The sequence below is a fragment of the Beta vulgaris genome, chromosome 8, assembly GCF_026745355.1.
Source record: "Beta vulgaris subsp. vulgaris cultivar EL10 chromosome 8, EL10.2, whole genome shotgun sequence".
Taxonomy (NCBI): Eukaryota; Viridiplantae; Streptophyta; class Magnoliopsida; order Caryophyllales; family Amaranthaceae; genus Beta; species Beta vulgaris.
Window position 1 is genome coordinate 2,947,512 of NC_079209.1, and position 52,238 is coordinate 2,999,749.

The 52,238-nt window shown below is 34.1% G+C and overlaps 2 protein-coding genes and 1 long non-coding RNA gene across 3 annotated transcripts; all 3 read left to right on the forward strand.

Moving 5' to 3' along the window:
* The first annotated feature begins 13,869 nt into the window (after positions 1-13,869).
* LOC125492599 (uncharacterized) lies at positions 13,870-14,927 on the forward strand. Its single transcript, XR_007269238.2, has 2 exons — positions 13,870-14,438; positions 14,532-14,927. It is a non-coding gene; the product is annotated as an uncharacterized LOC125492599 (long non-coding RNA).
* A 3,021-nt stretch (positions 14,928-17,948) lies between these two features.
* Positions 17,949-23,246, forward strand: LOC104900639 (protein yippee-like At5g53940). Its single transcript, XM_010688115.4, has 5 exons — positions 17,949-18,146; positions 19,757-19,800; positions 21,841-21,949; positions 22,793-22,848; positions 22,933-23,246. The coding sequence occupies exons 1-5, from the start codon at positions 18,051-18,053 to the stop codon at positions 23,009-23,011; spliced, it is 384 nt and encodes a 127-aa protein (XP_010686417.1). The 5' UTR covers positions 17,949-18,050; the 3' UTR covers positions 23,012-23,246.
* A 25,863-nt stretch (positions 23,247-49,109) lies between these two features.
* LOC104900640 (ethylene-responsive transcription factor 12) lies at positions 49,110-50,167 on the forward strand. The gene has a single exon (XM_010688116.4). It carries the CDS (start codon positions 49,294-49,296, stop codon positions 49,789-49,791), a length of 498 nt encoding a protein of 165 aa, XP_010686418.2. The 5' UTR covers positions 49,110-49,293; the 3' UTR covers positions 49,792-50,167.
* The last annotated feature ends 2,071 nt before the right edge of the window (positions 50,168-52,238 follow it).

The following is a 52,238-nucleotide window of genomic DNA, read 5'->3' on the forward strand; positions in this document are numbered from 1 at the left end:
GGGGCCTGTGAGTTCGAATGGGTGGGGGAGGAAGGGGAGGGGGAGGGGGGAGGGTGGCTGCGAGGTGGAGGGGGAGGGGGCTGTTGGGGATAGGGTTGTTGGGGTGGGCTGGGGGCTTGTGGGTTAGGAGAGAGAGGGAGTTAACGTTAGGGTTAGCGTTAGGGTTAGATAGGCATTTAGGATTTTAAAGGTTAATTAGAATTTTTTAGGAATTTTTTAGGGTTAATTAATGCTAATGATTAACGGAGCTGACCGCCGCTAGTTATTAAGGGCATTTTATGTCTTTTTTTAAAAAAAAAATGGGATATCTGGTGAATTTTTCTAAAAATCAGGAGTATTTGGTGAATGAGTATTTTTGTCAGGAATATTTGATAAAATAACTGTAGTTATATTTAAATGTTCCATATACGAGAAACGAATGAAAGGAATTTCTAATTGTCTAAATAAAAAAGATTTTATAAAATAAAATATTAAGGAAATTAGTCGAATAATAGTGGAGTACATGTCTAATTGATTAGACATCTAAACAACTCGTGCATCCACAGGAAATCTTTAACTCAATCACATTACACATACAAAAGTACATACCTAATAAATAAATAACCACCCAAAAATAAAAATAGGGGTGCTAGAAGAGAAGACACAATGGTGGTGTGACTACCTTAAAAGGATCATATGCTTTTTATTTAAGATTAAACAAACAAAAAAAACACTTAAAACATTTAAAAATTAAGATGGTGCAATAATTTTTCAACATAGGTGCTTGACCTTAAAAAAAAGGCTATATAAAAAAACAAGTGAGCTTTCTAATAATAATCGTGGGCGAAAAAGAAGGCTGACGACGATGGACAAAGATGGGACCCACAATAAACGCGGGACGCTGTTTGAGATAGAGAAAGCGCGGCTGCCCACTTTTCTTGTGGACCCCAGTCTTTAGTCTTCCATATCTATTGCTTAAGATTTGCTGCCTCCTTTTTTGTCTATTTTTTTTTATCTTCCCACTACTTTTTTTTTATTTTTTTGTTTTTGTTTTTGTTTTTGTGAGAGGTCATTCATTCCCACCACTTTGTAATTCCTAATTGCAATCATGTATTTTAATATCACTAGTCAATAGTAGTACTAGTACTTGATTTGAAATGTTAGAATAATATATTTTGTTTATACGGTAATGATGTAGACGAGATTCGATCTTAGATTTTGATTATGACTTTTACGAGATTTTATTTATTGAGTTAAACGGTATATAGAATGTTTAAGAATATTTCAGAAAAAAGAACATGATTTTTATTTTTCCTAATTGGTTTAGATTATAGAATTATTGTTAAGTATAGTTTGTTTAATAAATGAAAATCCTATGGTGATCATAAATAAAGCCGTTCATGAAAATCTAGCGGTCTAAAATGATTTCAAATTTTTAAATGTTGGCCAATCATTTTGATCTACTTTTTTCGTTCTGTTTTAAATGAAACATTGGGTGGAATAATACTATTTATTGATCAATTTTGACTCCAATTTATCGCCATTATATAAAGAAAAATATAATGAAGTGAGATCATGTTAGATTCGTCTCGATGCATACCATCAAATTATAACTTTCTTATATTTTTTATGTGTGCACAACTAAAGATATTAATGATAAAAAAAGCGTGTTGGGTTAAAGCAAGCGTTCCATTTAAAATAGAGCGAATGAAGTATTAAATTTTAATAGTCATTAAATGAAAAAGATCATTATGATTTCATTCAACTTTCAATTTATTTACTAAATAATATTGACATTATTATACATTATAGTTATCTTTTGGAATCGGTTTAAAGTTTTGAGTTTTATCTTCATAATTGTCTTTCTCATATCAGTGTTATTGACCTATTCTCATATAATGAATGGAAATTTTTTTTTGTTCTTCTCAAATTATTGTCAAGTGTTATAGGAATATATATATCAAATATATAATCGATTGCCTATTTCTTTCTTTCATGGATTGGGGGAGCATATAAGTGACTAATATTAATTATGATCTTTTAAAGATGGGTGGAGTATAGCCTATTCTTTGTTCTTCTTTCACAAATTGAGGGAGCATATATATACAAGTGACTAATTTTAATTATGATCTTTTAGAGATGGGAGGAGTATACTAAAAATGTTAAGAATACTTTTCAATTAATGGAGTATAATTATAATGTTAAGAATGCTTTTCAATTAATTTAATTTTGTTAAGGCTACGTTTGATTGGCTTTGTTTAACGCAACAACATGGTGAGTGGTGAGAGCCTGAGAGGAGACGAGGAGTGACACAGAATGTGCTTGATGTGTGCTCCATCTGTCCGGCAACGTAGAAGACGACAAATTTGTGATGGGATAATTATATTGGTATTGGGTAGGAACTCACCCAATTCCCTCCAACTTATTTAAAAAACATACTAGCTAGTATACACTTTCTGATCAATTATTGTAGACAGGGGACCTCTCACATACACTTTTGAGAATACGAGTGAGAGTGCTACATCCCATTACCAAGTTGGGGATATAATATCGAAAATTGGGATTGGTTTAAGTGGTGAGTTTTTCTATCTTTTCTAGTAAAATTTAGGATTTAATTCCTACCCTAAGTATTTTCTTGGGATTTGGGGGGGGGGGGGATTGGGAGCGTCATTATAATGTAACTATGGGAAGGAGCCTTGTGCGACGACAGCTTAAAAGAATTCTTTTTACCAAATTTCTTTTTTTTCCTAAAAAAATAGGGGATATAATGCCAAGTACGAATTCGAGATTATTGTTTCTAGATATAACAAGTTCAATAATTCCTCTATTATTCATTAATTAGTTATAACTAAATTATATAGCAAGTAATACTAGGAGTATCAAGTATGATATTATGAAAAAATTATTTAATTTTGCATATATAGTGCTTCTCAATTTGTGGATATTTTTATTATTCGGTATCATCACAAACCGAATAGTCTTAACTTTTAACCATCATAATCGTTGTCAACCAGAACTACTAGGTCCCTTCTTTACAATCCTTCATACTAATTCCGTCAAATTATACGATAGCGGTTGAATTAAATGGACATTGAAATGGTATCTTGTAGGTTTGGCTTAGTGATGATAGTGGTGGTAGGGATTATGGGAATGTGGCTGACGGGTGGTTAGGGTGGTGAGAGTTAATTTTTTATATGTTTACACATAGAAATGTGTATAAATGAGGGAGCAATAATTATTTATTAATGATACCACAACTTATAATAATTTTAATCGTTAGGGAAATCTTATTACGTAGTTCTAAAGTTATGCAAATTGTATAAGTTAATTTATCCTAAGAACTTACTTGTCTCTTAAGTCTTAAGTAGAATGAGTAAAGGAGTTGGGAATTCGACGTTTGAACCATAATTGAGTAGGAATCTGCTAGTAATGGATCTGAAACAGATAATTGGTCTTCATTACGTACTTACAAAACACAAACAAATGCCAAAAGAACATTCTTCTACTCTTGAACACAGATAGCTTATAATAGTGATATCAATGACATTAATAAAATACCAACGACAATAATAATCGGTTGTAATAATACCCACCCAAAACCACCATGCCACCACTTCTCTCTTTCTCTCCTTACACCACACACCACCTATCAAACACTTACTCATCCCTCCCTTATATCCATCATTACACCACGCACCACTTCATTCCTCCAACACTGCTAGTTTCCTTACCTCTTACTACTGAGCTACCTTTAGAATTGGGGAGGGGGTTTTCGCAGGGGTGGGGAGAGGGTGTTCGCAGGGGGGAGGGTTAGAATCGAGGAAGGGGTGTTCGCAGGGGGGGGGGGAGAGGGTGTTTTCAGTTGTGGGGAGAGGGTGGGAAGGGGGGTGTTTGCAGGGGTGGGGAATCATAATTGGGGGGTGTTGGTAGTGATGGGGGAAAAGGGTGGGGAATGGGGTTTTTGCATGGGTGGGGGAGAGGGTGGGAAGGGGGGGTGTTCGCAACTCCTAGGTGGGGGTAGACCTGGCAAAGTTGGCCATGATTCGAAAATTCGATTCGTGGTACGATATGGGTCCGAACAAGACAATCTGAACCTTGACCTGAACCCGAAACGACCCGTCCCGAATTCAGCTCGAAATAATCTACATCTGAACGTCATCTGAAATCTGAATGATCCAATATGATGTTAAACGATCCAAAATCAATCCGATCCGAATGACTTGGTTTGAAATATTATTTTTTCTTCATATTTTCAAAATCTTATAATTTAGATTACGCTTCTAATAATAAATAAACAAGACTATAGAAAACTTCCATGTATGTATATGTAACGAATACTCAAATAGTTAGACGAAATAATTTTTAAAAAATGAAGGGATATTAAGTACTACTCTAAATCATTAATATCCAATAAAAGGGCTAATAATATAATAATTAATAACTCAAAAGATTAGTATACTAATTGCACATAGAATAGAATTTATTTACATAGAAAAACCCTACTAAAAAAGCTCAATAATCTTTCTTATCCAATTTGAAATATGATCCGATCCAATGATGAACTGAAACTATGATTCGAATTCCGATTTGAACCAAAATACAACAGTCTAAACGATGTCTGAATCCAAAACATCCCGATCCGGTTCGAGTGTAACTTGATCTGAAATCGTTCATTCTGAATTGATCCTGTTCGGAAGTCACTTGATCTGAAATCGTTCGTTCTGAATCTGATCTGATTGGTTCGACTGTCTGGTCTAGGTGTGTGAGAGGGTGGGGATGGGGATGTATGCAGGGTGGGGAAGGAGGTGTTCGCAGTGGTGGGAAAAGGGTAGAGAGGGGTTTTGGGTGGAAAAGAAGTCAATAGGTAACCAACATGTTACCTGTAATTAAACTCATTTAGATTTAAAACAGGTGTAAAGTTGACTAAATTAGTAATAATCCAAAAGTTGACTTATTTTGGAAAGAACACGTAAAAATTGACTTATTTTAAACAATCTTATGTTTTATAAAATATAAGTTATGATTAGATAAGTTTAAATTAATATACATAAAGTGAACTAAACATAAAATAAGAGAACCAAACTAATCTGAAATAACAAAATTGAATGGAACTGAAATTAACTAAACTGAACCGGATTGAAAATAAAATCGAAAATAATATGGCCATACTCAAACGGTAGATTCCTGTTATTTTTTTTAAAAAAAAACTGAAATTATCTCACGAATTAAAACTAAAGTGCAAGACGATTTCTAAAAATAAGATTATCTTTAAAGATAATACTTCATGTTAAAGTAAACGAAAAAATTATAGTACGACGTGTAAAAGTCATACGCACCATCAAAGTCATTCATTTAAAGCAGTTGCGTTAAATAACTTGGTAGTTTAGTTTGGGCGCAGTCGGTGACTCGGTGTTGTACTTTTGTCCATATATAGGGAATAATGCTACTACTATTTGACTATATTCTCAGGCTGCTTTTATGATCCACTGAAAGATCATCATCATCATGTACATGGTATAAAAAATAAATAAAAGATGTACATGGTGTATCATCATGAGTATTCATGCATGCTATTATTACTAGTAGCTTACCGACGTCATAATTAAACCTATGATATTGATGCATATGAATGTATGATATTGCTTCTAAAATATGTACTACCATGCATGCATACATGGATGCTACTAGTCACATGATAGATTATTATTATTATCTCTATTGAACATTGGTGTCCACTTAAATACTAAAATGATTAAATTCAAAATTAATATTTTAATGATTATATTTTAATAATAAATTTTAAAAACTATTTTTGAAGATTGATACATTTACTGATTGAGTAGATTATTTATTAAAAATAGACAATAAAAACTAATTAACTCTGCTGAGTTGCATTTCACTCTTTAATAATGTGCGGATTACCCATTCGTTAGACAAAGTTTTTCTCGCTATTTTTAGTCTTTTTGGTGAAATTGGTTTATACTCCTTCCGTTTTATTTATAGTTGTTGCATTTAACCATTTAGATATGTCTCTTTTTAGCTGCTACATTTGTCAAATATTTCTACTTTTAATATGTGGTATCCATATAATATTTACCTTTATACCCTTATTTTTGTACTCATCACACAAAAAAACATGTACTTTATGTTTTATTGCTATACTTTTCAATGGTCCACACATATTTTCTTGGTTTGTGTGATAAAGTAAATGTAGTAACTAAAAAAAGACGGAAGAAGTAGTTTTTGTGAATCGAAACGCATACATATATCATACTTTCTTTGTCTTTTTTAGTTGCAAAAAGTCTTCTATAGATACTATTCACATGCACACTTTGATTTTTGATAATTTTATATACATAAAAAAACAATAAATATATGAGATCTTGTTTGTTTTCTCTCAATCTGTATTTTTCAAATATATAATAATCATTATTTTCTCTTATACGTAACTCAATATATTAAGATATGAAGTTGAATCTTAAACTGAATTTTTTTCGAAGGTTGCCAACTTTTAAGGTCACCTAAGGGTATAAATATCCTTGGGTCTTGACCAAAGTCTTAACAAGAGTCTTGTACAAGACTCAGGGATATTCATCAAAATTGTGGAGGGAGTCTGAAGTTGAGTTTTGAAATCAAATACTCACCTAAAGACTCAACTTGTAAAGGAAACTTACTACTTTCGTTTTTTAAAATTGAAATGAGTATGAAATGAGTCTGTAGAATTTAAAAAATAGTGAAAAACTGATGTGGCATAATCTGAAGTTTGAAGATGAGTATGAGAGATAAACTCACCTAAATATTTTCCAAATATAAGACGAGTTCATTTATAGGGGACAACCACCCCATAATAAAAGAAATTAAATTTGTACGGCGCAAAGTTGACGTGTTATCTTAGATTAAGACAGACAGTTACGCCGGCAAGTCGGCGTCTTTGCGTTATGTGGGGTCTATTATTTTCTATAATTTCTTTCTGTAGGGCCCACCAATCTTGTGATTCGCCACGTATGTACGTTTTTTTTGCAAGAGAGAGAAAAAAATAAAATAAAAAGCAACCGCCAAAAAAAGAAAAAAGAAAAAAAAAAGGTGGGTGAAAGAAAGAAAAAAAGAAGAAAGAGAATGATATTATGATAGTTTAGGTGTGTGTTGGGCGGCTGTTTGCTCCCTTACCCTTTTAAAGTGGGAATTTGTTGCCTCATGAGGTGACACTCTTTTTTTTAATATTTTCTCTCTCCTCTTTTTTTATTGCTTTGTCTCATGTGAAAAGTTGATTTGCTAATTAATTTTCCTGATTAAGTTGCTTAATTATCATACACATAATTAGCCATACATAGCCTTCTAGAGTTGTATTGTATGGTCAATTTAATTGAGGGGGACTTTTGTGGGGTCCATTTGGTTTGAGTATTGTTATTCATGGAGTTGTTTTTTCCACAATATATATATATATGCATGTGATGAAAAGGGTTTTGTCATAATACAAAAATGGTCAAAAGTTATCTTCTTTCTCTTTAATGGGTATTGGAGTATCTAAGGATTGATTATTGTTGGTTAATATACTTGATTAATTTGACTGACTGTATTTGTTGGGGGTAGAAATAAACTCAATTGGTGCAATTATTTGACTCAAGCCAGGGTCGTAGTTATGGGTGTGCATGGAGCCCCTCCGCACAGGGTTCTGGTCCATTTTTTTTGGTTTTATTTGAAAGGGCCCAATTTGAAAAATATCATATTTTGTAGAAACGGCAAGCATTCCACATCTTCATCTCTGGACTCTATAATTCACGCTATTCCTATCATCTTCCTCAATCTCTTTCACCAAAATTTAACCTTCCATAGTTCCATATCTTTAACTTTAGTATGTCATTAATACTTTTTCATAATTATCAATAATAAAAGGCCCAATTTTCATTGTAAAACAGGGTCCATAAAAATCCAAGACGGTCCTGACTCAAGCGGTACAATTTATCTAATTTGTATTAGATAAATTTAAGGAAAATATAATACAAATAGCATAATGTAGCTCATCTAAAGAGCAAGTTTTTTCATAACTAGTTTTTGATTGCGAGTTCATAAGAATAAGTTATAAGTTAGCCAGATTAAAAAATTATGTATAAAAGCCTTACGTTAAAAAATAGTTACTACTCATATTACTCAATACTTGTAAAAGTTCAATCAAAGTAAGTTACTATTTGTACCTGCGTTTCAATATTGTTATTTTCAATATCTATTCATATTTTCAAAACTGATTTCATCTACTTATTAATCTAATATTAAAAATTATCTTTTTAAATTCAGATATAAATTTCAAAAACCTTATTTTCAAAAATTATTAAATTTTTTAACGAGATAAATTACCTAACAGACGGTCCCAATTTCGCTATATAGTTAATCTAAAAGACAGTCACAAATATGGTAAAAAGTTATCCTTTTTGTCTTTACTAGGTATTGAAGTATCTAATTAAAGTTAGTATATAGGTAACTAAAGTAGTTGAGGGTGGAACTTTTCTCTCTCCCCTCTCTCCTCCCTACTTTCAAAAACCCTAGCTTCCATTGTTGATTTTTAAAGGGGCTTCCATCGGGTTTTACCGTTGGAAAGCCCCACCTTTGTTTTTTTATTTGTTTTTAGGTTTCCAATAACGATTTCTCCCTCGAAAGAAAGGGTTTTCGATCTCCTTCGTTAGAAAAGGTTTTTCGATCTCCTTCGAAAGACAAGGTTTTTCGACCTCCTTCGAAAGACAGGGTTTTTCTCCTCTTTTAGAGGGGGAATTTCTACAGGTTACAATCCGGGATACTAGATCTAATGGATTGCCGTGAAATTATTTTGTTGGTGAAGAATTATGCGGGATCACAAAGGTTATCAATTTTTCGAATACGGTCAGATGAATCCGACGGAAATCATCCTCACGACTACAAGGGATCGTTAGATTGTCTCTCCAACAAGGCTGTATTTTCCAGCGATATAAGCGGGAGATGTTCCACATTGCAAGATTTGTTTGACGATCGTAGTTTTTATGGAGGAAATTTTTGTTTGATTCAACTTATGTATTTGTTTGATTCGATTGCTTATGTAGATGTCGTATGACTTTTTATTAATGAATTAATTTTACTATTCAAAAAAAAAAAAAAGGTATTGAAGTATCTAACGATTGATTTATTGTCGATTAATATACTTGATTAATTTGACTGATTGTTTTTATTGACGATTTTAGTTGGATACTTATATAAGTTAATAAAATTGTTTGGTGATATCAGTTGGTTGTTTAAGTCAAATTGATACAAAAAAATGAAAGCGATATGAAAAGTTACTAAAATCATCTCTTAGCTGAAAATATAAATCTGAAAATCTCGACCACAAATGATTTAAGACTTAACTCTTTCACTAATTATAGGTCAATTCTATTACACTTGTGTCACTACTCATGTTTCTCTAGGAACACCTTTAAAAAAACTATGGAATTGTGGAAGAACGGTTTAACAACTTCCCCCCTCTAGCCATTTTTCTGATTAGCCATGGTAAATACGCGTAGGCCCAAACAAAATTATTCATACTATAGCTGTCCATACTCCATATCTATTATTGGGTGCATTCTCATAATAATTAATAACAATTCAACTTGAAACAAATTATGATTAAGAGAAAGGATCAGAACCGGAAATGAAATATAGATTAGAGCAAAGTGATTAGAGAACTTGAATACTTATGTTAATTGTTCAGATGAATGAATCACACATGAGATGAATTCAATTCAACTCAACTTAATGTCATCTAGCACTCAGTCGACCATGGTGAAAACTCAATTACTTAAGAATTAAGAAAACAATCAAAGTTAAAAAGTGTATAATTAAGCTTAACTCTCAATATCCATCATTAAGGTGCTAATCGATTGAGTCGAACGCGAGATAGGTAATGCTCAACTCGACTTTATAACAATTCGAGTTTGAAACAAGTTCGATTAAAAACCTCTTCGATCTTAATCTCTTTCGAGGAGAGAGAAAGAACAAATAATATGAACTAAAAAAAAAATGATATTTTCCACCTTAAACTTTCAAATTTTATTTATTTTATCTTTTCGGTCTAATATTTTTGTTATTTATAAGTGCTTTATTCTCTTAGTTCCCAAGTATTTACTTAATTTTTTTTTATATATGATAGAAATTTTGATCTTAATATCAAAAGAAATATAGAGTTTGAGAAATTATAATTGAAGTATGTAAAATAAAATTAAAGTATGGAGTCGAGTTTGAGTAGAACTCGAGTCAAATTTTGACTGAATTGAGTTAATTTCAATCGATTATAAGTTGTCCGCAAGCAACTTAACTCGGTTAGTTCTCCTACCCATCACCTAGACATGGTGATCGAACTGATAGATTTAATAGATTGATTGGAATATAACAATTATTTTCGGGTCTAGAATAATCGCAACACTTCTCATATATATCTAATTAAATTTCTTCACTAATATTTTATTATTTATCTCTGCCTTGGTGGTCCCTATTATTTATTTTTGAATTAGATTTTATAATACAATATTTTATGAATGACCTACGCCTTTCTTTTACTATAATCAAATAATATCTCACCGTCTCCTCTACCAATTATTTATATAATAAAATTTTAAGAGACATGGTCGCAAGATAAGTCTCCAAAATCGATGCAAAAGGTTTTTTATTATAAAAAATTACCATTAGGATTCGATATATGATGGAAAAGAGACATAGTTGCCTATATGATAATGAAGATGAGTGACTAGTTTTGTTAGCTAATAAAAAGGAGAGAATGTGTGTTTTGTAGCATGTTGGTTGCGCAAGTAGTTGTGTATTAGTATGTCCGAGTGTTTGAGATTATTTATATCTTTTAGTATTTAGGAGTAATTTTTTTCAAGGGAAAGGACGGGTTAAGGTTTTATGAGGATTTATTGGCAGTAAAAAAATTTCTTAATAGAAGTATATCAAGTCATTGTAGGGCCCATGAGTTTAAAAAATAAATGAGTATAAGGCAGGATATTGATGATAAGGGATCCACTTTGTCCCATGATTCGCAACAGGCACAACTTAGGTTGATGGAGGCTAGTCTCAACCAAATATCTAAACCTTCCACACTAACAACCTTACCCATAAGTGCCACGATCCGAGTGTTTTTGACACCATAACGTACAACGCGGGAGTTCGTTTGTTTATCTGACGCCAAGGGAGCAAGCCTTGTGCATAAAGGAACCCTAAGGTCTAAAGAAACACAAGTAATGTGGATTCTTAAAGGGATATTGGCGAGAAAAGAATAACGGTCGGTCAGGGACACTACTACATTTAAAGCCTAATGCAACACCCAAAATCCGTTGCATTAGGGCCAAATACCGTTGCAATAGACCTAAGGCAACGACTTCCAACTGTTGCATTTGAAGGCGTTGCAATAGGTCTAATGCAACGACCTTTTGGACCTATTGCAACGGCTACCACAAAGCCGTTGCAATATGTGTAAATAGTCGTTGCGTCATCTATAAGGTTTATTGCAACGCCTCTATATTTATTGCAACGCCATTCGATAGCTATTGCAACGACCTTAATATTCATATTGTATCCCATTTGTGGCTTCTATAGCAACGCATCCTTATATATTGCAACACTATCATATAGCTATTGCAACGCCTTTATGACGGAATTTTTTTTTTCATTTTTTTGGGGATATTGCAACGATTATTACTATAACCTACCGAAAACCTATAATATTACAGCTGTGGATATATATTAGTAACGATGCAACAAATGCAAAAATACTCTTGAAATGCCAAAAGTAATTGTCATATATGTATTATAATTTCCAAAGGTAATTAAATTAAGAGTATACATGACAAATCCTAATTAACGAAAATTAACGTAGTTAATCAAACCCAACTAATAAATATTTGTTTTAGTACCACAAATGCTTCTAATAAGTACATATAGATCATTTTCCTTCTAACCACCAAGTACCGCATCACTATAATATTGCTAGCTAAATCTGGCCGATAGTGTGTATAGTGAGACGTCTACGTTTGATCTCCTCCTGTTGGTTCATTATTCACCTAAAAATTCAAACATTGTAATAGTTAGTAAACATACACCATCAACAGCACAAAAAAGAGAGACAAAATTACAATACCTTGTATTATTGCTATAATAAGAATAATGTGGGATGAAGATGACAATATAAAAGAGACAAAATTACAGTAGCTTGCATTATTAATCTGAATAACATGGAGGCGGCTCTTTCATATCATGAGAAAATGAATGAACAAGGGATTATCTGTGATTTGAAAACATATACGACTTTGATGCATAATACCTTTATTAGCAAATTAAGAAAGACATTGATCCTGAATAATTTCAGTATCATTATGTGACCTTACTTGTTTCACATTGGTATTATATTAGTGGAGTCCCTTACTACCTCACTAGGACAGGGTATGATTCTCCTTCTTCCATCTCAGGCCTTTGCATGCCTTCTGAACTATTGATAATTTTGTTTTCACACTTTATGCATTCATTGATTCTCCACTGCATTTGTTTGATTGCTCAAGCCAGACAAATGCAGTATACATATGAATCAGATAGTAATATACATTTCCCAGGCTGATAATTGACTTTAAAAAATTTCATATTGATTTTTAGATATAATTGACAGCTTAAGGCTTGAGGTTGGATTGTATCTGTATGGGAACGACCTCGAACATCACATCACACCTATTGAGGCAGGAATGACATGGGCTGTTGTAAAGAGGAGGAGAGCATAAGGTGGGTTTCTTGGTGCAGAATCGATACTCAAACAAATAGCTGATGGTCCTTCAAGGAGGCGTGTTGGGTTTATATCTTCAGGGCCACCTGCTAGAGGTCATAGTGAAATTCAGAATAAAAAAGGAGAAAATATTAGTGAAATCACTACTGGAGGATTTAATTTACCTTAAAAAAAACATAGCCATGGGTTATGTAAAGTCGGGGAACCACAAAGCAGGCACCAATGTTAACATTGTGGTAAGAGGAAGGCCCTATGGAGGAGTCAAAATGCCGTTTATTCCCACCAAATACTACAAGCAACTTAGTGAAAATTCCTACCCTCCTGGTTCCTTATATTGTTATAATGCTTAACATGGTCATCAGAATTCAGTCCTGTAATCTTTTTCTTGTTCTTGAAATTCCTGATCTGATTGTAAATTTTCTTTCTCTGCTCCTTGTAGATATTACTTTGCTCTTGTTTCAAACACGTAGAGAAAGCCAAAGACATATAATGGCAAAAGGGTCCCAACAACAACTAAAAAATTATGGTGAATATGGTAAGGCCATGGGACACAAAGAACAGTGGTGGTTTGTCACACCAAACCATGCATACATAGACCCATCAATTCAATCATAATGCCAAGATACATGGCACAATTGCACCAGCAAGACTAGGAAATGTTGGATTTTATTAGTAGTCAATCACTCCTCACAATGAAGCATAGCAACCAAGGCAACATAATTGGTTCTGAAGTTCAACTTTCCAAACAAGAGAACCTTAATATCATAATATACTTCAAGTTGATCCAAACATTTATTGCTAGTTAAAATAGAATTATGAAACTACACATTTAAAAACCCTATAATTTTAGGAATATAGGAAGTTTTAAACTTTTGTAGAGGCAAAACTAGAAGTTATAAACATTTCTATACACAAAAAGAAATAGTACAACGTTATAACAGGTGAAATGGCTTTCGTAATTAAGTATAACTGTCAAAGTTCGGCACCACGACTTTCAAAACCATCCATTTAATGGCTATCACATAGCTGCAAATTCAGAGTTCACGTTTTCGAATTAGCGTTATGCAGAGAACTTCACCATTTAATCAGTTAAATATGTAAAGCCACTACATGGACCCATACAACTGCTTTTTCTGTTAGCCGGCCAAGCTTGTTCTAACCTGTCCTTGCCCATTCCCTCCCCCCCCTTTCTATTCCATTATATGGATCTGCTAAAGCTTATATCTGTTTTGGCAACAATAAGCATATAAAAAATGAGACCTCTAGAAACCTACACCCTATAGACCTGTGATCAAGACCTAACTATATTCCGTTCTCTGATAAACAGCTGCTTTCTACCAGTTTCATTTAAAGCTAATATTCATTAATTTGATTCTTTTTCTTGATTCCAAGGTTTATGCTAATCCTAGTAGTCCTAGACTCCTAGTCCCACCATCAACCCCCAACAACCACGTCCAAACCTAGCCACTAAGCTCTATATTCAACAACATAAGTAACATCCTTGCATGTGATCTAAAATCTCTTTCCACACACACACGCTTTACAATGAATGTTGTACACAATCTTGTATATACTTCATACACTGGGAATTTTAATTGATTTGTTTGAAATTTTCGAGGTCTGACATCTTAATTGATAATTTTTCTGACAGAGCATGGAATGGTTCTTGATGAGTTTTTCTTGTCAATAGCTGGTGAGCTCGATTTTCCTAATTATATTATTTTTAACACACTGAACTTTTTGCGCAGTAGCTAATAAATTATGCACCTCTGTATGCAATATACAGGAAAGTTTTAGACTGAAATAGGAAAAAGCTGGGCTGCTGAAGTTATATCTAGAAGGAAGTCCACCTTGGCTAGTAAAGGAAATTAAGTAGCAATCTAACCAAAGTCTTAATCTATCTGGAGGGGCTGATGGCTACTCAAATCTGGAGTAGCTTTCTTGTGTTATAGTCATCCAGCAACTAGATGGATTTCCACAATTGCTCGTAAATCTGTAGATTGCAAAAGCTAACAATGTAACGAGGCAATTGTAGTCTGTATGCAGATTGAGGCAAATAGAATTTTAGCCCCAGAGGTACACCTGATTTTACCGAAATGTTTTTGGCACACATGTTTCATGCTGCCTTGATGACTAGCATAATAAATCGACCTACTTGCTCCATGATGATCCATGGTGATCAGAGCTTATTTTTGTTTAATTCTTTCTTAATTAACATCTGAAGTTTAATTGGCCACTCAAGGTGTATGATTTCCATTTACATTTGTCAGTTTTTGCGGTTCCATCAACCAAGGGCCAAACTTGTCTCAGCTTTTTTGGCAAAATGGTCTACGCAAACATAGTTACTCCTCTGTCCCTTATTGTTTTACCCCATTTTCTTGTCAAACTTCTGTAACTTAAATTCAATCTGACAGTTAAGAATACACAAATTCATGGAGAAAACACAACAACTTCTTTTAATTTACCTGGTTTTTCAGCTAAATTACAGCTTGTGTCCAAAAACCAGAAGAATTCTTCAACCCAGAAACAAAAATAACATCAAAAACAAAAAGGAACAGTTTCGCAAACCTTGTTGTTTCATAGTAGAGACTTCAAAATTGATCACTTAGAACTTAATTGATACTTAGCAACTGCTTTTTTTTTTTTGGAGTTGAGTGGTGTAAATCAGGTCAAATAATTTCTCATCCTCAAGCTTACATATTTTACGATAGTTTATTATTTTTCTTATTTCATATTAAACTAGATAGATTTGAAAGCCATTCAAACTCAAGGACTGTTTGTTATAATAGTGAGAAGCCATGGCTCAGAGATATTAAGGCATATAACTTAAGAAGTCACCGGCCCTAAAATTCTCATAACAATTGTAATTGAAGAACATACCTCTGAAGCTCGACTGGTAATTCGAATTGCGCCTCTTTGCTTGAGTTTTCTTGAATAATTTCGCCTACTTTCCGCGTTGAAGACTTGAATTTCGGAGGTATTTCGTGAAATCCTCAATTCTTCCGCTTCCTTTGTTTGCAGATACTCGTGGATTTAGGAATTCATGAATTAAGAAACTCGTGAATTCTGGAATTCCTCTTCCTCTTAGTTGATAATCACAATTGTCATACATTAAGCAGTTGAAAGATTTCGGAGATTGAAATTTTTTTGAAGCAGATATTCTTAGGAATTCTTAATACTTGATCAGTTACAGTGTGAATGAGTTTTTTTTTCTTTGTTTTACGAAAATGTAAGGGTATTAAGTTAGAAGTCTTTTTTTTTGTAAAGGTTTTGAAATTTCGTGAAAAAAATAGAGGGAAAGATCTTTGTTGCCATAAATAATGTCTAATGCAACGACCACCCTTAATTATCTTGATGTATAATTCCATCTAATGCAACGACAATAAGCAAGTTGTTGCAACAGATATAACTAATGCAACGGTTATTATAAAGTCGTTGCAATAGCTTAGTTCATGAACCTAAATTGAAATGGGCCGTTGCAATAGATGATCCTACTGCAACGGTATAAAAAACAATCGTTGCAATAGCTTATTTTAACCATTGCCTTTGTTTAAAAATGTAGTAGTGGGATTATGTGCATGCAACAATAACAAGTGGATCCAGGACGAAGAATCAGGATTTTGATTGGGGGTAGACACTTTTTACGTACGTAAGATACAAACAAACATAAGTAAGGCAAAACTATGCCAACTCATTTGTTAAAGCTTGGTAGAAGTTTGATTTCATTCATAAAAGTTGACGTTCTTTGAAAAAAATTAAGTCATTAACGCTCCTTGCAAGAATCTTTTCAGCAAGATTTCTGTCACGAGTCTTTACTTATAAATAAACTGGTGCACCTTCTTCGCAAGACTTTCTTTTGAGTATTCTTTCACTCTACAATATGGATTCACATATATTCCATGAATTTTCATTCCTAATAGGAGCCAGCGCACCTTTCAACATGAACAATGTTGATAGTTATGGTCAACATGAGACCAAGAGCATATTTTAAGCAAATCATATTGTTTAAGGGATCAAACCCTGTCCGAAAGTCTTTTGGTACCAACCCCTTGTCTAAAGGAAGTGATGTGTGTTCCAATAACAAACATTCGAGTATTAGCCAAAGCACATCGTTTATGATTTATGGGTCAACTCAAAGCACGCCGAAAGATCTTAGGCAACCCTTTTTCCATCATTTATGAATGATCCTTACGAGTTTGACCGCGTTCTTTTGGACTTATTTTCAGTTCAGCTTAGTTAAGTTCAGTTAATTTCAGTCCAGCTTAGTTAAGTTCAGTTTAATTCAGTTCAGTCCAGTTTAATCTAAAAAAGAGGACTTTAAACTTGTTCAACAACGAAAGCAGGTGCCTGGCATATTCAAGGTAAGATGCTTACAAATGTCACATCCAATGTTTCAACTTGTGAGGAATATATGAACTATAATCCAAATTAACTTGTAGTTTGAAATTGGAATAACATGTGACAAATTACAAAAAAGCCGTCGACATAAAACCCCCAAATTCTCATCCACTCTTAAGTCTTAACTCTTAGATTCTTTCATTTTTACCCCCACCCACTTTTTGGTTTGACTGATTTTGAGGCCTGAAAAAGAATAAACATGGGCCTAAAAGATGAACCACAACATGGGCCTCCAAATAAAGCCCAACAACGTCAAACTGTGGGATCAGCTACAAGGTTTGACGTATCTCTTGCCAAAAAAAACGAATTTCTAGAATTTGCTTCCAAATTAAAAAAAAACCCAATTTCATCTTTATATATATTTCCTTCGTTTTTTAATAATTGTGGGTTGCATATTTTTTTTAAGGAGACGAAAGAGATGAAAAAAGAGTTCTATATGACAAGGATAGAGATAAAGAAAAAATACACTTAAATTTAGTAACATTGCAACAATATTAAACTTTTAAATAAGAAAAATGTTGTACTCCATCCGTTTCATTTTAGTCTCGGCACTTACATTTTTTCATGCATGCAAATGCAAAACTTTGAGGACATATATATTTAGTGTTGTATTAGTAAAAGTTATAAAAAATACATATTAATAAAATACATGTTATGATGAATCTACAAGATCACACATGAATCACAAATGATGGTCAAAATGAAATTTGTAAATAGTGAAAAAAAATCAAAGTGTAACGATTAAAATGCAACCCGCCCTAATAGAACGGAGGTTTTGACTTTTATTGTTATTTTATAGATCCATTTATGTGAGTTTGATCATGTTTTCAACCGAAAGGAAAATCTAGAATCTTTGAGTTGGTGAGCTAGAGAAGAGAGAGAAAGAAGAGAGAGAAAGAACGGGGTGATGGGAAGAGTGTTTTTGGTGGATTTGGATGGAAAAGCTTATCGCTGTAGATTCTGTGATAGCCCATTAGCTCTAGCTGAAGATGTTTTATCTCGGGTAATGATTTTACTTAAAAAGTCCCTCTTTTTAGCTCAATTAAATCAATACCCATATTCAATAAGTTGTTAATTTATGTTTTCTGTTGTTGTTTCATATCATTTTGAATTATTAGATTGATGTTTGTAAGTGGGTTGTTTTTGTTTGCTGTTAAATTGTTATAATTTTGATGAATTAGTTTGGTTGATCATATTGAAATTTTGCTGATTGGGTGTTTAGAAATGGAGATTAATTGTGTTGTTCATGTTGGAAATTGTTGTGGAATGAGCTTAATTGAGATGATGGTGTTGCATGCAGTGGTAAGAGTAAGAATAATTGGATATAATTTAGCTGATTTGAGTCATATTTAGTGGAAAAGAACTGATGTTGTCATGTTGCATTACTGCCAATAATATAATCACAACACTTTAATCGGTGGAATATGTGATATACTTAGAACCCACTTGGCTACAATGATTGAATGAATCTGTTCTTATTGTATAATTGGTGGGAGGGGGATATTCTCAAGATTCTGTGTAAGTTATAGGTCAGTTGATCATTCCTGGAGTGATTCTTTTGTCCTCTGCAACAATAAGTGGACTGATTTTGCATAATATGAAATGTTCAAATGGGTGTTATTTGTGCATTAAAGGGACCATTTTGTTTATTGAGGATATTGCTTTGATTTTCTATCATTGAATGATTTTATTGTTTAGTTATATCTTGATTTGGTTTCGAGTGAAAGCTAGTTGTATATGTACATTTTTGTTTCTATGAATGAAGTGTCTTTTTTTTAAATTTCTCGATGCGTCTTGATGATGATGCCATTGATTAGGTTGAGAGACGCGGATGATAAAAGTTGTGATCTTTAGTGACAAACTCACAATCAACTGTTTAAGCTATTAGTGGGAGTTTCTATGGAGGATACAATTTCAGAGCTATGATTAAGTAAAGATGTGAGAACACTTGACTCGTATCAGGGTAAGATGATCTTATAGAAGTTTACATTTATAGTGAGGGAAGAATAGAAGATAGAGGTTAAAGACGAAGGAAAGTGGAACTTTGTTGGACAATATGATGCTCTAAAACTTCCTGTAATATGTAGCTGCTGGTAAAGAAGAAGATCTGAACTTGCTTCCAAGCCGTTCTTAGTTATAGCTAGGCTGCTTCTCTCATTCGTCCACAGGATGCTGGGGTGGTTGGGTTTGGGAGGTGGGTGAGAAGCTGCTCTATCTTGAAATCTCATATGGGTTCCCTTACATTGTACAATGTACATTGCTTTAACAGATAACATTATGACATCTTAGAGTTGCTGTCTATTAACTACTGTGGAGTTGCGATTCAAAGGCACTAATAGTTCTTAGAATGTAGAAATGCAGACGGCAAGACTAGCAATTCTGAGAACTTAGAACTTAGAAGTGGTCCTGTTGACCTCTTATTTTTGGCAATTGGCATGTTATTTCAACAACCGAAAATCGTGGTGACTTGCAAATTTTGTTATGCTTGCATCATTTATATGGGTTATCTTGTTTCTCATTGTTCTTTTTTGAGATCTATCTGTGATTGTTCATGCTTTCCAGTTCTAACTCACATTATATGCTCTGATTCAAGTTATTGCTATATTTTGTCAGTCATTCAGCTGTCGCCAAGGGAGGGCTTATCTTTTTGAAAACGCGTAAGTTTCTGAAAATTTCTGGTCTTTCATGGTATATTTACAATTTCTCTTTGCTTTGCGTTCCATGTGTGCTATTAGTTCCTCCTGATGCTATAGTCAGGACTAGAAAACTGCACATACAAAACTTTTAGCGAAATGAAAAAAATGAGGAAGTGGAGATCTATGCTAAAGCCTTGTAACTATAGAGCTGACTGACGTTGATGGATCCTATGGCCTTTTGCCTTTAGGGTACATGCCTCTGTGGTTCAATATATATGACTAACAATTGTTGGAGCCAGGTGAGCATAAGAGCTGAATTAGAAAGTTTCAGGAAGAGTGACAAGAGTCGATGATTCTTCATTGTTTAAGATGACAGGTCATTGTGCACCAAGAAATCTTACATACTTTCCTTTCAAAGTTGTTGGACAATAATTTTAAAGTGTTAAGAATATTTGATGCTTTGTTGATGTGGTGTAAGCAATTTACGTTCACTTATTGGGTTTCCAAGTTACAAAGATAATTGTTCAACCCCTGGGAGAACCCATGGCACGTTTGCAAGGACTGAACTTGTTAGATTATGACTCAATAGTTGTCACCGGATTTAATTGCCTGATGTGGATATTGCCCGAGGAGCGAGGACTATCATTTTAGCTTCATACTCTAAAGTCTAAACCTTTAAGCTGATTGTCTACATTATTATAATAAGTGGAACTGCAAATGCTGTTGGAGTGCATTTTAAGTTTGAAACATTGTCTTCAGCTCCATCTGATTCTAATCAATAACTCATATACTGTTTGCTTCTTTTTGATCCTCAACTTAGTTGGCCTTTCTTGAAACGATGGAAATTAATATGGGAGTAATATCTATTGTGGAAACTATTATGGGAGAAAACTATTGCTCAATGTAGTTAGTGGGGTTGGATTAGTCTTTAATGGGATGAAAGGTTCCCCTACCTGCTCCCAACAAGATAAATTTTCCCTGACCTTTTTTCTTCTCTCATTCACCAAGTCCTAACAACCACTACCTCCACCCACCACCTCTTTTTTTTTATCCCTTAATCAGTTTCCATTACCGCTTAATTCATTCCCCTCATTCAACGCATGGCCTTAGAATGACTGTACCTCTGCACTTTGTGCTGGATGATTGTTTGAAATTAGAAACTTTCATTGTTAATTGAGGACATATTCATAAGGAACCTTGATACGATTTCTTTACTAATACAATCACCTGAAAATATCCATGTTCGTGGATGACATGACCCCCCCCCCTCTTCAAACACTTAGACCAATAACATGCTTAGATTCTTTTTAAAAAAAATTGTGCTCTGACCTTGCAAATACGTTGACATGTCATACTAACAAGTAGCAAGTCCATTGTGTAGCCTAAGTATATAGATTAAGTCCATCACATGCCTTCATTAGATTGATCTAGTACTCGGGGTTCGTTTCCAGAGTGTGCTTTTAAATATATTGCTATAACTTCTGAATAGTATGATATTTATACTCCAAAGGTGACAAAATCATTTGTTTGAAATTCCTTTGATACTTTTGAGGATCATGTGTGGTTAACTTAGTGAACTTTGCTTATAATTTCTAATCCACACTAGCTAAAGCTCGGTGTGTAGCTGAGTTAAGAGTTACATAGCAACCTATCTTTCGTGAATTAGAAAAGATGACGGTAGGTTTTCTTCAACCACGTCTAAAGCTTAAGTTAGTCCAGCGCAAATGACTTGTTGCTTACTCTGTCGATGTATCCATATGCAGATATAAAGGATATGAATGTATAAGAAAGATGAGAGGATGCTCCCCATAATACAAGTGGAGCAAATGCAAATGAATAAAATAGGCCTCTGTTAGTGACTTGCGGGCAAACACATTATAGTATCAGATTTTTGCTGCTTAGTTGACATCACCCAATATGATCCCTTAAAGGGATAAGATTCGTTTCATTTTCTTCTTCCATCTGATCTTTCCCTTTACTCTCACAAAGAATTGAACCTATGCATGCAAGATTTTTACATTTGGGTTCATTTGTCTTTTTTCTTTTGGCATTGTTGTACAGGGTTAATGTGACAATTGGACCTGAAGAAGATAGACTTATGATGTCTGGAATGCATACAGTTGCAGATATATTTTGTTGTGGCTGTGGCCAACTTCTTGGTTGGAAATATGTAAGCTTCCTCAAACTATAAGCCTTCTGCATCACCTGAGTATCTGATAGTGAATTGATGATGTTCCAAGAAATTCAAACCGTATCATTAAGTCTTTAGAGATAATGGAAACAGCATTAAATTACAGCGTTGTAGATAAACTAAGATAGAACATAAGTTAATTTAATAATAGAAGATCTGATTGCTCCTGTCAAAAAGAAAAAGAGGATCTAACTGCGGGCAGAATAGCACATAGAGTAATGTTTGACGAGTGATTGTAAAAGTAGTTGTGGTGGTATCTGTCTATCTGAATAATCTGATATAGTGTTACTGGTATATATGTTTGGTACTTGGAAGGGTTGATATGGTGTATATTTTATTTTTGAAAGGAGTGGTGTATGTATTGTGGTGGTATTTGAATTAGTGGTGGTGGAAGAATATAGAACTGAAGTGAGCTGAGCTGAAACTGTGCCTAAAAGAATAGAGCCTAGATCTCCTTTATAATAATTATTTTTGCTAAATCACAAACTAGATGATGTCAAATGTCACATAGTAAACTCGTACTTGGTGGTATCCATAATGTCAAAAGAACAAGGCTTAAATCTCATTTATTAGTTTGCTATGTCACATTTGACATAATAAAGGAAAGCAAATTTGTAATTGCGATTTCCTTGGAAAATGTTCTTCATTGATAATGATGAAAGTATTTTCCGCCATATCAAATGGAGCCTAAGGTATTAAGGTTATTTTTCCTTTTCCCTTACTTTTTCTACATGCGACTTTGTGATGATTACATGGGTAATGTTGCCTTGGTATGATATTCAAATACATGTCATGTTGCTGTTTCTTTTCTGTGGTGTTTAGATGGTAGCTCGCGACAAAAACCAAAAATACAAAGAAGGGAAAGTGGTTCTTGAAAGGTAAAATTGGGGTTGGTTAGAGCATTATGAATTCGGTTGGTAGCTCTATCTAGTAATACATGCTTCAATTTTGTTCCCCAATAGATGGAGAATAACCGAGGATTCGAGTGAGGAGTTCAATCTTGATGCTCGTCAAAATTCAAGCGATGCAGAATATGCTTAGCAATTTACCGCAGATGAATAGCACACAAGGGAGTGGGGCAGGGTGGGGTGGGCCGTGGTGTGGTCATTGTAAATATGTGTATCTGCAACATTTTGAGACTCTACAATTTCATCTCATGCCTCAGGTTTAGTGAAACAGTGTAAAAATTTACTCCAATGCTTTTACATTGAGTTGTCCGGAAAACTGTCCTTTTTAGGCAATAAATGAATTGTTTACACACACTATTTTTTTTCGACTTCCACTATTTTACTCTTGCTCCCTCCATTCCTTTCTAGGTATACCATGTTCGATTTGGTAATGTTTGTAAATTGTAAGAGCGTGTACAATGTGGCTTTCTAACTAGTTCTCCAACTAGCTCTCTAAGGAGAGAAAAAATAGTCACTTCTTACCCAATAATGGGGCTCTTAGGTGTGTTTTGGGTATCTTTCCATGGAGACGTTTTGCAAAGTGACTTTTGGTTTCGGGGGAGATACCATTTGGTTTGAAGGAGAGATGATATTTCCAATGTGTAGAACCCGCATACTATTGTCATTAATGAAGTAAGTTTTATTTTCTTCTTGTAACCATGTATTGAATTTTCTATATAAAAAAGATGATAATAATTACTATTTTAAAAACTATAATTTTTCTTTATCTATAAAATGAGCCTAATATTGGATATATTTCATAAACAAAATTAACTATTTTTTTTTAATTTAGGAATTAAATATGAGCATTAAAAATTAATATTTTTTTTAAAAAAAAATACACAATACATAAGTTATGAAAAATATAATTTTTTTAATTATATTTAATTTATATGAATAACATTATTTATATACTTTGTTCATAGTATGAAATTAACTATTTGTTCATTGATAATGATGAAAGGGACCACAAAACAATGTAAAGTTGAATAGATAGTTCTTTAAAGAGTTATTATTGTTGGGTGTATTTAGATATAGTTCTTGACAGTAGCTTGAAGAAATAGAACCCAGATGCGAAAGAGCGGAGAGTTAGTTGGAAGCCATGTACCATTGTACATGCTTAATGTGCAACATTGATCAATTATATATTTGATAAATTATAAGGGTTTTTCTACGTTATACCTCTTTGCTAAGTCTCTATTTGTACAATTGTATGCCAATCTTTTCAAACAATTCCATACAATATCCTTAAACTTATTGTTTTTAATGCACAATGCTATAGTCGTTTTCTAGCCGTCAATAATTTTGTTTTCATATTGTAATCAAGTTGAACTAATTTGATGGTTTAGCTCATGAAGGAAATATACTAAATTATAAAATATAAAGAAAAATTTGTCAAAAAATACTTTTTAAATATAACTTTTTGCGAGAAACAACCTTTTAAAAAAAATCTAGCAAAATAAGATCTTAAGAAGAAAATATTTTGCGAGATATAACCTCGATCGATTTTCCGACGTTGACCAAGCATTAATTTTTCAATGTTGACTCGTTAAAACCCAACATGTGGAGGGCACATGAACTACATCTCTTATGTTTCAACTTTTTTTTTTCTCTATTTTTCGACATTGACCAAATATTTTCCAACCGTTGAATTCATCTGTATATGATGAAAATCATGGGAGAAACATAAGAAATACAGATTACGTGCCTTGTCATGTTTGGTTTTAGTGAATTGAAGCTAAAAAATACTTGGTCAACGACTAGAAAATGGTTCAAGGTTGTTCCTTGCAAAAAAAATATTTTTAATGTCTTATTTTGCCATATTCTTTTTAAAAGGTTTTTCTCGCAAAAACTTATATTTAAAAGGTTGTTTCTGACAAATTTCCCAAATAAAAACTATATTAATGAGGTAGTTAATGGCGTGAGCATTGTGCATTAAAAAAAGGTAAGTTCGATGGTACCATGTGGAGTTTTGAAAAGGTTAGGATATAACATAAAACTGAATAAACAAAAAGACACAATGTAAAAAAAACAATTTATAAATAGTTGATATTTTGAAACTATAAAGTGAGAAAAGCCAAATAAATTAAATTTCCTCCCTTTTTCAGCCGTGTTTAGAGTTTGACACATGTGTCGAAGCACAACGTTGAGCAGTATTACTCCCTTTGGATTTTATCATTCTCCCGCATCTCCTAGTGTAATACATCTTTAAATTTGAATATGTTTCATTATATATTAGTAAAATTATGAAAATTTTGAGAAGAATTAAACAAGATCTCCACATGACTATATACTTTCTTATAAATTGAGAAAAATTAATAATATTTTCTCTAAGTATGAATAGTGTTAATATTTCAAGTGAAATATTAAAAAAAATCAAATTATCTTTTATGTATGTAATTTTTTGATAAGATTCACTATTGTGGAGTGCAAGAATTACTAGAATAGGTGGTCTAAGGCTATGTTCAGTTCACCTTATTTTTGCTTATTTCAGATCTAATCAGATCAGATCAAATCAGATCAGAAAAAATAAGTTCAGATCAGTTCAGATCATGCTTATATTTAAAAATCATTATATCTTTCATTACATATTAGTAAAAATTATAATAATTGAATATTAATAAAGTACTCATTGAGACGAATCAAACAAGACCCCACATGACTATATTTTTTCTTACATATTGAGAAAAATCTAAAAGATAAGATCTTGTAATCAGAAAAAATAAGTTCAGATCAGATCAGATCAGAAAAAATAAGTTCAGATCAGATTAGATAAGTTCAGATCAGAAAATTTCAGGTGAACTAAACATAGCCTAAGGCCCTGTTATTTTAGCTTTATTTTCAGCTCAGTTTAGTTTAGTCATATATCTAATGTTTTAATTATTATTTTTGTTTTCAATATTATTATTAATATTATTATTAATATTGTTATTGTTATTATTATTATTATTATTATTATTATTATTATTATTTTTTTTTATTTTTTTTATTATTATTATTATACTCCCTCCGTTTCCTAAAGATCTTCCCACTCACTGTTTCTACAGATACCAAGGAAAATCAAGTTGTGTGGGGCATGGTGTGAGTAAAGTAGGAGAGAGAAAGGGGTTAAGATAAATAAACAAATAAAAAGGGTTAAAGTAGGAGAGAAAAAGGGAGTAAAATTGAATTAATAATGTAATAGTGGACCATATGATAGTGACATGAGAGGGTAGATGGGGAAATTTGTTTTGCCAAATAAGGAATAAAGCAAAAGAGGGAAGATCTTTTGGAAACACCCTTAAACGGAAAGGGGGAAGATCTTTAGGAAACGGAGGGAGTACACCACCAATAACAACATTTTAATAAAAATCATAATAAAGTTATGTAAAAATAGTAAATAATAATAATTAGTATCAATATTTATGCTGATACTTATTGATTATCATCAATTATTATTATTTTAGAAAATTAAATATACAGTTCAATCTCCCTATCCAAAAGAACGAGGCTTAATATTAACACAAAATTAGACCATCCCAAGCCTATATTCTTCTAACAACCCATTCCTAGGCACCTTGCACTATCCTAAGCATCTCTTCTCTTCTCCTTCCTTTTTTCTTTCCCTTTCAATCTCGAACTAAAACAAATAATTTTTAAAATAACAACCCGAGAGACTTACCAAATAAATTAAACTAGTTACTTATTAATGGATTAAAATGGTCATTATATTTAATAAAATCGTATGTTCGCTTCTTGATATTGAGGTTGAGCCACACCTGATTTCAAATTAAAAATAAATAATCTCTTACAATACCAACTACGAGGAGTAAAGTAATCAGCTTATTTCACTTCAATTTAATTTGATTGCGTCGAGTTTACTTCAATTCAGATCAACCAATTTGGCGAAAGCAATGTAAACTAAATTGGAAATAAATCTAAAAGAACATTTCCTTATTAGTAGTGTAATATACTAATACAATACTCCTTCCGTTTCATTTAAATCTACACACTTTGATATTCTGCACTATTTACAAATTTCACTTTCACCATCATTTGTGATTTATATTCGGATGTAAATATAGTTATGTTGGATCTTGTTAGATTCATCATAACATGTATATTATTAATATGTAATTTTTATTATTTTTACGAATATAAAACTAAAAATATATATCATCAAAGTTTTATATTAACATATGTAAAAAGTGTAAGGCTATGTTTAGTTCACCTTAAATTTTCTGATATGAACTTATCTGATCTTACCTGAACTTCTTTTTCCTGATCTGATCTGATATGATCTGAACTGATCTGATTACAAGATCTTATCTTTTAGATTTTTCTCAATATATAAGAACAAATATAGTCATGTGGGGTCTTGTTTGATTCGTCTCAATGAGTAAGTTATTAATATTCAATTATTATAATTTTTACTAATATGTTATGAAAGATATAATGATTTTTAAACATAAGCATGATCTGAACTGATCTGATCTGAACTGATCTGATCTGAACTTATTTTTTCTGATCTGATTTGATTAGATCTGAAATAAGTAAAAATAAGGTGAACTGAACATAGCCTAGGTGCGTAGATTAAAATGAAATGAATGGAGTAGTTGACTAGTTGTAACGGGTAGGGTTTTGTCTCCAAGTAAAGAGAGCCGAAATTAGCCACGCGTTTTTCAAGAAAAAAATAATGATTCTCCCTCGTCCCGCCTGCCTGGCTGCCTGGCTGCGATTCTGCGAAAGAGTAATAAAGGAGGAGGAGGAGTTTGTGTCTTTTGAAAAACAAGACCAATCCGTGTCCATGAATCATGAATATTGATAGGAAAAAGACACAACATGACGCATTATGATTGTCACTCCCTCTGACTCCTTATTCCGTAAGTCAATACCCAGTCAAACACTCTACAAATGACCACTCTTTCTCTCTCATCCCACTACCATCATCCCCCATCACCATCATCATTATCTTTTTCACCCTTTTTCATTTTATTTTTCATGCATATATTGCGCTTCAAAGTTTCAATCCAACTATGTGACATGACATCCATGACATGCATGCATGTATGTCTTCCATTTTCCTCATGATGAATTCATGCCATAACAATCGACAAAACTCTGTATATACTACGAAGTTATTTGGCAATGGCTTTTGACAGATTTGGTTGGCTTATTTGACTGGTTAAAAGTAATGGTTGTATGTATTTGTTTTTAAAGTTGGCTGTTTAAGCTAGCTGTTTTAATTTAAAAAGTGTGACACAAAATTAATTGTGGTTGTTGGCGGTTTATTGGAGAGTTTGTGGGCCAATAAGCCAAAAGTCAATTCAAAAAGCCACTCCAGATAGTTTTTTCATTTCGGCTTAAGAGTCAGCTCTTCAGTTAACCAAAAAGTCGAACCAAACACTTTATTTTACTATTTGACCAAATTGAAAAGTCAAAAGCCAATGAAAAAGTCATATATCAAACATGGCATGCAGTTGTTTGCCATCTTCACCTAAAATAATGTAAAATCAAATGTGAGCATAACTCGCAAAAACTATTACGGAGTACTTATAATTTATAAATAAAAAGGCGCATCTCTAAAAAGTTCGGTTATTATTTTTCTTTTTTCGGCTGCGCTTCTAGTATTTGAGTGTAGTTTTTGTTTTTGTTTTTGAGGGAAAATTTTTGAGTGTAGTTGTAAGACTTGTAATGAAGTAACCATCTTTTGCAAGGATTTTTTCTTTCTTAACTTATGGTTTTTCTAATGTGTGCTTTTGTTTTATTTATGACAAGTATTTTTTGTACGTAACGCGTACTTGGATTTTTTTCAAGACATAAATTCGGTTTTCTTCGACATAAGAGTCAAAATTTGAACATTAGACATATGAAGTATAATTATTTTTAGTTGTAAAATTTGATTGGTTTAGTTTTCGTCACTTTATTCTCTCACCAATCTTTTTTTTTTTAAATTTACTTTTCAAAGTTAAATTCTATGAATAAAATAGAAATTTTATTGAATTTATTTATGATTTCTAATATTATAATTTTTTAGTAGATTTTTGAATTAGGTACACTACTTCATAGATTGTGAAGAAAATGGACAATTTGATTTCAAGTCAAGTTTTTATTAATGTTTTTGTGAGTATGTATTGAAGTTGTAGTGTATTGGTTGTAGTTTGTAAGTGAATTTTTAAATTTTGTAAGTGAATTTTTAAATTTTGTAAAGTTTCCTCATTTGAGTGACATGCATAACGTAAATTATGCAATTTCATGATTTCAGTTTACTTGTGAGTGATTGTTATAATTATATTTTTGGTATTTTAATTTGAAGCTCCATTTGGTTTGTAAGTGAATTAATTTATAATTTTAGAATGGGAAGAGGGTAAAATAGTCTTTTCATTCGGGACACCATAGCTCCCCCCTTCCCTTATACTACCTCTGTTTTAATTTAGTTGCAACATTCACCTTTTTGCACAAACTTTAAGAAATGAGAAAATAGAGTATAATTGACCCACTTGCCCTTGCTACTAGTATTGTAATTAAATGGAGAGAGATAGAGTATGTGAAGTAAGGGTAATATAGTCAAATTATCCCAAAAGCTTTCCTAAAAAGGAAAATGTTGCAACTAATAAAAAACATCTTAAAGTAGAAATTGTTGTAACTAAATAAAAACGGAGGTAGTATATATAATAGAGATATGTGTCGCAATCTTGAAAAAGAATATTTTGGTTTATCATCCTTTTATTTCATTAATTGCAACTTTTTCTATTTAAGTATTTAGAGTCCGTTCTCCCCATCTTATATTAAGTTCGGTTCAGTTTAGTTTAATTCAATTCAATTAATTTGGAATCATTTCAGTTCAGTTTCTAGTTTATTTATTATCATTACTATTAGTTATAATGTAATTTAGTCTAGTTGCAATAAGTTCAGTTCATTTTGATTGTTTTATGCCGAAAAGAATAGGCCCAAAGCTTAGGTTAACATATTCATATAATCTTTCTATATCTTCAATTTTGCATCACATTAACACCTTATTCATTTCTTTTTATCTTTGTCTTATCACATATCCTCTTTCGCAAGTAAAAGTTAAGAAAACTATATCCTTATCACTTTAATAAGTATATATTAACATATACTACCTCCGTTTCATATTAATAGTTACATTTTCACTTTTGACACTATTCACAAATTTCCCTTTGGCTATCATTTGTGAGTTATGGTTAAGAGAAAATATAGTCATGTGAGGTCTTGTTTGATTCGTCTCGATATGTAGTTTTAGAATATCGACTTTTTATATTTTTTTACAAATACAAAGTTAGAGATATAAAGGCTCAAAGTAGTACATTGCCATGCGTGAAAAGTGTAAGTGTAACTATTAATATGAAACGGATGTCGTATTAAACTACCTACGCCTTTTAATTTCTCTCCCTTTTTATTAAATTTATTATATTACTTGTTTCGTGGATATTGCCAATATTTTTATTTTTAGAACAAAAAACAAGGAGTACTTTTTTGATATACTAAATTAGCAATAATACATATATATTAAAAATGAAGTTCATCCTGTCTCAAAATCATTGCTTCAATATTTTTTTTTTGCGTCTTGAATTTGTAGGAGGAGCAACCTTGAAACTTAAAGATCGGTGGAGATTGAAGGTTGTATTTTTGAGTGTTTGAAGTGTTCAGATTGGGAGTAACAGAGGCAATCATGATGTGACGTATATGAAAGTTGTGTGTCGAACATTGTGTATTGAAACCGAAAAAAACGAGGTTTATTATAGGAAACATAAAAAAGAGATAATATCAGCAACCGCGCAACACACAAGCCTAATGGGTGAAACACATTAGTGTTATGTTGCACGCAACATATGTGCGCTGACGCATCTTGTTGCGCCTTTCTGGATTTTGATGAATGTATCGATGTCGCAAATGTATTCATATTTCATTTGTTATCCGAATTTAAAAGATTATTTTTATCTTAAATTAAATATTATCATTTGAATTTGAAACTCACTTAGTAGTATATAGAAGATAAAAATTGATTTTCATAATATCTTTCAACTTTAAAAAATTTATTTAAAGTAAATTAATTATCAAATTAAAATTAATTAATTGGATTTTTTTAACGTAGTTTGGAATAGTTTTAATAAATAAATAGACTTTGCGCTTTTAAAACCGTTTGAGATTAGCTCTTCGGATTGTTCGCCTTTGGATCAGACCAAGATTGACGGTATTTATCATCATTGGGTACCAAATAAGATTACATGTCTACAAAAAATATCTTATTACATGTTAAAAATGGAGAAAGTATTATTTTTTAAAAGGAAAAACGAGCACAAACATTTTAATTAAGATAAATCAATCTCCGCCAAAGAAGTAATACTTTGGCAAATATCATTAAATAACTAAACAACTAGAAATCATTTAGCGTCTCTTGTTCGTTTTATTTTGCTATACCTAGAGCAGTTTCGTGTTGTTGTGAAGGATAAGTGAATAAAAGTGGGGGCTAAAAAAGGAAGAAAAAGGTGACGGCTGAGTTGCCAACAATATTCCATGAGAAATGATGTAGATAAAACAAAACTCAATCCACAATCACATACTCCTAATAGTAACATCATCTTTTTTTTTTTTCTTATAGAGTTGTAAATGATCGAAACAAAACTCGCGCGTGGGGGTACTTTGGGACCATCCTGCCTCCTTGCAAGACTATTAATTTTTTTTAATCCGCGAACATCCTTTACTGCGTCAAATTTCAATATTCCTATAGGCTATAGTGCCCTAGCAAAGATTAAGATTTGAGTGACCCGACCCAATTACTACAATTTGAGACCCATTTAGACCCAACAATCAAATTTAGAAATAAGATACGGAATTTAATATGACAAGAAAAAACACCTAAAGTGAATATAAATCAGCTAGATTAGAATTAAATTTTACCCAAAATCAAAATGCATGTCTTGAAACTATCTCGACTCGAAAGAAAATTAATTTGAAACTTAAATAATCTAGATTAGACCCAACTTAAAATTGACTAGAAGCTCCTAAACATTAATGACATCCAATGTAAAATTAATAAAAAGATTTATTTTTACGGATTTAATGTTCTTCATTAGTGTTTTTTTATCTTAAATCTATAACTAATTTAATACCCTATATTTCTTATTTTGAATTTTTAAATTAGGAGGATATTGTAATTTTAATTTAACTCCAGCATCTGACAATTTTTTTAAAATAATTTTATATTAATATGCTTGACTCACTTGTATACAACCTAAGCTAACATAATTTGAACATCACCTGTACTGAATGAACCTTACTTTGACCTAAACTTTGAAGAAACATCATAGACAAAATTTTACATTTTCACTTGAAGTCTAATGGACTCAACCTGACCGAACTTACAGCGGCATATAAGAGCGTGTTCTCTTCCACTTATTTTCATAAAAGTTTAAATAAAATAAGAAAAGTTCATAATACTTCTAAAAGTCTAGAGAAGTTCATAAATGACGATTTAAAATTTAACAAAAAAATAGAGAATAGTTTTTGAAAATTTTAGAGAGTGAGTTCAGAAAATTCAAGTTAAAAAAAGAAGTTCAAATCATCAAAAATAATTTTTAAAAAATATCCTAGATAAGTGGCCCAAAATAATCCAATAATCAATCTCAACGTCTCAATTGTCACCATTTGCTGATAACATTACCATTTTTATTAGGTTCAATTTACAATTTTAAGTTGGAATCAAGAAATAGTCGTTTTTCCAAGATCCTCATAATATTAATTGGTTATTAGTATTACAATGTAGAGCACATGATTGTGACCAATTATATTGAGATATGTTCCCCTCAAAAAAAAAAAAAAATTTGAGATATGTTTATTTATCTTGGCATCGCCATGTTAATTATGAATATCCTTTGAAAGTCTTGTTAATTATATGATTGTTGTGTATATTATATTATCCATAATTTATTTTATTAATGTTATAATTTGATTTTCATATTTGTCAACGCACTTTAACCATTAGTATCTCAAAGTTTCAGTTAATATACATCATAAATAGTTAATGTTATAAAATTAAAAAATATATATTATATAAAGTTGGTATTATAGATAATATATTGTGATGAATTCAACAATATATTACATGCTAATTTTTGTTTTATATACTATTAGTATAAAAATACCGGTCGAAGATATCGCGTACTAGTGTCGTTGGGAGTGTGATGTATGCCATGGTATGTTCTAGGCCGGACATTGCTCAAGCGGTGAGCATGGTGAGCCGTTATATGTCAAGGCCCGGGAAAGGGCATTGGGAAGCTTTGAAATGGCTTATAAGGTACTTGAAGGGTACCTCACATGTTTGTTTGGAGTTTGGTCAAAATGCAAATGGTGTGATTGGGTATTGTGATTCGGATTATGGTGGAGACTTGGATGATCGGAAATCGACTTCGAGTTATGTGTTTACCTTGGGAGGTATGGTCGTGAGTTGGCAATCTTCGCTACAAGATGTTGTAGCTCTTTTAACTACGAAAGCGGAGTTCATAACAATTACCGATGCATTCAAGGAGGCAAAGTGGCTCAAAGGTTTGGTTGGGAAAATAAGCTCGTGTTCTAAGGAGGTGTTCGTATTTTGTGATAGCCAAAGTGCAATTCACTTGGCTAAGAACCAAAACACGTTCCATAGAAGAACGAAGCACATGGATGTGAAGTACAACTTCATCCGGAATGTCATTGATAAGAAAGAGTTGACATTGATGAAGATTCGTACCGAGGAGAACTCATCCGACATGTTGACAAAGCCTTTGCCAACCATTAAGTTCACTTTGTGTCTGAACTTGGTGGGTCTCTCCTCTTGTTCGTTGTAGGCCCTTATGGGGTTGGGCCTTGGAGTTTGATTCGTATTTTTGTGTGTTATTGGAGGTGATTGGAGAAATTCAAGTCAAGGTGGAGAATTGTTATATATGCCTTGATTTCTCATTGAAGTCGAAGAAGGAGAGAGATTCTAAGCCTCACGCACAACCACTCGGTCGAGCAAAACCGAGCCCGTCAACCAGAAGACAGCTCGGGCGGGCTGGTGATGGGCCCGGGCGGGCGGTCAGCTAGCTCGGGTAGGCCATCACTGTTCTCCACTTTCTGCCTTCGAGGCAGATTCCTTCCCAAAATCCTGCACCGAGCGGGCTGAGTCATATATAGCTCGGGAGGACTGTCTGGCCCGGACGAACGCCTGGGCAAGCAACTTAACCTGTTACGCGTTTTTGCGATTTTAATCCGGATTTTTTCGGATTTTATGTTTTGGGTTTAGGGTGATTTTGTAAACTTTAGGAAGTCATATATAATGCATCCTAAAGTCATTTAGTATTCAGAATATTTAAATCAGCCACAAAATAACTCTCTCTCTCTCTCTCCTTTCTCTCTTCTTCTTCTCCATTATAATTCCTCCATTAGAGAGACTAAAGAAAACTCCAAGGTTCTTGCTTGTGGATGTAGGTCAAAATTGACCAAACCACGTTAAATCTTTGTCTCTCTTTATTGCTTACCTTTCTCATTTAAAATTTACAACTTTGCTTTTATTGTTGAACTTGAACTTAACTAGTAAATCATAGGTCCTAGAAATTGCACTTATTGCTAACACCATTCCATATGATCTTAAATGCGATTGGAGAAAATCTAACTAACTCTCTCTTAGCTTATGAGTAATTTTGCTCTCTCTCTATATGTATATATCGTTCGCGAAGTCAATTGTATAATTTATTTATCTCACAAATTTATCATCAAAATATGAGCATCCTTAAATTATAACCAACTAATCAAAATAAGGTCCATATTTGCACCTCATATTGTAAATTGTAATGGTGTACTAAGAGCACTCCCAATGGTGATATAATCCATCACTAAAATCAGAAATTTTGGGTTGAACAAAAAAAACAAGCATCCCATTGGTGATACAAAACCTATCACCAAGTGACATATCATGTCATTGCTCACCATGTGAAAAAACTCATCACCATGTGAACCGTGCAAATTGAAGACAAAAGGAGCATTGTCACACACAGCCAGCCAGTGGCAAGCTGCCACGTGGCTGCTGCTGTGTTTTTTGGGAAATTTCGTGGAAATTTCCACGGAATTTCCCAGAAAATTTCTATTTCAAAAAAAAAAAAATACCAAAATTCATATTTTTTTTCTCCTTTATAAAATGATACCCATATTGATATATTTCAGAACAAAAAAAACACTTCTCCTTCTCACCTTTCTCTCTCTAATAACCCAATAATGATAATTAATTTTGGTAATTAAATATTATAATTTTAAGTAATCATAAGATGATTCGTTTTTATTTTTAATATGTAAATTATATTCTTTATTGAAGTAGGAAAGAGAAATAGGGGAGAGAAAGTTGAGGTGGGGTAGTGAAAAGTATGAGAAATAAAGTGGAGTTTGATGGTTTTTTTGTTCATGAGTGGGGTGGAGGTGATACATTTGATCATGAAATGATCAAAACATGAGTAAGTAGGAAAATTTGGTGATCAAACCCATCACCATTGGGAATGCTCTAAGAGTAAATACTAATTCAACCTCAGGGGGAATCGTCAGCGTACCATTTGATGATGAACAGATGAGACTTTGGAGCTGGGAATATACCATATTGATGAAGGTGGTCAGGTGGTGGACCATACAAAGTTTGTCTAACTAAAGAGATTACACAATCTTTCATAACATTAGTGGAGTAATACTTATTAATTAGACTTTATTATTAATTTTTGAGAACCAATTATTTAGGATAAAACAAATAGTATATATCTGATGTTGGATAATGATATCCTATCGCTACTCGTGAACCAGATTACAGGAATTATGCGTGATCGATCCTCTATGTGCTAGGCTGTATGGATTTATTTTCATAGTATATAAACAGCCAAACAAGGTGCTAGCTAGTTGCTGAATGTGAATGTGCGATACACGATTGGCAATAGCCGATAATATTGCATAAAATATGTTGCGCCGGCCATGTGTTAGCGTGAACACTGAAGAGCTAAAATAGCAAGTACCCCTAAATTCATAATCGTTTCAACTTATTTCTCAACAGTTATTTAACCTTATTGTTGTAAACTTCTGTTACCTAGATACTCAAATCCAGTTTAGTCAATGTAATCCTTTGACAGTGCAACAACAACCAAAAAAAAAAAAAAAAATACTCCTTGGTCATTTTTACCGTGTTAACTGTATTGTCAACAATTATTCTCCTTCCACAAACAGATTTATGATAGAAAAAAATTATAACAATAAAAAAGAATAAAATAAATCGGATTATACACCAAAAACGTTTGCCACACTATATATTGTTGGATATGAAATGCTAGATTCCATACCATTTGGTGAGGAAACTTAATATATACAAATTTCAACTCAATATTCATTTTTGATAATTAACTATTAAAAATAGTTTAAAATATTGTCCAATCAATTTTCGAATCAACTTGATTTTGCTCAAAATTGCATGAAAACTCAAAATCTTATTACAAAATATGAATCTTAAGTGGCAAAAGAGTTTCTCGTGGCAAAATCTCCTCCTCTTTGGATTACTGTTCCCATAGTCATCTCATTGTGGAATCCGATTCAGTGAATGCGGTTAAATGGTGTAATGGTGTCACAAATGGGCCATGGAATATCAACTTCATCATCAACTCTATCAAGAATGCAATGAATGCCAATGAGGGAATTAATATTGTTCACCAAAGAAGAGAATCTAATGGAGTTGCAGACTCATTAGCAAAACAAGGTCTCTCCAGACATGATGAATTTATTGCCTGGCTCTAATTGCCTCTGTCACTTCCCCATGGGAATCTCTTAATATATCTTGTGTGAAGATTGAAAGTGTATCCCTTTGTACCAATGACCACTATTTTTAAGTGGTCTTTTGAAATTAATAAAACATACCCAAATTATCAAAAAAAAAAAAAAGAACCTCGAGAGGAGGAACCTCCCAAACCCCAAAAGAAACCGAGAACGCCAAAAAAGCCTTAGGGGGCTCGACGACCTCCTGAGCTGCCTCGACGACGCTCATCCACGGTGGTCGTCGAGTCAACCCTCCACCCCCCACTACAAAATAAAGCCTAATTAGAGATGAAAACTTTCATCCCTAAATGGGCACAATCCATCTCAAATTGCAATTAGGGACAGAAAATGGGACGTCCCTATAAGCGTCTCAATTTTTTGTGATGAAATTTTCGCAACTCCATCTCAAACTTGAAACGGATTATATTCCATCTCAAATTTGACACCCCCCTTCCCTTCTCTTTCCGTTCCTTGGTTATATTCTTCTTTAGTTTTACAGCGTTGCACTACTCTTTGGTCGGCTACAGTACTCACTCCGTGCACCGATGCATGTGTTGCTTGGTCAAGGGTTTAGGATTGGATTGCCTTGCAAAATAGTCTAGAACCTAAGACACCAGATATCAGTTCTCCTTTGATTAAGTCAACTAAGGTGTAGACGTCGAAGGCCTTTGGTTTGGCATGGTGGTCAACTCTTTAACTTCCTTAATTTTGTTGTTGTTTTAGCATCTGTAAGGTTTTAACCAGTTGTAATTTCCTTGATTTTTTCCTATGGTCATGTTTGTGCATTTTTAAGTAGTCAAAGTAATTGGGGGCAATATAGATGGATCCAACTTTCCTATGACAAGAAATGATCTAGGAAATCAGGTTAATAGAGGAACTGTTATTGGAGTCAATATTTTGGTAGTTGTAACTTTAGCGGTTTGAATGGAGGAGAAGACGATACGAAGTTTTCAAATTCGTTTAGAAATTACATACATTGTGATTCAATCTTCCTATAATAGAGATTACAATGCAAGTTTATGTCTCCGGATCCAAGTTTTGGGTGATGATTAAAGCAATTCAATTCACCTTTTGTTTGTGTGATGATGTTCGGAGTCATCACTTTTAATAAATGCATATTGTAGGAGGCTCTCAAATTTGATTTGATGTAAGTTTTGACCTTCACATGTAAGTTTCGACCTCATGGGGACAAACTCAAAACATCCTTTAAGTAGGGTTTGAAGTCGAAAAAGGAAGTGACTTCTTGGTTAATTAGTTCAATCTGTAGAATCCCATGACGACTTATCTTTTCATGGACCTTGAGATCTACCGTCTTTGAAGATCATCTACAAGATCAGATGTGGAAATATCTTTGAAGAACATCTGTGTTTAGAATCTTAACAGCCTCCGTCGCACTATATAATATATACTACCTCTGTTTTTTTTTAGTTGCAACGATTTGACATAAAGTAGAGAGGAAAAATGTCTAATCGTTGCAACTAAAAAAACAGAGGTTAAGTGTTTTTCCACAAGACATGCATATAACCCAACTCCATCAATTATAACTTCATTCGGACTAGTAAGGTAGCAAAATGGTTTACAACCTCTTGTTGGAATTTCCTAACTATGGTAAGCACATCTCCGAAGGATCAATTAACGATTTAACGGGCCTCATGATATCTTTCGACAACTATACCCCAGTGGGGCCAAGAGAAATAAAGTTTCAAGTGCCTATTAGCTAAATGGTTGCCACGTTAGTGGTATACTTGTGATCAAAATTCCATATTAAGGCCATTCCGCGGACAAATTGAATGATATTCATCATACATCAAATACTCCAACATATTATAGCTCCTAGTTTCAACGATTGCTTTTTTCTACAGCTTGAAACGTACATTATTGACGATAAAACTGAACCATGAGTTCAGTTGAAATATAACAATTTGTCATGTTTTACTTTATTTTCCGTCCTTATTAAAATATAATAAGTTCAGTTAAGCTCTACTCAATTAAAATAAAACATGCTCACAACATTCGGTCTAATAAGTTCAAATAAAACGTAATAAGCTCACATAAATCTAGAGGACATGTTCTTTTAGAGTTATTTTCAGTTCAGTTCATTTATTATAATTTCAGTTCAGTTCTTTTTCAGAGTTTTTATTCAATTCAATTCTGCGCAATTCAATTCTGTTCAACCCTTTAGATCCAAAAATAAATACTTCATCCGTTTTTTTTAGATGTTACACTTTCTATTTTAGAAAATTTTAAATTAGATGTTACACTTTTATTTTGGGTAATAACTTCTCTCTATCTCTCTCCTATCATATGTTCACATGGGGCCCTTTTATTTTTCATTCTCTCTATCTCTCTCCTCTCCAAAAATTACCTAGGAGTCCGTGATTTGAAAAGTGTAACATCTAAAAGACGAAAAAAGGATAGCAGTACTACGTGCCAGGTGCCATACCCTAATGCTTCAGGTTTAGGAGGTGCAGGAACTATTCAACAAAACACGCAAGTTCAGTAGCAGAGTCACCTTGATCACACATTCATGAGTTTAAAAAAAAGAAGTCATGAGTCACCTAACAAAATTTTCTCTCTCTTCCATATTGTCACCATCAACGTCATCATCAGATTCAGTCATTTTGCTGCTGCTTACTGCCCCCCTGACCTCTCCGCAACGTACTCTGCACCGCACTTTGACGTTCAAGTTTCAACGTGGAACATTTTTTTGTTTAACCAACATTTAACTTTTCTTCATTGCTGGATTTAACATAATACTCCTATGATTCATGGATTAATTTCTAACGGAGTAACAAATTCGGATCGGTTGAACTGAACTTAATTAAACTAAATTAAAAACGAGCTTAATTGAACTAAAGTAAAATTTGAAAGAAAAGTAATAGAACTTAATTGAATTGAATTAAATTTGATTGAAACTGTATTATAAAGAATAGAGCATTAGCTCATAGTGACTGGCATAGTTGGAAAGTATAGACTTTCAATGTAGAAATAGATTTAGGTTTTTTTTTTGAGCTGAACATAATTGAAATGAAATTAAGTTAAAAAGATAAAAGCTCGTCTTAAGATTTTTTTTCACTTACTCGCAATTTGATGTATGCAATAAAAAAAACTCCATGCACAAATTATCATTAACGACTCAATTTGTAATAGAAACCAAAATTTCAACAGTTATTCCCATATTATCACAAGAGGAATATAAACACAATATATAATAGATGTAGCTTAATATATGAGTAGAATAATTTTTAATTAAAAAGAGTATCTTTTATTAGAATGAGCTTGAAAACGAACTCATACTATAATTTAAACAACAAACAGGGATTACTTCCATGTAAATAAAAGTTGTGATAACCTCTAAATAAATTTACTAAAATTTAGGTTTGAGAGAGAATTTTTTTTTAAAAAAAAAGGAAAGAGAGACGCACCACCTATATTCAATTAATTATTTGAAACAGTGCCCTGCAGCGACAATAAGTCAATAACTGTGCAATCTGCAAATACGGTTAAACGTGGAAAAATTAACCTTGACCCCACATTGATTCACCTGATTCGACACACTGTGTTTAGATTTTATGATATTAAACTTAACGTGAAAACTCAAAAAAATAAACTGAATTGAACAAAACTCAATCCCAAATAGCCTGATCAGATTCCCAAAGTGACCAAAACGTAACAAACCCAAATTTTATTAAAGTAAAGTGTTATATAAAAGCCTGATTGACAAAATTGATTTTTAAAATATTTCAAAAAAAAATAGGACTACTTCAAATGAACTGAGTAAGAAATGACAATCAAATTACATAATACTCCCTTTCTCCTGGAATAGTTTGTATGCATTCCACTTGCATCCGTCCAATTGTTTATAGTTTCCAGAACAATCCTATTAATATTCATTCCGATACTCACTTGATCCACTTATTTCATCAGGATCTAATATTTACTCGCCCCGAATCGACCCAAGGTCTCTATCCAATATCGAACAAACTCGAATGAACCATTTCAAAACAAAACCCTCAATTGACTTAAAACATTTTCAAAATCGATCCATATAAAACCAACGAAAATGACCCGATTTGAAAAACCTAACATAAGTACAAACCAAACTGCTAGTTTCAAAATAAGCTGACAACAAATTTGTAATTATTGTTGTATTTTTTTTTTTTTTAGTAAGGCAAGAAGAAACTTTGACAAGTTGGGAGCGAATAAAGAAAATTCCAATTTGCCAAGGGTGAAAATCGATCATACAATTTCCTAAAAACGGAAGGAAAGCACTAACCACTATATTATCCCTCACTTTCTCAAAATAAATAATTAAATATTGTTGTATACTCGCAAGTCGCAAGGAGTATATGCACAAATCGCAAAAGTTTGACTTCAAAGGGATGACTTAATCAGTCCTAGTCCATAATTATTTCAATGCTCATCAGTCATCACTGAAACACATATCTAAATATCTACTACTTCCCATCGAGTCAATCTGAATTGATCAAAAGTTAATTAATTAGTTGATCATGATCCAACCACAAAACTTGACCATAAATAAAATGAAATATATGGTGAGTATAAAATTTAATTTCGGTGGCTGAACTAGTAGAATAGTCAAATGTTGAAACAAAACAAATGAATGAAGGGACCAGCTAGCTACCTGCGCTATACAAGAGAGAAAAAGAAAAGAAAAGGCTGAGCATGAAAATCCCCATTTCCCGCAAATCTGGTAAAAGCACGGGTCCCACTCCAACACAAATGTATTTTACTTCCTCCGTCTAATAATACAATTTTTGTTTCTTACTTGCACGATCTTCAATATATAATATCTTCAATTCTTTATTAATTAAAAATTTTAAAAAATTGACATTATTAAAATACACATTAAGACGAATATATCAAGATCTTATATAAATATTTTTTTGTATAGTTTAATTAAAATGTATGGTCAAAAATTTTAAAATTTGACCTCAACGGATACAGACAAGCCTATATAGTCTACATTATGTGACAGATGGAGTATTAAATTGAAGTACTCCATTCGTTTGTGATGCATACGTGAATTAAAATATAGTCATGTGGGATCTTCTTAGATTCATTTTAACAACTATTTTTTTAGATGTACTTTTTATAATTTTTATAAATACAAAATTAAATATATATATTCTCAAAGTTATGTATTTGCATGTGTGAAAAGTGAAAGTCTAACGATAAATTTAAAACGAATCCGTTTCATATTACTAGCTACAGTTCTCAGTTCACGGACTCCTAGACAATTTTTGGAGAAGAACGAGGTACAAGGTAAAAAGAAAAGGGACTCATGTGAAAGGACAGAGATAGAGAGAGTTTATTACCCAAAAAAAATGTAGCAAGTATAAAACTTCCCGTAATAAAAAGTGTAACGAGTATTACGAAATGGAAGAAGCTAATAAGTGTTATAAAATGCAGCCCACAAAAGGACATAATTGAAACTCGTAGCGAGTTGAAATCGGAACTCGGAGCTGTCTCCTGCAACTCGACATCGAGGAAGTTGTACTCCGCCATTTCTTTCCCACGTGAGGTAGTAGTAGTAGTACCCCCCACCCACCCTGCCAACCTCTTCTACTTTTTTGACGTTTTACAGCAGCTAAACTTAGTATTTTTTTATATATATTTATAAATTGAGTAGATAAATAAATAAATTAAAATCCATAATAAAGCTCTGAAGAGATTCTAGCCTGAGGTTTCACTGACACCAACCTCTCTATAGTCTATAGTGTACTCCTACTTCTCTTTCTCTCTCCTATTATCCAATCAACTTCTGACACGTTCTCTGTGACTGCAAGGAGATATATTTTCTGAGGATAATCACAGATCTTATATTTTTTCCTATAGAGGTCATCGGTCTCGGATTAGCATTAGATATAAACTTGGCCATATATGTCGATTTTTTTATTTTTTAAAAAAAAGATGGTACTTTTTTTTTTTTTTAATAAGAAGAGAAAACTATATTATCCCCTAATAAAGGACCAACCTAACACATCCTTGCGGATGATAGAGAGGAAATAAAACAGGATCATGCAACTCAAACCAACGATGCGGACAATGTACCGAGTGACCCTTGTTAGCCAGGAAATTCGCCGCTTGGTTCGCTTCACGAAAGCAGTGAGAAATAGAAACCGAAAGAAAACCATTACACAACATCCATGCATCAAGAATAATATTGTTAATTTCCCAAGGGACCTTCCACTTAAAAGATGGTATTTTGATTAAGCAGATTTTTGACCAAATACTCTAACAAAAAATTTTATTTATCAAATACTTTTTTTTTTTTTTTCTGAATTCATCATATATCCATAAGTTTCTAAAAAATACATCTAAATGCCTTAATGACTAACCGCGGTTAACTTCGTTAGTCATTATCGTTAATTAACCCTAAAAACTCTAATTAACTCTAAGTCAACCATAAAAAACCCTCAGTCAACCTAAGTAAACCTAACTATTTCTCTCCCTAACCCACCCCTCCCCCCACCCATTCCTACAACTCACCTTCACCCTCTCCGGCAGCCCCCTAGCTCCCCCTTGATCTCCCGCGCCTTCCCCTCCCCACCACCCTCGCAGCCCTAACTCTCTCTCTCCACCACCCCTTCGAACTCTCATCCCCCTCCCTCGCCGCAAAAACGCGACCCCCACCCATTCAAACACAGTCCGACGCGGCAATACAGGGAGTTCAAAATTGTAAGCCCCCACCCCTTCGAACTCAATCCGGCCTGGCAAAATTGCGAATCCCGAGCACCCCACCCCATCCCCGAACTTAGTCGCTCGAAGGCTCGGATTTTCTTCTACAACAATGGCGGTGGGGCTGGGGTTGGTTTAGGGTTGCGCCGGTATGAGTTAGGAAGGGAGAGGCGCGGGGGAGATCGAGAGGGGGCAACTTAGTCGCTCGATGCCTCAAATTTTCTTCGACAACAATGGTGGTGGGGCTAGGGTTAGGTTAGGGTTGCGCCAGCGAGAGTGAGGGAGGGAGAGGTGCGGGGGAGATCGAGGGGGGTTGTTGTGTGGGGGAGGGGGTTGGCGGGGCTGGTGTGGTTGGAGTTAAGGGGTTGTGGGGGGGTTAGTGGGGTTAGGTTAGGGTTAGTTAGATTTTTATTGTTATTAGGGATAACTTAGGATGTTTAAAGTTAATTAGGTTTTCTAAGGTTAATTAATGCTAATGACTAATGGCGTTAATCATCGTTAGTTATTAAGGGCATTTTATGTCATTTTTTTTAAAAAAAAATAGGGGTATCTTGCGAATTTTGAAAAAAGTTGGGTATTTGGTGAATATTTTTTTTTAAGCGTATTTGGTGAAAAAATCGTAGATTAAGGTCCCGTTCTTTTGGATGGCGGAGAGAAATTGAGTTGAACAATATTGAAGTGAGAGAAACTCGATTAAAGAGAAAATCTGAACTGAATTGAAATTAATTGAAGTGAACTGAACTAAAGTGAACATAAGTCCAAAAAAATAGGGCCTAATTAATTGGGAAAGGGGTTGTGTTGGCGTCTTTTAAGAAAAATGATGGTTAGCATATGCAATTCAGAAGTACTAATACAAGAAACAACAATAAAGCTAATGAGTTGTTGTTGCATGTAAAACTAGCTACTTGACATTACGAAATATTACAATAAAAAAATTATCGTTGCAAGAATCGCGTGCTTAGAAAGCTAGTGGTCACATATTGAGGGGTAAAGAATTCAACAACGTATGCTAAAACTCAACGTAAGAAGTACTAATAATGAACTATCTAGTGTCAGGTACGCTATATTGTACATAGTGGTATTATACTCGACAATGAATCCTAGTGTCAAGGCGAGTAAGTCGAGCTAGGGACGCATAGATATTGCGTGGGACGAGTGCTTGATGCACTTAGCGCATAGTGGTTGCGTGGGGCGTATCTTCCTCTTTTTACACGATTTTTTTTTGTAATTTAGGCTTGCATGTGTACCCTCTTCTCCTAAATGGCTCCACCACTGCTTTCAATGATGACCTACAATGCTTTCAAGATCTCCCACATCTAAACTAGACATCATAGAACCCGGATCCCCTAGATCGGAACTATAACTCGTATTCGTGCAAACACCTCACATACTAGCTTTTTCTCTCCCCACCATCCATTATTCCAACCCTATTACTTGTATTTATAGACAACTATATAAATAATAGAATACTACTAGGATCTAGGAATATGACAATAATCCTAGATACAATATAGTACGTCAAAATAATTTCAGACCAATTATTTCCATATCGAAAATGATTTTGATGTCCAAACACCAGATTAACCCAATATAAAAATTTCAAATCAAATTCTTATACTCAAACGCTCTATTATACTATTGCAATTATCTAATATATTTCGCAATTTTAGGAATTCATAAAAAGCATAAACCTCAAAAACCATACTCCTCTTCAATCAAACTATAATTTTGGCCCGGGGATGTTTCAGGTCAGTTGCAGTTATCAAATATATTATTATTCATAAATTTCTAAATTAATTTTATTAGCTTTTTCGTAATATTGTGTATAATGAGATATTAAAAAATGGACGTTAATTATGCATAACAAGTTGTTTTTTTAAAAAAACTTTTAAGGAATTGGGGATAAAAATTACAATTTCAATGAAATTAGGATAAGAGAATATTATTAGTTAATAAAAGTGTTAGAGATCAAAAAACTTGTCTATGTCTCTATAATTACATATAATTATACGACTTTATTATCTATTTTTTAAACATTAAGTATGGAAATTGTAGTAGATTAGTGCTTAAATTAAACTTTCACATTTCACTTCACAGGTCATGAGTTTGAATCCTCGTAACTACACATTGCTTGTTAATAATTTTAAATGAGATTATAAGCATTTGTATTAGAAATTTAGGAAGAGTGTCACGTTACACCGTTTCTTTGACAGGAACGTCTTTTAATATATTTGTATTAGATTAGATTAGCTAGCATTATCCATAAATACTCTTTGTAATAGTTGTACATATCATATCATTTCCTTACCATCCACTTAGGCCTAAAAGTGATCATGAACTAGCTTGGGTGAAAAATGGATCGGGCTTACTCCAAATAAATTTTCCCATTGAGTTGACACATTTTTTTTTGCCACTACCCCCTTTTACTAGGGGACGGCCCCCGCAAATAAACGAGCTTCAATAACTTTTGTAAGGGGAAAAGACATGCGACAACATTTTTTGTTTGAAAGAAAAATTTCATTAATTGATGGTCAAACGACATATACGATAAGTATTAAAAAAAAAACTAAGACATAATCAGACAAGACCAAATCAAATTCGTTTTCGAATAAACTACAATGAACCAGATCGAGCAATACAGCACAGCCCCCTTGTATTTGCTGGATCACGCAGCTAATGATGGGGAAGTCTATCACTCTGACATAGTTTGGGGAAGAAAAATCTTGATTAACCATGTTGACCGCATCCGAATTTCCAATATTTCGATGTTGATGCTCTTGAACTTCAACCAATAGGAACAGTTTCTCTTACCAATTTTTAAACTTCCACGTGGGAAGAGAACAAAATCAAACTCCCAACTCCCATAAAAGGAGAGAAAGAATTCAAAAATTGGGTAGAATACTCTCAAAAAGAGAGAATATGAAAGATCATTAATAACAAAATCAAAGAAAACTAGAAGAAAAAAGAAGAATTGGGGGCTTATCACCATCGAAAGGATGATGGCAGCCCCAAATTAGAAGAAAATGATTAGTGCTTTTTAGGGGAGAGGGGAGAGAAGGAGGCTAGGGTTTTTTGTTTTTTTCTCATCCTCAGACATGCGACAACATAATTGTCTGACAAGTGAAACTTATACACATTTCAAGAAAAAAATGAATCTCTTAAAGCAGTGAAAATTAATACTTCCTCCGTTTTTTTAGATGTTACACTTTTGAAAATTTGGGTTCCCTAAGCAAAAATTGAAGGAGTGATTAGGAGAGAATAAAGGTAGGGGATTAAGCATGTAGGGACCATTGCACATGGGGTTTAAGGGAAGGGAGGAGAGAGAAAAGAGGACCCCAACTTGGTTCCCCACCACCACCCCAGCAGCCCAGCGAACCCCGTTCCCACCACCACCCTACCACCCACCCGAAATTCCCACAACCCACTCGAAAGTCCCACCCACCCACCCAAAACCCCACCCACCCCGAAAATCCCACCCAGCCACCCAAAACCCCACCCACCCGCCGAAATCCACACCCACCCACCCGAAAACCCCACCCAGCCACCGAAAAACCCACCCCACCCGCCGAAATCCCTACCCACCCACCCAAAATCCCCACCCACCCACCCGAAAACCCCAACCACGCGCTGAAAACCCACCCCAGCCTCGCGAAACCCCACCTCTACCGCCGAAAACTCCACCACAGCCTCGAAAACCCTACCTCTACCGCCGAAAATGGAGGACATTTGGTGTTGCGCGAAGAAAATTGCATTGTTTTCGGTGGGTGGGGGTGGTTGGGAAGGTTTTCGTGGGTGGGGGTCGGGTTTTTTGGTGGGTGGGTAGGGATTTTCGGGTGGGTGGGTGGGGTTTTGGGTGGTTGGGTGGGATTTTCGGGTGGGTGTGTGGTGGGGTGGTGGTGGGAGTTTGCTGGGCTGCTGTGGTGGTGGGTAAGGAGGCTGCGAGGTGGGGGAAGGGATTGGGCAGCTGAGGTGGTGTGGGAGGGGTGGTGGAAAAGAAGGGAGGAGGTTTAATTAATTTAGATTAGTATATAATAAGGTTAAATTAAGTTAGTTTAATTTTGATTAACCCTTATAAGTAAGGGTAAGTGATTAATTTTACAGCATAAAACTTTCCAATTTAGGAAATAAAAAAAAAGTGTAACATCTATTTTGAAACATGCAATTTAAGGAAAGTGTAACATCTAAAAAAAACGGAGGAAGTATTAAAAATCATATAATGTTCAATCATGAATGAGCTTTAAAATAAATTATTAAAAAAGATATTAATTAAAGTGAAAGAGAAAGCATAAGAGTAAAATTAAATTTGAAATATACCCAAATGAACATTCAAAATAATGGAACTCAAATTATGTTTTAATACATGTCATATAGCTGTAAATTGTAATGGTGGTAATATTTAATATAATTCACGAAAAAATATAATACTAAAAGTTGATGGGGAACACGTGCTCATCCGTTAGGTATTTTTTAATTGCCACTACCCTCCTGTTGGCATTAATAGACGGCTTGGTTAGTCCACCTTTTCAATTTTTTTTCAAAAGCTATCGAAGCATGCTCAATTTTGCTTGCCTGATGAGCGGGACTGGCTGTCCATCCTGCCCATGATCGAACTACTAAGATCCTTTTAGGAATAACTTATCTGAACTGAAATAAAATGAAGTGAGTTGAACTGAACAGTGAGAGACAAATAGCAGAATTGAACTAAATTGAAACTAAATTGCTAAACATCTCCCCCAAAAGTACTTAAAATCGCACCGGTCCCACCAAACATTTCCAATTCAACTTAACCCTTCCCTTTTCTTTTTTTCCCTCAAAACACCACTTCCATCCCCACAACCACCCCCTCCACCATCAACATGCCCTCACCCCAACCCCCTACCCCCAACCACTGCAACCACCAAGCAAAAAAAAAAAAAAATGCCTCATCCACTTCGTGAACGACTAAACGTATGCCCGGGACGTTTCCGCCATGGTGGAAACGTCTAGACGAGGCATTTTTTTGTTTTCTTTGCTGGTTGCGCGTGGTTTAGTTGGTGGTGTGCGTTGCCTCAATGGTGATTTGCGTGGTTTCGATGGTGGTTGTGGGGATGAAGGTGATGATTGTAGAAAAGAAAAAAAAAGGGTAAAGTTAGAAATCTTTGATAAAACCAAAGTGATTTTAAGCAAGTTTACGACAATGTCTAACAAACCCCAACTGAAACTGCGGATTAGAGGTGGGCATGGGCCGACCCGGCCCGTTGTCCGCTACGTGGGCCGCGGGGCTTTCATGGTCAAGAAATTTTATTTTCGACCCGCACCGGCACGAGCCAACGTGGGCCAGCCCGCGGGCCGAACGCTCCTTTTCTTTGTTTTTTACCCTAAAACTGTCAAAAATACAACATAAAACATGGACTGGCCCGCGGGCCGTGGACAAAATTTTAAAATTTCCAGCCCGCCACGACCCGCCACTCATGGCCTTGAGTCCGACCCGACCCGTCATTTACTCAAGCCCATGGGCCGAGCCCGTGAACAGGCCCGACTCATGCCCACCTCTTAACTGCCCCAAAAAAAACAGGATCCTAACAATTTGAAATAATCCATGAAATCTATACACTAAAAAAACCAGATCTTCTCATAGGAAAATAGTAGAAAACTGAAAGATGTTAAAAAAAAGACAAAGAAGACAGTACTAGTACCAGATGTAGCACTATCAAAATTTACAACTTTATAGTACAAATAATATTTACATTTTCTTCAACTTTATACATACTTCATAAACCTTTCAAACTTCAAACCTATTTCCTCCTTTCCTGTCTATCTATTTCCCCTTTGCCTCATATTCTGTCTCCTCCTTTCCCCTCACACACACACACTCTTTTTCTCTCTCTCTCTCCTCAAAAAATGGCTTCCGCCTCCACATCAACCCCCCGAGAAGCCCACTATCGCGGCGTACGTAAACGTCCTTGGGGTCGTTACGCCGCCGAAATCCGCGACCCTTGGAAAAAAACCCGCGTTTGGTTAGGCACATTCGACACTCCCGAAGAAGCTGCACTCGCATACGATGGCGCCGCACGTTCTCTCCGTGGCATCAAAGCTAAAACTAACTTCCCTCTTTTATCTCCTCCGCCACCACCTCCACCACCTCCTCCACCGCCGCCACAACCGCTGATGTCTTCTTCTTCTCTCTCCCTTGACCTTAACCTTCGCCCTACCTCTGCGTTGACTGGGGCTCACCACCAAACTCGCTTTGTTGAGTACTTGCGCAGTAGTAGTAGTACTACTGTTGTTCGAGGGACTGATGTTGTTGAAGGGTTGGGGTTGGGCTTGGGTGTTAGAACTGAACGTGGTCTCAAAGTTGACTTGAATGAGCCTCCACCTCTTTGGCAAATGAGCGACTAACCGCAATGATGTAGTCGGGATTTAATTTTAGTTGTCGGATGTAGATGAGATTCGATTTCAAGTCTCGAGTATTCACTTGCTGTGAATGTTTCTAAATGTGGGGTTGGAATTATTTTTTAGTGTTATTGCTATTTTTAGGGAGTGTTTTACTGAGTAATTTAATTTAATTTGATTTAATTTGATCTAATCTAATCTCTCTCCATTTTTGTTATCCTACTTAGAGTCTTTAGATTAAATAATTAATTAACGTTAGAGACTGAAAAAGTGAGGGAGAATTTGTAAGATTGTAATATTAGATGTAGTAATATATTCTAATTTCTTAGTAGTACTATGTTATGTAAATGGATGGATTCATTATTAATTGTTTTTATTCTAATTATCTGCTCTCTTTTTTTTGTTTTACTATTGTTGCTGGATGGATTCATTACTATTGTTTATTTGGTTGAGGAATGATGGTACATTAGTGTTGTTGAAAGGGTCCAAATTTAGAGTTAAAATATTGGTGATAGTTGCATTATTATTATGATATGAATTTGGAATCTTACATGCATCTCTCGAACGCATCAGTAGTCAAGTACTGTTTATTTTACGGCCGCATATTGATATAGAAGTGTAAGAAAATCGAGGAGTTTATACAGATGAGACTCATGAGAGATTGACCATAATAATAGTGAACGACTACACCTTTACTGCAAACAACAATAACATTTTTGTGCCATTTTAATTTGTTGTACTTCTTTTCTTTACAATATTCGCAACCAAATTATTTAAAGCACAATTCTGCAATCATGATAGATAAGGTTAACTCTTTACTTAATATTTAATCACTCTTATCAGTTTTCAAATTAATTTAACTAATATGTTTGTCATCCTCCTAAAATGTGTGTACCGGAATATTAGTATGTTGTCGAAAAATTAATATGCATATTTTGTGCATAGTTTTGTTGTAAGAATTTTGGGATAAAGGAACTTCGAGTGCATGTAGTGACTTGGAGTCGTCGTATTTTGCCGGAAAATTAGTATGCATATCCGGTCTATTGAGAGCACGATTGCACCAAATACATCATTCATTTCAAGTGAGTTAAGTTTGTGTTCTTGTTTTTGGTGGCCTAAGGGAGATAAAGCATAAATAAATGGGAAAACTCCTCGGATACTTCTGAGGTTTGATGTAATTCTCAAATTACCCCTTATATTTGGGGAATTCTTCAAATATCCATGAACTTCGTTTTTGGGCTCAATATACCCTTACTAATGACGGAATACTAACACCGTTAATTTTTTTTCTCTCCCCTCTCTATCTTCATCTTTTTCATCTCTCCTCCCACCATCCTTCATTAAAGACGACATTCAAAACCTTCAATTTGGAGTAGTAAAGTAGAAATGCATGTTGTTTGTTTAAAAAATAAGGACTCAAAATGGAAGCACGGAATGCCAAATATGGATCAGATCCATATGCTAATTCATCATTAGCGAGGTGAGTTTCGGCGAGCTGGGAAGCGAGGATAGGGAGGCGGACGGCAGGCGACTCGAACAGGTGGAGCTCCGGTGCGAGCTGGGCAGGTAAGCATGACGAGAGAAAAAGGAAGTACTGACGGCCTGACGGGCTCCATGGGTGCTGTTGTTCTGGCGCTACACCGACGAGGGCGCGTAGGTGGTGCAGTGGTTAACCCGCGACGTTTGTGGCGGTGCCGAGCAGATACAAGAAGGAAGAAGTTTCGTGATTTTTTGTTGGGGTTTTGTGACTGAATTTCCATGGTCTTAACCGAGATGAGTGGTGAAGAAGGTGGGAGGAGAGATGAAGATAGAGAGGAGAGAGAGAAAAATTAACGGCGTCAGGGTTACGTCATTAGTAAGGGTATCTTGAGCCCAAATACCCAATCAGGTATGTCACATACATGGGTGATCAACAGAAGTTGTGGGTTAGAAATTGTTGTCTGTCACCCATGTTTTTCTTTTCTATTAGAGCATTGCCAATGGTTGAACCTCAAGAGGTTTATGAGGATACTGAATATGAAAATATTAATAGAAAAGAAGAAAGAGAAAAAAAGAGAGGAAAGAGAGGTTTTTGCAAAAAGAAAAAGCTTACAATTTGGGGAGGAGGCAAAGTGTTGACAGATTTGGGAAATAGGAGAGGAGTTGTGACGCGATGTCATGGGGTATTGGTAAATAGTAAGAGAGATAATTTGGTGACCCCAAATACATGTCTAACTATTGGGACTAAAAAAATATGGGTTGTTAAGTAAGGGTGCGTTCTCCTCGCCTGAATGACCTTGAATTGAACTTATCTGAATTGAGCTTGTTTGATCTGAACTGAACTGAACTTATTAGACCTGATTGGACCTGATTCAACTTATCGAACCTGATTAAACCTGATTGAAACTTATTACACCTTATTGGACCTGATTGAAACTTATTAGATCTTATTGGACCTGATTGAAACTTATCGG

What these genes read in the sequence shown, in the direction of transcription:
- LOC104900639 (XM_010688115.4), top strand. Translation starts at nt 18,051, where the DNA reads ATGGGAAGAGTGTTTTTGGTGGATTTGGATGGAAAAGCTTATCGCTGT. An exon ending in AACTTCTTGGTTGGAAATAT is followed by an intron (nt 21,950 to 22,792) that starts GTAAGCTTCCTC and finishes TGTGGTGTTTAG; the next exon opens with ATGGTAGCTCGCGACAAAAA. An exon ending in GGGAAAGTGGTTCTTGAAAG is followed by an intron (nt 22,849 to 22,932) that starts GTAAAATTGGGG and finishes GTTCCCCAATAG; the next exon opens with ATGGAGAATAACCGAGGATT.
- LOC104900640 (XM_010688116.4), top strand. Translation starts at nt 49,294, where the DNA reads ATGGCTTCCGCCTCCACATCAACCCCCCGAGAAGCCCACTATCGCGGC.